Raw genomic sequence first — 72089 nt, 5'->3', positions numbered from 1 at the left:
AGGTTTCGAAAGCAAAGCGGTTTACATAGTCATGAGAGTTCGAAACTCGTGAACCGCTGGCGCTTGTCATACATCTCCCCGTTGTTTAGCGCAAAGAAAACTGCAGGCACATTTGAGGCAAAATATACGTAATTAATCGGCAGCGCCCGCGTTCATTTAGTTAGGAACGCTGGTTGGGTTAGTTTTTACGATAGTAAATGAAAAAAAAAAAGTGGCAGTGCAACGAAGGTACGTGAGGGAGGAAAAGCAAGCACAAAAAGAACCGAACTCCCGCTGGCGCAGTTTGAGGCAGGGGGTGCGCGAGCACTGCGAAGGCGGGAAATTTAAAATGCGTTGGACAAACCTCCGTTGAGTTCATCGAGGGAGGAAAGAGACAGGGCGGCGCAGAGCGTGATGGGTGGCAAGAGTGAGTGGATGACGGCGCCACAGCCCATTATAGCGAATCACTGCTCTGCACTTCCCACAGCTTTCCCATTGAGTGGAACGGCGTTAATTTTTTTGTCTGCCGCGTATGCTAATGTTATATGACCTTCCGTGCTACGAAACGTTTGTTAATTAGCACCAACATAGTCCCAAGTGAGGCCTTCTTTCTATACAGCACAGGCGGTGGCCGCAAAGCGCCATCATCGGCGGCTCTGAAGAGACAGAGCTCGTCAAAATTGGCGCGCTCGTAACTTTCTCGTATTTTGCCGTCGACGGTGGTGCCGGCCTCCCTAATTATCTTATGCAGATGGGGTGTTAATGAAGAGAGGGGCGGCAGTTTAAAATTGTGTCGATGATCATCGCTGGCGCCAGCGCAGGGCGGAGCGGGAAGACAAGTGCCCAAACACGTTTAGGCTCGAGTAATAAAAATTGCGCGGTGATTGCGCGCGATGTGTGAGGCTGAGTGAAATATTCGCAGAAAAATACGTAAAAAAAGAAGACGAATGGGGATGAGTGATTAAAGTAGCTTCCGCAAGGAAATTTTAAAAGGATGCTGTTGGAGGGGATTTAAAAATAGAAATTGCGTGGGTGGTGATGGTTAATGGTTTGAAGTAATGGCTGTAAATGCCTGCGTCCCTGAAAAAAAAAGACAATTGGTTTGCCTCGCATAGCTTAGAAAGTACGCCTCTGTGCTTCTTTTTTCTAACCCGGAAAACAACGCCGTGAAGATCGTCATAAATGGGAACGTAGTCGCACGTTGCTGTCCTTATTTCAGTATTTGAGAGAAAAGTCGCCCCTTCCTCTCCACACACAAAAAATAACATCCAAGAAGGGCTAGTTACGAAAGCCCTGTAGCCTTGTAGCCGGCGCCGAGTGCAGGCGCCGCGAATGAGCAGTGATTTGCCTTAGGCCTAGTAAAGCCAATGCAGTTTATCTAGCACTTCAACAGACACATCAGCACGATAATGCTTGCTTGTAAATTAAAGAAAAAGTACTGATGTAGCGGAAACCAACCCTGTACTTATTTTCGGTTGTCTTCAATTTGTATCATTGTGAATTAATCAAGCCTAATCTAACTCTTCAGCACGCTATAAAATGACTAATCATGCGCGAATTCTCGGGTCCTAGTTTTGTAGGGAATCATTATTGGCTCATTTATAGTGAATTTTACCATCTCTGTTTTTCATTGACGCCCATCTGCCGCAGTTAAACTCCTACTTACGTAAAAAAAAAAAGACACTTTCAACTGTGAATGCCGTATAAGTACATAAGATTTGAACGTAAAAAAATTTTGGGCTCACAGAAACTCTTTAATTTAGGCCTTTCTGTAGCTGAAAATGCCGTGCCGTTCACTCCGGCTTGCAAAAGAGACCCAACTTGAAACATTTGCCACGTCGTTGTCAACAATTATCTTGTCCTTAACGCACCCTTTTCACCTAGGCCTACACTTCATACCTTTGCTATCAATTTGTGTTTTACCGTGCGCCGCAGGGTCTCTAGATGGGATTCCCACACAATTCTGCCTGTGTTACGCTGGTCGAAAATACGAACTATTATTCTCAATGGCAGCGCAGCATGCATTTCGTCACTCCTTCTCAGAGGTCACCCGATATATCTTTCAGACTTGCAGAGCAATGAGACCCCGGTTTGCAATGGATTCATTTCCCAAGAAATCACTGCTATTTCTGCTTTTATAGCTTTTGTTTTCCCGTCTACGCTCCTTTTATTCTATAGAGGACCCGCTGGTCTTGAATTTGTTCCCTTGGCTCCGCCATCTCAACCAATGAATTAGGGGCCGAAAGTTCGGTAAATTTCGTAAAAATGTTTGAGGCACTTAGGAGCTGAAATGGTATCCTCAATGCTGGTGACACTAGTTTGCCGTGACAGGCTTTACCCAATTAATAGCCTCCAAAACATCGTCAAACGGCTAAAATCAGTAACAGGGGAGGAACAGTTTTACAAAGTATAATGCTGTAATAACAAAAATCACCTTAGATTTTGGACGAAGAGATCAGCCCCGTTAACGCATGTGGTGATCAGAGGGCGTCCAGCTCATCTCGCTAGGAAAAGTGCTGTGTAATCACCAACCCAGAGCAGGCGATTGAACAGCACAAAATCACAAATGAAACACTAACGTCACGGCAGTACAATGTTTCAGACTGAGGAGCAGTGTACGGAGGAGGCGACACAACAGGACAGTGGGGCCTGTCTGCCCCGACACCTTGTACGTATGATATCTGCGTATAAAGTGCGCCCAAAATTCAAAAAGTTTACTTTTAAAGCGAAGCTTTAGTGTCCCCACTGATGCCTTTGTACGCCAAATACGCCCTGCAGGAAAGCCAACTTTCTCTTGCCGCCTGTCGCACCAGGGGGCTGGGGCTAGTCAAGCTGTTTTACGGCTTTGTTCCCGGCTGCCTTTGCACGAACGTGTTTGTTGTTTTTTCGCGCAAGGAAAAAATCATATCAAATCAATGATGATGAATGATCGTGGCTGAAGTGAAAGAAAAAGCACGTGCGATGGCGGGAATCAAACCTGGGTCCTTCGCTTTACGTAGCTGACGTCTATGCGATTGCGATATTTTAACATGGTCGAAGTGGTTTGGAAAACTCAAACGACAACAAAAGAAATCGTCACTATAATCCTTCGTGTTCAAACTTCGTCGTCGTTAGACGGAGGGGTGCACTACGTTGTAACAGTGAATCAGCTTAGCAATTTGTTGATTCCGGCGTTTCAAAAAGCTCAGTATAACAGCATAAAGAAACCACCGGCACTGGCAGGATTCGAACCTGCGTCTGGTAGACCAACAGAGTTAGAGTCAATCGTCTTACCACTCGGCTACGACCGTGGACTACTAGCTCAGAGTCAAACGGGGTGCTCACTCGGCTGTGACTGTGGGAGAGGAATCACCCCACCGGCTCGACACAGAACACGTGATAGGTACGCCTTGCACCGGCGGGAGCCTAGTTTAAGTGTGCACGTTCTGTTTGTTCGTTCTGCTTCTTCGATTTTCTTCTTCGCCATTATAGCAACAAAAATGGAGTAATGGTCGCTGCGGCAGCGAACAAGCTAATCGGCTGCAATCGTGTACTTTACCTGTCATGAAGGTTGCCTAACAGCTTCGCAACCATCAAGTCTTCCGGGTTAGTGTGAGCTTCCTTCATTTTTTCCTGCCGGTTTGCTGCAAAAAAGAGAGGCTTTGATTTCTGCCTCATTTCTATGGCGCCACGATAAGTCAGGAGGACAAAACCGGCTTTTTAAAGTGGTGTAAATAGAAGAGCGTCACTTTTTGTCATCCCGCATAGCAAACCAAGTGGCTTGAAAGAAGTCCACGAGGGTGGAGTAGCCCACGCGCCTTTCCATCTTCGTGGCCTCGATTCGTGCTTTAGCACTGGCAGCCTATTTATGGAACCCCCCCCCCCCCCCCCCCACACACACACACACACACACACCCTTTTTGCACCTCGTTTCCTTTCTGTTTGGTTGTTTCACCGGGTTCGGAAGCAGGGCATCCGCTGAGTGGGAGAACAGCGGATGAACACTACCTGAAAGTGCTCTCGTAACCTCGTTATGACCATTTTTGCGGCCGAGTTTCCCCTACCTGGGCGATTCATTCGATTACGGGCCGTGTCTCTGCTGGCCTCGTTCCTTTTTACTCTTAGCTTTCTTCACCCCACCACGCGCTTAACCGAGAGGCTGTGACGTGTAGACACAGTTTTCTGGGGTGGCAGGTATGTACGTATAAATGTAGAATTTCAAGTTGCGACGGAATGCTTCAGTATGCCCTATTCAAGCACAGCATACGGCATTGTCTTGATCTTTGCTTTGTCAATGTATACGGGCGAGACGGGACGTAAATGTGAATTAACCGTCTTCATACCTGTACGGCTCATAACTGATCATAGTAAATTTTAGTAAGAACTTTATTTATGGATGCTGCCGGTGTTCTAGATGTCATGATTGATTGACCAATCAGTCATGACGCCTATCAATCAATCATAACGATTTTTATAATTGTGTAGTTTCGTTTACAACGCTATCATTAACGTCACTACGGCGGAAGCCAGCATTTTTGAAACAGGTTGTGAGTAATTTTCATACCAGAGGACTGCGTCCGAATGTGGATGAGGTTGTAGTTCCGCTCCGTGGACCTACTGCGCGGGTTTAACACATTGCGCCTCAGCCACTCCAGTGTTTGAAGAGGAAGAGATTGTGATCGAGAGCTTATTACTCCTCTATGCACACTCACTTTACGTTTATCTTCCCCTTTCCCTAACGAGACCAGACCTGCCACAAGACATTTCACAATAGGGGTTGTTAAAAATTCTGCGAATAAACTCGTTTTTTTTTCTGAAAATGTTTGCATTCCGGCCCGTCGGCGCACATCTAATGCCTCAAAAGTGTAAAAAAGATTAAAAGAAAAGCAGGAATATCCAAGCCACCCTGCGGGACGCTCTAAATGTGCTTAAGTAAACTAACCCTACATTTCATAAAATAAATTTCGTGCAGTCAAAGGGTAATTTTCCCGCACAAAACGCAATCGCAACGTTGCTCCACAGGGGAAAAGGACCCCAGGCCATCGCTGATTCATTTCGACACGACTAGGCATTTGCTCAGCGAAATCCCCGGAAAAATGCCTCGAAGGGCACACGGTGGTCGAGCAACAAAAGAGCAGGGACGGCGCACGTTCAAAGAGATTTGCATAAATTTGCGCGTCATTTCGCTTTTCTGCGATTCCAAGGAATTCTGATCGCGATCAAACGAAAGCGCACCCATTGCCTCTTCCCTACCTCGTGTTCTTTTCTTTCTTGTATCGTTCCCTTTATTTACAAACGCCTCTCTCTGTCTTGCGTGCGCACGCTGTTGGTAGAATTCAAACAGCGACATTTCAATGAAGCTTACGTTCTTTCACGCAGCTTTCCTTGATGACGAGCCGTGAAACAAGAAGCTAGAAAATGAATGCACACTGCGCCATTCATTTTATTTTGTGATGAAGTTGCTTTAGCTTTGAACGATTCTGTTGTCAATGCTTCCTACTTCATTACGTTTATCTATTATTACTATGGTTGCGTTCCTTTTCCTCTTTTTTATATCTGTAGCATCACATCTTGAACCAAAAGTTTACCGTTCGGGAATACTTTCAGCCTTTCAACGGTCCGTATTCACGAATGTGCTGCCGAAAGATGGAGGTGCTGTTACAGTAATAGTTTTGTTGCTTGGCATATTGACTGTTTAGTGTTCGCGAGGATTTCTTTGGCAGGGAGACATCGCCTTTGACTGTAAGCCAGATCCTCATTCCTTTTTCTCGAAAATAAAGATGACAATGCACATAAAAAACGATTGGGATTTATATCTGTGAAAATTTCCCACTTTTGATTGAGCTCTATTGTGAGTGACATAAACAGGGGATAGGAGGCGGAAAAATACGCGCAAACAGATAGAAAGTATTTTCGAACATCTGCTAGCAAGGGAGCCTTCTTGTTGAAGGTTGAGATGCAAGGCAAAAACAACCTTCGCGGCCTACGCAAAACCATCGCGGCCTACGCCTTATCTCTGAAGCTCCCCAGAGGATCGCCCCGTCCCGCACTCAGCACAATCCACGTGACGCGCCATCTCCCTGCGAGCCTCATTCTTCTCCCGTCTCCCCCCCCCCCCCCCCCCCCCCAATTCCTCCGACTTGTCTCTCCGTGACCAGAATACGGAAGTGAATCCTTGCCGAGCAGCTTCTTTGCACGGTGCGGACTAGAACAGACAGATCGACAGCGCTTCCGCACCGCGGACTTCCGTAGGAAAAGCGGAAGAAAAAAAAACCCATCAAGTTGGTAGCTCTTCGAGACCCTTGCATTGGATGGTCAGCGGCAGTGCAGAGCGAAAGATTTTTACCCGGCGGCGAGGATCAGAGAAAACTGGTGGCAGACAGGTCGAACGCAGCGGAGAGTGGGTCTGCCATGCTACGCCTTCTAGATAGACAGTTTTAAAGCCAAGCTTTCTTTGTCTGTTCCTGCGGGTTTGTTGTTCGTCGTCCTTCACCCGCCTAGTAGATCACGTGATTATACGGCATGGCCAAGAGCAAAGGAAAAGCGAAGCCGCTCCGCCTACGGGTAGGAACAGTCGGGCCTACGCGCATAAATAGAGAGTTTTAGCCGACCGTTTTTGACGCTCCGCTATGCTCCCGACGTCCCGTTCAGCACAACCGAAGCGTCAGCAGCCGAAAGGCTTTTAGCTAAGCGATAACGGTATCTCCCTCGATGGGGAATGACTCGCGTGACTGGTCGTTTCGCGTGCGCGTGTAAGCCAAAATTTTATCCTAAAGGAAACATAAGAATTTGTATTTGGTCACCCAAACAAAGCAAAATTAGAATTTCTGAAATCTAATAATCGACACTAAATGGACTTATGATCGACTAAAATTTCCCCATTACAACCAAACACCTGACTAAAATAAATAAAAAAAGATAATTAACAAATTCTAGTGCAAAATCCCCATAATCGTCCGCAAATGACTTGGTCTTGAACAGTTGTTGGCGATTCACGAGACCGATGTTATCACGCTTACTGAAACCTGGCTTTACAGTGGTGTTTATGATAACACGTTACCCCCCCCCCCCCTCAAAAAAAAGAAAAAAGAAAGAACATCTATTCCTGTGATCTCAACATTCGCGATGGTGAAGTTGCCCATTTAAAAAAATTGAACATGGCTAGAATTTTCAATGCCACCGGGGTTTCGCACTTCTTAAACATAGAAGCTGTTTAGCAAATCCTAATTTTTGGTGTCCGCAGTTAAAAAAACAAGGAAAATGCCGAGAACTCACCTGTGCATGCCTCGCGGCGACCTCCCACCGTCCCCAGCGCACATTTTTCAAGCCAAGCATACCACTTAGGGAGGTCGGCCAAGATTGGCACATACAAAAAAAAAAAAAAAAAACTCGAGCATTCGCCGTAATCGTGGAAATACTTTCTCGGAACGAGAAAGATTCGACAGTTCACCGTAATTGTGGCAACACTTGCTCGGCACGAGAAAGACACATCATAGCATCCGCCCCTCCAAGGAGATGGCCAGTGATTATCACTGCCAAAAAAATGAAGAAAGGTCACACTTATGGCAACAATGATGAAGTAAAGGTCATTGCGGCAGCGAAGAAGCAAATCTTCTGGAATCGTGGACTTAAACCGTCGTGAAGACCGTGAAGGTTGCTACAGCTCCGCTGCCTTCAAATCTTACTGGTTAGTGTAGGCTTCTTTTATTTTTATAATCTGTTTTGCGAGGGCTAATATGTCAGCGTTGATGTTATGTACAGACTGCCCGGGAGTTATTTGGAAATACTAGAGCACCTTAGAAATTACATCGATTGCAATACAACTGATAACAACTAATTTATTCTGTGTGGTAATTTTTATCTCCCTGGCATTAACTGGAACACTCTTTAGGCTGACAAAAGCGACGCAAGTAATAATGTAATATTAATTGATATTGCATTTTAATTTCGGCTAACTGAGTTAGTTAAATACTACACACGGGTTTACAGAACCAGTAAATCTGTGCATGACCTTGTCTTTGTTTGTTCAAATATTCCTGGTGAACTTAAATCTGAAATAGTTGAGGGAATTTCGGATCACAAAGGCGTTTCAATGGAATTTTCTTCATTACTGAAGAAACCCGGGATTAACTTATCTCATTTCCCTGATTTCTTTTGCTGTTGATGATATATCTATATTAGACAGATTGCAAATAGGCTACGACGAACTTTGCAGTAGTATGGCCCCGGAAGTGCATAACGTTAATTCACTGTGGCTGAAATTTCAAAATACAGTTCAGGCCTGCATTCAGCTATTTGTTACACATCACGTCAAGTATCAACAAACCAACTCTTCGAATCCTTGAAAAACACGTGTTAGCGTTTACATTAAAAAATTTAAACCACCTTAGAAAGCAAATGAAAAAAGAAACCGTACTCAAAAACGTATTGCTGATGTGGCAATGCTCTCTTGTCAACTTAAAAAAAGATTAAGCAAGAACGTTTCAACTTCATAACGTCTGCTTAGGCAGAATGGTAAAGGATGCACCAGGAGGACCGTCACACCGAAGACCTCAAGTACTAATATGTTTAACGTACGCAATAATAATAATTCGTGGGTTTCTGCAGTCACTAGCTTTGTCGACTTCCGCAAGGAAATGACGAAATGCACCGAGGACCCGGAAGTCGACTTCCTCGCAGAAGTGGTGCGGAGTGGCGACAAACCAGCGGTACGAGGAGATGTACCTCTCTGCAACCGCCGCGGTGGCTCTGTGGCTAAGGCGTTGTGCTGCTGAGCACGGAAACGCGGGTTCGATTCCCGGCCGAGGTGGCCGCTTTTCTGATGGAGGCGAAAAGCAAAAAACGCCCGTGTGTTCGAGATGTCGGCGCTGGTTAAAGATCCCCAGGTAGCCAAAATTAATCCGGAGCCCCCCCCCCCTACGGCGCGCCTCATCACCTGTGAAGCGTCGGCACGTTAAACCCCACAATCAATTAATTTTTCATTGATGCGGCTAAGATTTGTGATGCCTTCAACGCGCACTTTGAATCTGCTTTTTTTTTTCAGAACATAATGATAGCATACCCTTATTTGGTATGTTCACGACATTGTTTCAAAATGAAGATTTAACCTCTTGATCAATTCAGATAAGAAAAAGTCAAATGGACCAGTAAAATATCTGGTGCATTACTTAAACGATACGTTGATTGGTGACCAAAATGTTTGTTAATTATTTACGGTATATCCTTTTCTATGGAAACCTTACCTGATGACTTGAAAAGTTCTAAGATATCACCGCTTTTTAGAAATGGGGATAAGCAGCTTATTTCGCACAGTCGTCCTATAGCTTTAACTTGTGCGTGTCGTAAAATTCTTGAGCATCTTATTCATAAGCATATTCGACTTTTCCTAGAACATTACTCCATTTTATTACCAAGGGAACGTGGTGATAGAATGAAATAGAATGGAACAAAACTCAGTGCCTGACTAATTATTATCGTATAGTTTCCCTAGCGAATGCAGGCATGAATTTAAATGCACAAATTCCCGCACGTACAGACTCTAAATTGCGCAAAAGTAGTTTGCAAAGGTAAGCGATCCAGGTACAAGAGTAAGCATCTAAATCTGTAAGTTGGACTCGCTCCTTTTGCTTTCTCCCAAAAACTTCAGGCTTGAAGCGGAGCAACGTGGTACTAGAAATATTGAACTCTAATCAAGCGCGAAGAGAAAAATATGAAATAAAGAAACGTAGATACATTTGAAAAAAGGTAGCCTACTCTTTCATCTTTGCTGTTATAGCCAGCCACGAAGTAGCGATTTTCGCCAGAAATTAACCATCTCAGAGGCCTGTCATCCACTCTTTCCGTTTATTGCTTTGTTACGTGCAGTAAAATATTAAATAAAAAACTTCGCATCAGGGTGGAGAAGCCTAGGTCAAGGTAGCATTGACTTTTTGCGCCGAAAGGCTGGCAAATTGTGAGCAAAAATTATTCGAAGTGTGAAAGAATGTATACATGTAGAAAAAAAAAAACGGCAGCAGTTTTTAAACGAACGCCTATCTCCTGTCGTTTACTATGGCAAAAACTCCGTACTACCTGATTCACATGCCTGTATGTCTAACATGACGCTTTCTTCTTTTGCAGGTAAGCCTGCCTCCTCTTTTATCCGACTTTCACAAGCGGGCATTACCTGGTGAGTGACGTCACGCTAAACCCTGACAGCGGTTGAGGTACTGTGCGGCTTATGTATTGACGTCCGCATTACCGTCGGCACAAAGGGAAGTTCTATCCTCGCTTTGTGTCCGCAGGACCGAATGGCCAGTGAGCGACAAAGAACGCGGTCAAGATCACGCGCTGCAAAGACAAAGTGGGGAAGGACTAGGAAACAAAATAAAACAAGAGTTAAGAATTGGGCTCGGTTTTTAATCAGGATTGTGGTGTCGATTTTTAAACTTTTCAGCGCAGTCCTAATTGACCACTTTTAAATATTTGCATCAATCAATTCTAGCATGCCCCATAAATTGCATCAGTGGCAACTCCACCGTAAGACGTTAACAACAATAGTAAAAAATGCAATGGACTTTGAAGAGTAAAGAAAAGAGAAAAGGACATATAGGGAGGCGCTGGAAATTGTAATCACGCATTAGATAGAACCTCTGCTGATTGCTGGGGTCGCCCGATCAAAAGTTGGAGGGAAGTAAGCGCGCACACATACGTAGTCACACACTTGTCGCAAAAACGGTTTCTGTGCTGCCAACTCGTACAGAAAACTTGTGCCCATTGCATAGAGGAGCTATAATATCTACGAATGAGTGCTGACAATGCTGTGCTACCGTGCCTACTGTATCCTCCACGTCAAGCTGTCGTTTTAGAACTGCACTATCGATCCATTGTTTTTTGCGAGATTACGTTAAAGGGACGCTGCAACACTTTTTTTCAATTTTTTTCGAAATCCTAAATGCTTGAAGAACGTAGTCAACCAACCCACCCAGTGCTTAGATTAGGATGTCGCAAAGTTCCTCAGTGAAAAATTACTGCTCTATGCTCATAAATAAATTAGAAACTTGCTCTGAAGAGTTTTCTCTCTTTCCCGGTCTTGACATTCTTTGATCGCTGGAATTACGTCATTACACAGGTGTAGCTGCTATAGACCGGCTTTCTTTCAGTTGCAGCAATGAACGCATTCGATAGCCACTTTAAAATGAAAGCCACAAAAGCATGGCCGGAACGGTAGGCGTACCTGCTGCGACGAGCAATTCATGCACTGCCGCTCCGCCCAAGCGATAACTTTGCTTCCAGAAGCGAAGCAAAGAGTGAAAGCGTTTATCGGAAGAGCTGCAGAATCCCTTTAATATTTTGTAGTTTATAGCCATGACTCGAAAGGCGTTATAGCGGTAATATGTACTTCACCCTAATATAATGATATTACGTTAGCATAGTGATGTCAGTATGCGATGATAATAAGTTGCAGGGACTATTTCGGCATTAAATTAGCAGCATTGGAAAACCCGCACAACAATACATGGCAATGCTATAACCCCAGATTGCATGGGAGGTGTCGCTGAACGATAGCCACATAGGGAACTTTGTAAAGCAACTTCACTTTCCCTTGCTGTCGAAGATATAGTGCCAGACACATTACTTCTTCTATCGTGACAACGATGGAAAACCACGTGTTCCATTTTATGTATCTTTGTGATTAAGTTTGAACCCCTTGGGCTGTTCGCATGACTGGTTACATTCATTGTTTGATATAGATATATGAGTGAAATGACCTTGAGCCAAGATCAAACAAGGACACATTCCCCTTGAACGTGGGAAACCCAGTACCTCGGGAGAAAATACAGCACCCCCCGGAAGGGAATCATCCACTGCAATCCATTTCGCCTCCCCTCAGAGACATTATTTCCCTCTGGCGATTTATTTCGCCAAGGAAATCAATATTCCGAACTCAGGAAGAATTTGCTGACGGGAGCACAACACGGAAATGCAGAGAAGCTGAGTAGCCGACTGGGCTCTTGGACCGAGTAACCGTCCTTGAGGACGGCAGTCGGTGAGGCTGGACAAGAGAGCCCCAGCAATTGCCGAAAGAGCTGTGGTATTGGCGAAATCAGTTGAGCTGCGTCCAAGAGAGGTATGAGGCGGTGTTCCTATACGTGAACGGCAAATTTGCTGGATGAAACGGTGCTTCCGAAGTAAACTAATGGAGATGAGTATCAGTGCGCAGGGAAGGACGGCCAACGAGAGATGAGATTTCCGCTGCAGTGATGAAGGAGTTTGGAATGCAAGAGGAATGCATGGAAAGGAAGAAAAGCGAATGTACGAAAATGGAGCGGAAAGAGTAGCAAATGATGCACTAGCCTTGCCGGGCCACAGATGGGCGACATCAAGCTGCCTTACACCAGCGCTGTGGGCTGAAATGAGGACTCAGTAAAAAAAGAAAGAAAGAAAGAAAAAGCACGAAGAAGGGAAGATAAAATTGGCCCAATGGTTAAACGGTACGCTGTCTCGTGAGGAACCTGATATTGATGGGCGCTAAAAAGAAAATAGGACGAATGTTTCCGGAAGGAAGAGATTCCCCATGAGTTCATTATATACTCTTAAAAAAAACAAAACATTTTACAGCCACTATTCACAGGTATCCAAGAATCTAGGAATGTTCGGTTTTGACTTAAAATGACTGATGAAAATTGTTTTACAAGGAAGGCTGTTTTAGAAACTTAAGGGACGATGTACAGCCTAAGTTTGCCCTTAAACGATGCTACACAGCAGGCCCTGCTATGCTGCGGAGAGAGCAAATGCAACTGCACAGATTAACGAGGAAAGGTTGAACCGATCCCGTGACATAACTCACCGTCCACAACATAACCCTTCAAAGAGAAAATAATCAAAACAAGGTTCTACAACAATCAAACAACACAAAATACGCCCCTTCTGCCGCGCTCGCCTAGACTTAACTGGGGCTGGAGGTAGTCTGAAACGGCCGAATATTTTTCACAATCACTTCGCTGCTTTCGCTACAACTTCTTCGTAGAAGTTCTCCAAATAGTATTTATTATATTGGTCTCATTGATTGCGAGAGAAGCTAAACGCAGTAGAGGGAACAGGGTTTTCTTTACGTCACTGCTAAGATTCGCGAGTTTGACGCGTGCTCCTTTAGTGCTGTCCTAAATTTTCTCGTGCAACCTTTGTTAATTTTTGTTGCAATATGAATACACGGTGTGCTTATACGCTCGTTTGAATGAGAAAAAGAACGCATTAGACCGTCATCAAGTATAAGGAAGATATAATTTCGGATCTTTTTATTACTGCAAGCTTTAAAAGCAAGCTTCCTGTCTGAAAAAAGGGCTACTCTTTGTCGCTGACTTGCCAACTCGCTCCAACTTTCACCTTTCCCTCCGGAATTTTGTGCACTCGAAGAAAAACGATTTCAGGCTTATGAAAATTTACCCTTCGTGAAGCAAAAGACAACTTAATTTGCATTTCATATCATATTGGGGTCTCTCTTTTGCTCCGAACTCACCATTGGCCGCGCAGCAGCATAAAGCTTCGGCCTTATAAAGACAACCTTGTAATATTTAACGTACGTGAAACACCGTGCAGCGTTATTTTTACTCACCCTTAAAATAAAAACAACCACCATGGCTGAATTATCCATCGTACCGGCTGTGACATTACAAAATATTCGTGGAGCAACGTTATTTATGAGAAAGGAAGATTAACCGACGTTGTTTATCAAAGCGAAAATAATGGTGCGAGCTCAACTTTTTTTCGGTTTTAGCTTAAAGTACATCTTTCTGAAGGGCACAGGACTTTGATTTTAAGCGAATTTTTTTTCAGCTGCTCGAACATAAATTGAGTTACGCGCCTTATTCTTGTTAATTTGACGAACAAAAGCACCACCAGCGTCGCTGTTCATAAAAGTTCGGTTTTTCGAACTTCGCTGCTTGAGGGGTTCGTTCATTGCTCTAGCATGACATCTTGTTCGAATATGAAGCATGCACGGTGGAAGGTTCTGAGATTGCTGTTGTAGGAGTAGCAACATCTACTGGAGCCGATAAAACATAAAAAATCAAGCAAATGAAATAAAGTAAAAGTTAGAGGCCTTCTCTTGGTTCAGAAATCCCGGGGGGAACGCCGGTGCTCTAGCCCGCACACCAGGCGTTAGTAAGCCTCGACTTGGGAGCTGAGCAGCCCGCACTAAAATGAATAAAATTAACAGTTGCATCTGCTTTGCATAAGTGTTCTCAACCCTTCAGGGGTGCCGGGAATAAGCGAATCTTCTTCCGCACCTCAAGAGTGCGGGGCCAACCCAAGACATCCCCAGAGAGTTGGATGCAGGGGAGAACCGATCGATGGGGCCTCTTCCACACTCGCCCTTACCAACCTACGCTCCTGCATCTTCTGCGGTCAAGAACAGCCTTCCTTTTTCCCTCCAGCTTCCCTTACCACCCCTCTTTTCGGTCTCTCTGGTGCGCTCCTTTTCTCATGTCGTCCGGTCAAACTGCTTACTCTAATTTCCTCACTCCGAAAACTACGCTTCCACTCAGGCTCGGACGTAGAGCTCCGCATCCCAATCCTTTTCCCTAAATGCCAAATTCTCGCGTTCTTAATGACAAAGTTCATGCTGGACACAATAGGAGATGACACAATAGGAGATGGTGATTGGACGCAACCTGATCAACCTTTGGATTTAATAGTGCTTCACGAGAGGGCGGCATTTCCCTTGGTGATGCCAACAATTTTCAAATATGTTGTTCTTGTACTTTGAGCCCTTCGTCCGTATATCAGCAGTATTTTGTTGTTCATCATTTTCACGATTGTAGAAGTGTTTTGGGTAACCTTTCGAAAACTTTTGATCACTTGTAGGAGCTATACAAAACGAGAATCTGTAAAAAGTAAAAGAACGTCAATGTATGACCCTGTAATTGAAAAGCTCATTCCTTCAGCATAACATTTAACGCAGGTGTGGATGCTGTTGTTTATTACAAAAAGGAAACGAAATTTAAAGAATGATTTGGTTAAAACACGCAACGCACGACAAAAAGGTTGTTATCTAACGAATCACATAAATGCATTTATAACTGACGACTACATTGGTTTTAGCAACTAGTTGTTCATCTAATAAGAAGCAGGAGAGAAACAAAAAATATTCATTGGATGTGGCCTTTTTAGCATGAAAAGCCACGTTCGAGCTATTGATGAACCTTGATTACTGTTTATCCGGTTCAACTCGGACGCTGAAAAAAAAATATTAAAAGGAGTTAGAGAGACAGAAACAGGCTTATGGACGCGTTTTGTGAGAGTTTTGCCCTAGGTGGCTTCCGTTTTCTTGAAAAATTCATAAAACAAATACCAAACTGAGCCAAGTAAACGAGGAATTTGGAAGCGCAAACACGCATCGACACAATAATTTTGGTTTTACGCATTCAACAGGCGCAGTCCACGGACACTGAATTTATTAGACGCACGCAAGTAGTATCATTCCACTGTCGTCTGGACGGTGCGGACGAGCCGACATTAGCCTATGAGAATATTTGAAGCAACTAGCCTGCCTAATCCGAAGGACATGGCTTTAGAATGGAACTATCGACTACCGCCTAGCTTATGGAAACTATACATGATATTGCCAGAGCCGTAAAGGAACAATCACAAACTGATGATATTTTCCCTCGGCATGAATAGGAGGCCGCACAGATTCTGTCCAGTGCAGGCGTGTGCTCGTGAAGCGTGCTGGACGGGCGTTGACTGATGGGCTTCGCCGTTACCCGTCTTCGTTTGAGCGCCCCGCTCATCCCTTAGTGGCAGCAGGCTCTCCGCGTTCTTTAACCGAACATGGAAAACGAAGCAATAGAGACAACGCTGCTTTCTCCGGCCGAGTCGAATAACTATTAACGGGATGAGCAAAGTTAGTATCTGGGTATGTATTGTTTGCACGAAAATTTTATTAAAAGGCTTTATCACCGAGCTAACCTTGGCATTGCGAACGCAGCAAGAGGTCAGTAATCTTTGTTACTAATGGCCTGGTCGCGATGCTGCTTTCAAAGGTCTTTCAGTATGAGAAAAAACGAGAGGACAACCGCTGTGTTAGTAAATGGTCAAAACTAGATTAGTATGTATGTTTGTTTGATTGCTTCTTTTTTACTGGCACTTATGAAGGAACGTTTTTCCTGACAGTTTCAGGTAGCTGTTTTGATACTTTCGTCCACACTAAATTTTTGGGAACATCAACCGAATACCCATCGAATACTTCGGTTGCCACTTACAGCTACCACAATCCCTTCAATTGCTTCCCGCGCTAAGTTTTACCATTTATTTTTGACATGAACTATTTTGCTGCCACTGAAGATGTCATTGCCCATTGGCTTAGTGCTGATAGAATTTTCACACTTGACTAGGGTGTCACTCGTCTCTCTGGCTCGAGTCAAACTGTGCAAGTTGGAATCAAAATTTTGTCCTTCGAGGAATCATTCTGAGCATCTATAACTTCATTAGAACTTGCCGGAAGACATTTTTCTGAGATTATTTACATTCATTTGCCAAGTGAAAAGAAAGAATGTCGCAGTCGTGTGGGCTACTTTAAAGAGGAATAACACGCCCGTCACGACGAAATACAGCATCTCCGCTTACTCCGACAACCATTTTCATGAGAGATGAAAGCACCACGGACGAGTGGACAGGAGTTTGGATGGGCAGAAAATAACATGTTGGGCAGGGTAGTTCTGAGCCCCATTTGTTTCAAATGTTTAAAAAGTAAAATTGGGATAGTTGGTGCAGGCTAAACTTCAGCGTATTCACCGCTATTTCTACAGGAGAGCGTATGGAAAGACAAAACACAAAGATAAACTTGAGTGCGTGGTTGCTGGCATTCCTTGTTTCTTTTCAGCCCTGAAAAATTCATGAGTAGCTGATACTTGAAGCCATGTTTTCCGCCCTTCTGCTGAACGCCAGAAACTTAATCTCAGCTAAGTAAACGCAGAAAACCTCGTCGTGCACTGCCACTTGTGCCATAACGAAGTTGATTAATTTTATTCCGTATTAATTTGACAGCAACAAATGCCCCTTTAGGAGAAAATCCGGCGTCTGGTGTCAGTAGGACCTAAGTATGGTCTGAAAAAGGCTGACAGAGCGAGCAGAACGGAAGCAAAGATTCAATCTCGGGTCCTACGAATTGGGAGTCCAACACACATCCTTTCACCGCCAAACCATGGCATCAGCAAACAAACAAGTGAATCCGTTGTAGGGTAACAAATGAGAAGGTGGTGGAGAAACGAGGACCGCTAAGCCTGAGTTATAATTCGTTCCGCGTATCCAGGGGCTGTCTTTCGATCAACCCGGCTACACAAACACTGAGATTCGCTGCTTCCGCGAAAGCAATTGCAAGCCAAGCGTTAAAGTTAATATTTTTCCCGAGCTCATTCCGCATTACCGGCCTATGTAGGCTCTCGAGACAGGGTTTGTTTTCTCAGTGCCACTGTTTTTCGACGCGCTGAGGGTCCGGAGGCAAACCTCGAGATTGCGGGTACGAATCCCGTGGTATTGCCCGAGAATCCCCGCGTTCATCTGCGAACGTTCTCAAAGTGAGTAGCTACTGAAAAAATAATATTAGTTATGCGGCATACCCTGTTTTCTTTACACTCAGGGCACGTCTACAGGCCGCAGGCACGCATGTTTTGTATATCCAGAAGTAATGAGGGTAAAACTTGTGGGTTGCCATGACAACGAATGCTGGGAACATTCTTCTGGTTTCCGCGCACAAATTACACGGCAATTTTTACCCTGGCTATTCGGACTTCCTCTCTACTGGATAGTGATTTGTTTCGCTGCGTCTTGTAGCGCCAAACGGTTGCCCTAACTTTGGTCACAAGCGAAGTTCATAGTTCACAGTTCAAGCGAAGCACATAGGGTGCGTTTGCTTTGTCCCGTACGATTTCTGCTGGCTTTAGTTTAAGGTACACAAGCCCTTTCAGACGAGTCGGCAGCGAACAATGCAAGGTTTCGTTGCAATATACGTCACGCCACGGCAACCCTTCGCAATATAACCCGTGGCCCAGCGCCATTTCATCCCTGCGCACTTATTTTTGCGGTTGTCATTTTGCGGTTGTCATTTGTCATTTTATTATACCGATGTGAGTGCCTGAGATAGGTCGGCAAAAACACTCATGCAGCCTGCACTCGTGCAGCATGCACCTGTTGGTATGAACGTACATGCAATACGTAAATACGTTAATACAATAACTTTTAACTACGGGTATATAAGCGTATAACATACAAGACAATTATTATTTAGAACGTGAAAAAACGTTATACCGTGAAGGTATTGATAACGGTTGAAATCTTTCAAATATTTGGTTGGTGTTAATCTCATATATATTTCCGGTAAATGTGTCTTCATTTTCCGCAACTTGAGTTCCGATAATCCCTTTCGATATTAGCTTACTAGGCTCTTAGCCACGTCAGTTTTTTAGTGTTATTTTACAAATTTCGTCACCATGAGGAGTCAACCAATATTAAACTCCCTGTTGGGGACGCCCTAGCCAGTTGTGAGAGATTCCTTTTCGTTCAGAAAGGCAAGTTCCACCTGTGATCGTTATAATCGGGTAAATGAAAATAATTGGTCTAACGAAATTCTGAAAATTAAAAAAAAAAGATAAATATAGAAAAATAACGGAGAATGGTGGACCTTACAACGCCTTGCATATCCACAATAATGTTGATTTCGCGGAATTTCCACCTTTAATCGTTGTAATAGCGGAAATGGAGATAATTGGTCAGACAGGATTTAGAAAAAGAAAAAAAAAATGGCTGTAAAAAACTCACACTCAATACGAACGGCATAAGAATGCTGCTCATTAGTACGCAATTCTCTAAATTTCTTCATATATTTTTTTTCCGGCATTTGCACGTGACTCATACAACTGGAGTGGGTGCGAACAGCGTCAGCCAACAGAACATAAAACCTATGAGGACCTAAGCATTGGTGGCACCTTTAAAATCATTCCGTCCTCTAGAGGGAGGTTTTAAATGCAGAGCGTAGACAGCGGAATGCGCTCGACATGCTGGTTACTCCTGTGTTCCCGCGTTCAAAAAACGGTTGTTTTTTCATTTGCAAAATATGATTTCCGGCCGCTACTCTTCAGTGCGGGTTAAGTAAGCGAAAAGCCCAATTTGACAAGGTTGGATTAGCGGTAGTCGACAGTGGTGTGGTTCCGGGATAACTTGCGCGCCTTATTCATGAGGGCCATCGCTGAGGGAAAATATAATGACTGTAGAGTTTTCTATAATAATAAAAAAAACTGCAAAAATAAAATTAGAAGCCACTGACAAGTTTTCTGACGTATTCATCGCCGTATCGATAAAACATTAGGTGTTAACTAACCAATATCTTGGTGATATGAGTGTCATAAAAGTTGTGCCCTATGCAGACAATGTGGCTCAGTAAGGTAATATTCTCCAGAAAAAATAAACTATTCTTACTTGTATTTTGCACGTACCTTCGCCATACCACAGCGGAATGGCTTACTGCTAAATACATTGCTCATACAAAGCTCACAATTCATGTCATGAAAGTATGTGTCCGTAATTATGGCTAATTAGGGGACGGTTATCGTGCCTCTTTCGTCTGTCTATACTGGGAAGATTTGGTAAAAGTAAAAAAAGAAATCCGTAGTTTTTTCTTTTGTTCAGAAATACGTCAAGTCCACATGTATGTTTACTTTCATTTCTTTAATTAAAAATGCAGACTTGGTTTTCACTCTTGTCCTTCTCATCACAGGCCACCCTAAATTAGTTCGTCTTCAATCTTAAAAAATTCTATAGACGCCCGTAACTTGAAAAATATACAGCATATAACCTTGTCCATTGGTGGAAAGCTTTACATTTTAACGCAGCAACGGCGCTTTAAAATCTGTTTTCGGCGCTCCTTACCTTTGGACTTTACTCTCGAAACCCACATACGGGCGGCCCTCTTTGAAATGCGTCAGTCTGATTTTCATTACGCGAAACTATATGGAGTTAGTGGAGAACCAGGTATTAGTAATATTGACAGTTCCGAGCGTACCTATGAGCGTACCTTTTTGATCGACACGGCACCAAAGAAAAAAGATTTCTGCGGGCGTTGTCGACAAGGCGTGAAGATATCGGATGAAAAAAAAAAAACACTTCAAGACGATATCTCTTTCCCTCTGCGCTGATAAGAAGAGTGAAATCTATACAAACTCAGCCCGCGGAAACTGCTCCCCGGTTCGCTTCTTGCTACTGAAAAGTTACACAGGTTCTTCCTTGCTGTTTTTTGCGTTGCCACCTAATAACGGTTTACAGAATTTGCATAATATGATCAATAACAAAAGCCCCTAATTGGAGCGATGCTCCGCCCATAGAGTTTCATACTAATATATGCTAGAGGGAAACCTGTCGCTGCAGTCGCGGGCCGCCGTGGGCGCTGCCATTGCCGCTAGCGACGTTCCTTGCCTACTCGGCTGGGTTAGCCACAGGGCTTCTGTTTTGTCTTGAAGCCAAAATCAACAAAAAAGGGTGACATTTTTTCCTTGTTCGTGGTGCATGAAGCTTCTACATAATCGCTGACAAGTTAATCTTTTGGGGGGTTCAAGTTTGTAATAACAAAACAAATTTGATGAACCTTCTATTGTAATATTGTTGCTTTTTTTGCAGCCAGAGCCAACTTTTCAGCCTGTTCATGAGTCATGCCTAGGACAAGTGGAACGTTCCTGACCTGTACATGCCGGAACGCTCGCCGAAACGCAGCTTCCCTAGACAGTGGCGCCAGATTTCCCTCTAGTATATATTAGTATGAAACTCTATAGCTCCGCCTGTGACTAAATCCAACTAGAAATCACACATTCAACGCCAGGATAATTGGCAAGTGTGCGTAGGAAAGGGACAATAATTTGATCAGGCAGAGCAAGCTTCTTGTAAAGGCTACCCTATGCAACAGTTTGCATGTGAAACGAAATGGATATATATATATGTATATATATATATATATATATATATATACGAAAATACTGAGCGTGTTTCGAAGGCTGCGGGATACGCAGAATCACAGGGAGATCTTGGGATATTGCTTTTCAAGTGAAGGACCGGCACAACACTCCGGAAATAAACGTAAGATGTCGTGTTTCTCCAGCAACTTAGCGAGTCCGCTTTACTTCAACCTTAATATCTTAACCTAGTCAAGCACGTGTGCACACTGCACTTTCTGAAAGTACATCTGCATGCATCAACACTTCGATGTGGGGACTGCTGTGAGTCAACTGCCTAAGATTTCTGATGAATTCCAAGCGCTTGTGCACATGAAAACGAAAACAAAAAAAAAAATGTTGGGGCTAGGCGCCGGGTAATTAAGAAAAACAAAGCAAACTTGCCCTTGCCTTCCTTTATTCTTAGTAACAGGTATTGCGTGAAGTGAAAATCAAACGTTTATTTTTTGGGTGAAGCACATCTTGAAAAACGCCGATGGCACGTTTGGCGTAGCTTTTTTGGGGGGATGGGGAGGGGGGTGTACTGTTTAAACTTTTGACGTTCCTTTCTAGGTGTCCTTTTTCCGAAGCCGACTTGAACTCATAAATACCGTTCAGCTGCAAAAAGATGTCCTGCTAGAACAGTTTTTAGAATAATGAGGTATATATACTATAGGCAATGGAATTTTCGAGTGGCGACTGCTGGTGGCACGGTTAATACATGTCAACAATATTTACAGCAGAGAAAATCTTGGGTGCATGTGAGGCAAAGCCCGAGCACGAAAGCGAGCGTAGCATTCATTGCGCTCTTAATTAAAGTGAACATCTAGGGAATTTTTATGGAACCAATGAAAAGCAAAGAGGAGGCGAGGTAACTCCGCAAGCGATGATGATGATGAATAAACTTTATTGGAGTCGAGGTGCTGACGTTAGGGCACCCGCCCGGGAGGAGGCTTCCTTAGTCCGGAATGCCTAGACTATGTTGGCAATCCGTGCCCTCTCCACCAATCGTCGCTGGTGTGAGAGGTCGGGGCTGGTGAGCAGCTCCATCCTCTGCTCATAGGTAGGGTTGGGGTTAGGGGTGAGGGTTGGGGACTGCTGGCACTCCCATACCATGTGGTACGGGGTGCCTGGTTGGGGGCAGGATTTGCATGTGGCAGGGTACAGGGTGGGATACATGGCATGTCGAATGGTGTTTGTTATGTGGGTGGGTGTTAGTCTGTAGTCGCCGGAACGTAGTAGCTTCATCACGAGCGATGTTCGGGTGGGGGAATGAGTATTTGCGACGCTCGTTCGTATAGTGGGCGAGTATGTCGGCGTATGTTTCCAGTGGGGTGGGCGTAACTGTTGCTTCAGAGTGGGATTCGTGGCCCTCGTGGGAAGCGGCCCGGTGTGAATGAGCGCCGGCAGCGGCGTGTATCAACTCCTTACCCCCGAGAGATTCCTGACCTGGAGTACAAATTATCTGCAGTTCTGGGAGTGGTTTCGCTTGCGCAAACGAAAAACAAAACAAAAACACACAAAAAAAACGCGACAATATAAGGTTTAGCTTCCCGAGTTGAAAATATCATGCGAATGCAGCATACTCTCGAATGCACAACTCCCGGTATGTTGCTTACAATCGTCTTTTTAAATATTTTGTCAATACTGTTGACGTAGCCATCGTGCTCGCAAGCAGTGTACGTTTGTTTTCTGGACAACCACCTATGTCTACGTGCCCGGATAAACATTTTCACTCCAGTATTTACGTGGACACTCCGAAGCTCCAGCGGACGTTCGGGGCTCTTCACTGTACCCTCTACTGCTCCCCTTTTACGCCGCTGGTGTTGGTTATGCTGCCGCTGCCGTCGCCTTGATACGATGCTAGCTGTAGCCCCGTAGTGTTCGCGTGCAGCATGTGGGACGTGGCGTACGAGCAGGCAATTCTGTGGATGAGCGCGGAGTAAGTAGCAACCTTTTCGTAGGGCTCCTGAATATAGAGTCTGGGTTAGACGAGGGAACTTGGTTGCATTTGCCTAAGTATAGAGGTTACACGCTCCAGAGACCACCGGCCAAAATATTCTGTCTCGATACAGAATATTGGTGCCTTCTCCATAGCGATATCGCAAAGCGGCTGGGCTTGATTAGATAGGCACGCCCGAGAATGTGATACCATTACGAAGATGCCCACGTCAAAGGGTTGTTCAATAAATACGAAGCCACGAAATAGACCATGCAGATCTTCCGCGCAGAAACGCTAGCAGTTCAGTTTTCCCCGGTAAATTCTTCGACGTTGTGGCACAAATTGCTTGGTGAGGTTCTTGTTTTATCCTGTGTAATTGTTTCTTCTTCTGTTCTTTTTTTTCTATTGCCTTTGGCATAAATGTACAAGAAGAAACTCTCCCCGGCAATTAGAGAAGCTGCATGAGGTCTGGAGAGGTCTGGATAATTGCTGGAGAGGTCTGTTCCTTGCTCGCAAAGAATCTCTGGTATTGGATTCTCGGATTCCATATATTCCTAAGAACGCGTTTCGTTCACTGCCAAAAATAGAGCTCACCGACTATAAGTATACACTAAAGAAGGGCGGTAAAGAAGTGAGACGCGTTGGTTACGTCCCTGAGTTTGATCTTTTCGTGTCGGCCACGCAAATCGCGAAAGATTCACCCAAACAAACGGGCGCCTTCTACTTCGACTTTCGACAAACAGAGTGTATCCGGAACTGGTCTGTTTATTCTGAGGCTTTGGGTTCCAAGGAACTATTTCTCTTCAATTGCGTACGCTGGGCTCATATTATATTCCGGGCCCAGTGACTGCAATTGTGTGGTTCACCCGAAGTGGGGCTCCAGCTAGATGATTATTTCTTTCTCACAAGTGCCTACCTTGAGGCGAGAAGACCCGGCGCGGTGGCCCAGTGGCTGAGGCGTTTCACTCCTGAGCACGAGGTCGCGGGTTCGATTCCCGGCCGCAGCGGCCGCTTTTCTGATGGTGAAAAGCAAAAACGCCCGTGTGTGCGAGATTTCAGCGCACGTTAAAGATACCCAGGTGGTCCAAATTAATCCGGAGCCCTCCACTACGGCGCGCCTCATCGCCTGCGTTGCGTTGGCGCGTTAAACCCTACAATCAATCAATCAATCAACCAACCAACCAACCAACCAACCAACCAACCAACCAACCAACCAACCAACCAACCAACCAACCAACCAACCAACCAACCAACCAACCAACCAACCGACCGACCGACCGACCGACCGACCGACCGACCGACCGACCGACCGACCGACCGACCGACCGACCGACCGACCGACCGACCGACCGACCGACCGACCGACCGACCGACCGACCGACCGACCGACCGACCGACCGACCGACCGACCGACCGACCGACCGACCGACCGACCGACCGACCGACCGACCGACCGACCGACCGACCGACCGACCGACCGACCGACCGACCGACCGACCGACCGACCGACCGACCGACCGACCGACCGACCGACCGACCGACCGACCGACCGACCGACCGACCGACCGACCGACCGACCGACCGACCGACCGACCGACCGACCGACCGACCGACCGACCGACCGACCGACCGACCGACCGACCGACCGACCGACCGACCGACCGACCGACCGACCGACCGACCGACCGACCGACCGACCGACCGACCGACCGACCGACCGACCGACCGACCGACCGACCGACCGACCGACCGACCGACCGACCGACCGACCGACCGACCGACCGACCGACCGACCGACCGACCGACCGACCGACCGACCGACCGACCGACCGACCGACCGACCGACCGACCGACTTTGAGGCAAGAACACTCGAAAAAATTTGTAGTCGTTTCGCGCAGGTGAATAAGAGTGGTCACGCTCGCGCTGTGACAGTTTCGCTTGGTTATTATTAGTTATCTAAGTTTTAAAGCAAAGGCATTAGTTGACCCCGAGGGTCAACAACCGTGCGCGATCTCGGCGTCGTAACCGGAAGCCGGCAGACAATTTGGCGACAGCACGAAGAGAATGAACATAAAGTATTTCAATCGAAAAAAAATGAAATCATAGCTGCGTTCGCTCGAAGTAGAAATATGCTCTCTCTGTCTCTCTAGTCATGTGGGTCCAATGCTGTCACGAAGAAAGCAGAAAATTAACCGTCTGATGAATGATTAATTCCAAGCGCACATGGCAACCGATATTCCCTGTTTACACGCCTTACAGCGTTCACACATCTGCGAGCATCCGCTTGTAACCTAACGGAAAATAGACCTTTTGGGGAGGTATGAAAGATCCAAGCAAGGGATAAGATCTCGCGGGACTTCTCTACCGCGTAATGGATTCCCAAGAGCAGCATTTACAACTTTTTTCCCAACGCAGTTTTGGACGTTTGGGGGCCTTGAACCAAACAAGAAAATAGCCCAGTTTGGTCACGAGCTGTCTATACCCTAGCCAATAAGCAGCGCTGGAGCTCGCTGCAAGATTAGCCGCACACATCGGCAGAGCCAGAGGCTGCACATACCCCGAGACTCATGGTCAATCGTTTCAGAATTTGTATGATCCCTCCACGACAAAAAAAAAAACGATAAGAAATTGGAGTTAAAAAATAAGGATGCCAAAAGGCTCCTGAAGGCAGCAATTTCGTGAACGGGTGCTCCCAAAAGACTGGCCGGTGTTGCACTTGAGCCCCCATCGCTAGGGAAAAGTCGACACCGAAAGGACGGTATGGAACACGTTTCGGCTCGCTTTCCTGCATAGTTCTCGCCTGATATTGAGCGCCTGCAAAATTGGCTCATTAGTGGCATAGAGGCGCCTTTTTTCGGCTTGTTTTTTGTGTTTCTAGTAATGCCTATTGCTTACAAAATTATCAAATTATTTGCCTCATCTTCATGCAGTGTTTTTCTTCTGACAGCTGTCCTATCACCGTCTTTTATTTTTTCTAACAGCATTTCATCGGTATGATGTCGATCTGACCTTTACTCCGAGGAGGGTAGATGTATTACGGAAAGAGGGGGGTGAGAATAAGGATGGGGGAGTGTTGGAGGAGGGCAGCTCGACAGCGCATTATTACCCACAATCGAACGAATGCTCATAAAATCACATCAGCAGTAATCGGAGATTGCTTCATTGCTTCTGCTAGAACTTTATATGGGATCGGCTGAACATTATGCGCCTAAAATATTCCCCGACTGAAATTTATATGAACTTCGTGCTGATTTCTTGGATTTGCCGTTTTGGCATCGCCCTTTCTGCGTCGCCATTTCTGTGTCTGCATCGCGAAGGTGGCAGATTTGTTCAGTTTGAAAGAATGAGCCTTTTGTGACTCACCCTGCTCCATTCCAGCCACGAAAGATGCTTTTTAACAGAGAAAACACAAGTAATATTGAAGAACTTCTAAATTTCGCGCCCCAGTCACGTAATTTGCGAAGGAGGGGAAATAATGGTACGTTCGATCGCGACTTTTCACTGCACGTTCGCATTCAAGTGACACTATCAAATGCAACAAAAGGCCCACTACAATCACCCAGTCATATTTCGGGGCGGTGGCTTGGGTGGGCGTCCGCCAATCGCATAAACAAGGCTCTGTGACGTCATAAAAATCGCCGGAAAGTGGCGGGGGGGGGAGTCACAACTGCTTCATAGGTTTCCTTTATTGTCTTAATTATTTGTTCGAGAGAGAGAAAAAGTAAAGGAAAGGCAGGAATGTTAACCAGGCTACGGCCTAGTATGCTATCCTGCACGGGAGAAAGGGGAACAATGAGTGAAAAGAGGAAAACAGAAAAAGAAGGGGAAAGGTACGGACAGAGCGTGGAGTGGTGTGCCCAGCAGTAGGACACTAAAGACATTGTCTAAAGTTCAGACAGTTCGTAGAGAGTAGTCTTGCGCTACAGTCTCTTGTGCAATTCCGTCGTTTTGAGGAAACACAGGAGCGCTTTTGTCGCCTTGTCCGCAGACGACGGAGAAGGCCAGTGGCCCAGGATTGTCTCCTCAGAGAACGGGAGCCGAGAGTCTAACTTTCGTAGAGTCGCAGAGAGCTGGCGGCGTTCGGTTGAAAACCGTGGACAATCGCAGAGGACATGCCGTATGGTCTCTGGTGTTCCACAGACTTCGCACGCCTAGTTTCCGATAAAATTGGTAGCATTGTTACCGGGACCAAGCGATCTTTTAACAAACTAAACTGTTATTTTGTATTCATTTCCCCTTTAAAGCCGCTGTCAGCGCCTGTTGCAAAAGTTTTTCTGGCATAACAAAGTGAACACATGCATGCAAGACCATTTTAAGGTACTAAAACTGACGGGATGGCTCATAAAGACTGACTTTGCTGAGAAAAGAAAACTTCTGGCATGTAGCAAAGCTCGAGTGCCTAGCAAGGAGTACCTTGTAATTTTATTAGGCGTACAAGGTTGCATTTTTAACGAAGCAGATGGTGAAGAAACTATTTAAAATGAACTACGAGCAGGGAAAGATGAACGCGAGGGCTGGATTTGTGCTTAAAGTTAAATTGATGGGCAGTTTGAATTCATGAATAACAGTAGCCGACCGTTTTTTCCGAACTCCAAAAATTCGGACTTGCTGGATATTCCGGACTTTCCCGAGGAACCGCCATTTGTCTCATAGGGGTAATGGCTCGCAGATTTTTCGGGCTACTTTTCGTTCCTTTCCAGGTCCGAAAAATCGGTCGGCTACTGTATTGCACCAATTTGGTGGATTTTGGGTAAGACAATGACGTAAGGGAACGCGGGGCCTCATCACATGATGGGGATTATGTGACCATCACTTTATAAAACGCCACTTCCGCTCATTATCAGCATATCCACTTTGCACACAGGCTGGTGCAAAGTGAATTAGACAAGCTGGTCGCATATTTCGGTCTGCGAACTACATACGTAGTTCGCAGACCGAAATATGTCTCCTCTAATTAGCGCATGGCCGCAATGAGTGTTCGGCCATTCATGGCGAAATCTCACATGGCGGTCTTTCTCATTATTGTTACTTTTACTGCGCTCGCACTAATGGACAAATTGTGCAATAAACCCGGCATCATTACTGATAGTCGTTTAAAGATGCGGCTGAAATGACCCATGAGGATAGAGCGGCGAAAAGGTGAAGGGGTGGAGCTGTGGTTTGAAAAAGGAAGGAGAGAGAAGTGATGGGGAAGAGGAAAGGAACGAACCGAATTGAAATAAGTTCAACAATAACCAGTCCCGTACCTATGATTAAATGAGCGTTCTTTGCGCGTGGACCGTCATAACAAAGTTGGATATACATTTTGTCGGACGAATGCATTTTATCATTCATTCATACCCAATACTTCTACAGAATGGAATCACCTTCCATCAGAGATCGTATCCATTTCGAATCATTCTTTTTTTCGCTAGACGTCGTCTGCATTTATGCAATGTGATAATCTAGTGTGATTACGTGAAACGCGGATAGAATGTTCTTTTTTTAACATGTGTAATTCGTTGTTTGTTGGTGAGTTCCTTTATGGTTACTGTGTATTTTGTCAGAGTTCTGTGTATAAATGCGTAGAGTACGTTGTTATTTTGATGGTTTGCTTTGTTTTGTATTTCACAGCCAAAAAATGCTGTTTTACTTTGCTGTGAATTTTAACTAACTATATACTGTTTTGCCCACTCCCCTCTACAATGCCTTGGCACTTGAGGGTATCTGAAATAAATAAATAAAAAACATTGCTAGCGATGACGCAACCGCATCAACAGAAGTGGCCTCCCGTAGATTTGACCAACCTGTTAGAGCCGCTTCCATTTTTAATGCCATGGCTAGAAAAAGAGCCGAGGAAAAACCTAATCGCCTTTTCCCCTCCATTACTGTGCATTTAACGCAAACGTTAACATATATGATCCTTACGAAATCCTTCAACATCTCACCGCGCTTTTATGACTCCTGCTCTTCTGTTCTAGTTTTACACGTATTTTAGGGGTTACATACGAAGGGCACCAGCCCGTATTTTTATAGAATGTCCTTCGCCGGGGTGAGCCTCCGATCCTAGGTGTAGCTCAGGACAATAAACCCCAGTTTCATTTATGTAGCTACCAACCCCATTAGGGTTACTCTTGACCAAAATTGTTAATTCAACCAAACCCGTCCTGCGTCTTACACCTCTTTTGCTATTCTTTCCCTAGAATCTACAAAAAATAATTGTAGTAGCTCTATACAACCCCCTCTCCTCCGTGTCTTGTGATTTGGATAAAATTACTGTCATACCTTGCCACGTTTTGAAAGCGTGTGAGATTCGAAAATCATTGCAGGGTATTCACGTCTAGCAACTTGCCAAGGGGAAAGCAACTGTGTGGTGAACGCGATGCATAATGAATAGAGTAAATTAAACAAGGCCTTGCGTCATCTTTGAGTACATTTACGTTAACAGCATTTTGGATGACTACCAGACATGGTCAACCGGCGCAATGATATCCTGGATATCCCGCCAGGATATCCTGTCTCGCAATTTCAAGTACGTACTCGCCCGCGTCAATGCCGACCTTGGAATACCCGGGTGCTAATAATCACAACATAAACGTTCTACAGGGTGGTACAAAATCGTAGGCCAGGCTGTGTGCGCGAATAGCCGTTTTTGTTTTCACGGAGTGTGGCCCTTTGGTACGCCCGCCCGCTATGCAGCCTGCTACGGAGGTCGACGCATTAAGCGCGCTGCAATGAGCGTGGTGCAAATTGCTCCCGTGTTATCCTCTGGTTGTCCCACATCTTTGCTCCAATGGGCATCTCTAAGACGCTTCGAGACGCTTCCAGCATTTCGGAGCTCCGAGACGCTCCCAGCATGTTGATCTTAGCCTCGTCGGTGACTGTCCCAGGTGGAAGATTCCATTAGCAGGCGCGCCCGCGTAAGAGGGCCCGGCGGAGCCCAGGCTCAAATTAGGCACCCGCTACCCCAAGGCGCCACAAAAAGAGGAAGGCATCCGCATCCGCCTTTCCACCATTTCGTCTCGCCTGGTGATTGGGCACTTTGAACGTACATCCGCGACGTTACTTCTGTCCCTAGCAATGGAAAGAGTGGAATGCTGTCTCGCGTAACGATTACATTGGCACCTTTTCCGTGCTAAACCACTACGTAGGAGGGGCAAACCAATCAGCGTTGCGCTTTTACGTTTATGTGTTTTCTCTGGATCTTCGTGGCAGCTAAAGAGAAAACGGGAATTTACTCGATTAGTGACTGGGTCTTCTCCAGACGGAAGTCGTGTGCTCCGACTGTGCGCCTAGAGCACACGTACAGTTCTGTGCTATGGGATCGCGTTCAGGTTATCTACTGTGGAGGAGGTAACTTTGTGTACGGAAGTTTTTTTTTTTCCCCCAAAAAGAGCTAAAAATTGAAATAAGACTGGTCACTAACCGCACGTTAAAAACCAGTGGTATTCGTGTCATCCTTTTTTTATTGTTACTTGTGCCATTACCACTACCACTAATAATAATAGTAATAATATCAATATCAATAATAACCATGACAACTTAAGTGGCTAACATAAACAGAACCCATGAATAGGCGCACCAAACACCCCGGTTGGCTCGTATTCGGAAACGCGGCAGCAGCAGCACTGCCCTTTCAGGCCCCAAACTAAAAAAATGATTTATTAAGGAAAGGTGGCAGTGACAAGAGCCGATACTTCTTAATGCAAAGTAAGCACTTCGGAAACGGCTTTGCGCGTATTGGTGCCAATTTATTATTAAAAACTCAACAAGAAGGATTAAAATTCAGGATTCTATTAAAGCTTCGCCGAAATGAGGGCGTACATTTTGGTGGTCATAATGCCGGACAGTTCCGCAGAGATTTTCTTGTTAACTTAATTAAGTCGATAGAAACTGCTCCCTGCCGTTTTTTAAATAACAGTTTGCTTGAAAAGAATGTAAAAAGAAAGTGGACTGGTGGCCGTAAAAAAATATCGATCTTCCTTCCCAGATAGAGCACATAAATGCGTCATTTCTTGAGCGCTTGCACATTTCCTGATTAACAGCTGCATCAATTTTTAACATCATGTTTAGCATAATCAATATTCACGCATCATCTTCATCATCAGCATCCGTGATGGCCTGATGATGCGCAAATGTAGCGCAATTTCACATTATCGCAACGGCGTGACCAGTCTCCCAGACAGCCCAAAATGTTTCATTGGTGTGGTGGCCAAAAATTGTAGTTTGAAAATGGCGGCACGGAGCAGCTACGAAGGCGCCACCAGACGCCGCGCGCAACCGAACATGTCCTTTTGTACTACGCGAAAGATGCGAATCGTCAGCGATGGCTGAAAGCCTCAGCGAGGTATCGGTAAAGATGGCTAACGAAGCATAACGTGAGCGCTTGTACAGGGCTTGAATGACCAAATATACCCCACCCTCTAAACACTGGCCATACACTGTGCCATCTACTGAAAAGTCACAAACTAATATCATGGTGAACTGCCTCCGGGGCATTCCCCTTTAATGGAGAAAGCCACTTACAGGATCAAAACATGGCCCTAGAAGCCGTTCTTTTTTTTTTTCGTTTTAGAGAATGTTGGCGCATGCTCGGCGATACGGGTCGGGAAACCATTATTAATACTTAGTCACTGCGCACACTTTTTCTATCCGCATTTTTACCAGAGCAGCAGAAAGCGTGATTGCAAATTGCCTTGGGTTATGAGGCCCGCTTAAGAGATGCCACTACATAATGCAGCGCCTTCATCCAACAAATATGTACGTGAAAACGGTTGCCCTGTCACCAAAGGACCTACTACGTACCCAGACTCAAGCAACACGGATGCGTCATGCTGTTGAAACACCTATTCAACATCCCGCTAGCTGACGAGGTATTTGAGCAACGATGCGTGAGAGTTTTCAAAACAGCACAGAAGCACACATACGGAGCTCTGCTTGCCGTTGGTTATGCATGTAGTTCGGCGTTGTAATTTCGCTATTTGGCTTTGCGTTCATAGGGCTGGCTTTCGCGGCGAGTTTCCTGCAAACACCTCCATACCGTACACACGCACACAAAAAAGTACCTGCCTGTTCGTTTATTATTTTTGAGCTTAATGACATTCCGCAGACCTCGGTTATGATTGAGAGGTCCCACAGGCTTTCACTAATGCATCTCTCAGGGGGTGACTTCAAGGAAGAGTATGAGTTCGAGGAGGAGGAAAAGGAAAAAAAAAAACTTTATTTATCCTATCCGTTGTGAGTGCCGTCACTCCGTACCGGGGAGCGGTGACCTCAGTCCAGGACTCCCTGGCTGTAGGCGGCTTTCCGTGTCGTGTTCACCAGCTGAAGCTGGGGGCAGGGGTCGGAGCTGGTCAGCGTCGCTGCCCACTGTGTAGGGGCATGGTTGGGATTAGGAGGGCGGTCGTGGTTGTTAGGAAATGCTCACACTATGTGGTATAGGGTTCCTCATGTTGGGCAGAAGATGTACTGAGGTGAGTATTGGATCCGGAATATTTTGTGCCAGAGCGTGTAGGGGGGAAGGTGTTTGTTTGGAGCTGGCGAAGTATTACTCCTCCTTCTTTGGTGAGTCGCTTATGTGGGGGAGAAAACTCAGTAGTGAGAGAGTATGTCAGTGTGGGTTAGTAGAGGGGCGTGTAGTGCGTGGGGATGGTTGGTATAGCGTTGTGGCTGTCCGAAAAGGCCCGGTGTACTGCTTCTCGAGCCGCGGTAGGTGCCGCTTCGTTGCCGATTATGCCTGACTTGGTGCCCAGATAATGCAGAGGTCAGGCAGGTGAGCCGTGTTTTTTTAGAATATTGAGGGCTACTGGGGAGAGAGTGCCTCGCGGGAATTTGCGAGAAGCTTCTTGAGAATCTGTCAGTACAGTCAGGTAGTCTCTTTTCGTTGGAAGAGCAAATACTTTTAGCTCATACAGATGAAGGCAGATATTTCTCCTTAGTTTGGCACTCCAAACAGACATTACTTTATTAAAAGTGCTTTGGGATTCAAATCTATGAGAAGTGAATGTTACTAATTACCAAATAGACGAAATGATTACTTGAAGACATGCTATGATTAAAGGGTGTAAGAAAACAAAAACCTACGTGCCTTATCTATGTTATTATCTTCCAGCGCCCTTACGTAGCGATATCTCTTTTCCCTCCCATCACCGACTAGTTGAAGCGTGGGCTCTTTTTGGAAATCAAAACGCAGGAGCTACAGAGATCCTAATAGTCCTAACTAACACTGCGCGCAAACTGGGCCAACCTCCGGAATAGGGTAACATTGTTTTCTTCTAATGTACGCAACCAACGTGGCATGTTAGCTTCTCCACACAACTAAGCGTACGTAGGGATATAATAAACAATTATTTGAGACTCTCTGCCGGCAGCTTAGTTCATGGTTGCACTGAAAACTTCCCTCAAGTTAACAAAGAAAAATTTAGGTATACTGCCATATCGAAATTTCTGCTTTTCAAGGCGAAGCCTGTAGTGGCTGACTTGCGCGGTCGGTACTGGCTCACGCCGAAATGCCCTGCGGCAAAGCAAACTATCTACGTGCTCTAATGACTATGATGACGATGGTGATGATGATGATGATTCCCTTGATGTGTTTGCCTCGTACCTACTCGGGAGATTGACCAGGGGCGGTACTCTCGAGTTTTGTCCCTTTTGTGTTCCTTTTGGCGAGCCCTGATTGGCTAAAAGCAAACAACCGGAAGTGACGTAACGCAAGCGCGGCAAACCTACTGCTAACCTTCCTCCATGCTGCCAACGTCCACTTCTTAACCGGAAGTACGTCGACGAAAGAGACGCAAAAGGGACGTTTTCGAAAGGGACAGTTACGAGAATACCGCCCCAGGAATGTTGTCATGCTAACAGGACGAAGAAGCTACAGAGGAACACACGGCCCTCCAAAGACCGCGACAGATGGCAATTGGCCGTTTTCATTAAAGGAGCCATGAAGAGAAAACACAAGTTTGGTTCATTCGAAAGATTGCCTCGTTAGAACCATAACGACACCACCTATAACGCAAACTTCGCTCAAATGAGCTACATAATTAGGAAAAAAGGAAATGATCATGCGACCCACCAGCTCATTTTCCGCAACAGAACCTGTGATGTCACTTGGGAATGCTCTGCGATTGGCGGAGGCCGGCAAAAGCAAACGCATGTTAGGCAGGGCTTACAGCTTGCATAGCGAGCTAAATGCCCGTGAAACATACTGCACATTTTTTTTATGACAAAGAACGGTGGAGTAAACGGTTGAAGGTCCGAACGAACTCGCAAGCATGTGCGCCAATGCGTACCGCCGGCCAAGCTCGACATCTCGCCGTCGCGCAGACGAATTTTCGGGTTCGAGGCTCTTCGGGGCCAACGAACCGTTCCAGCACGCACAGCCGCGACCTTGCTTCGTATCGTAATCCCTTCACAGGAGGTTGGCCGTCATATCGCCAACCAGCAAAGGTAAAAATAGAAACGAGGGGAGTAAGGAACAGCAAGAAGCGACGAGATAGTGCCAGTCGTCGCGTAAGTTTCGAATGGTGTTGGCTTGCTGCTGTCGTTACGAGCTCGTTTCCAGTTTACAACCACTGAAAACTTCAGTTTGTTCAGTTACGGCAGGGACCCTTACGTTAGCTCACTCCTGGGACATGCTGGCGCTCGTCGCCGACTTCGTCAAATCGCTCTGACCTTGGGGAAAAAATGCCGTAAACACCGCGCATTGACGCTCGTATCTTTCTGGTCGAAGCAGAGAGCTCGCGCGAACGGCTTTCCATACACGACACCGGCCAACTGGCATAAGTGATACTGCTACTGAAATTGAACTATTATTAAGCGTAATCAAAATACGGCACATACGTACCAGTCTATATTCGTCCGTCGCGACGGGGCTGACGAGGCAGCGGTGCCGACGGCTGGGCGTTCGTCTGTTGTGGCTATCGCGGAATGGTCGCTTTCCCGTCCACCGCGTATCCCACAACTCTTGCCGCTCGTGCACTTAGAAGCATTGAGCGTTTTTGTGGTGTGAGGTTGTTAAATGCAAGCCCGAGCTCCTCGGCGAGAGTTTTGTTCTCCGGATCAGGCGATTCCATGACTAGGGCTGCGGGTGCACTAGGTTTTACTAGTATTTTTAAAATGGCCGCCGTCTCGGTCGACTCCCGCATGTGGGTGCTATATGGAGTCGGCATACTAAGTATCTGTTTCATGGACCGGCTCTATGACGCCATTGTACACGTCATGGAATGTTCATTTTTAGCGGGAGATTTAAAATTTTAGCTTAAATTGCCTTATTTCTCAGTGAATAAAGCATCATTTGCTTCCGGGAAAGCGCTTGGGGTACTATGAAACACCTAATCTTTCGAATAAAACAAACTTTTGTTTTCTCTTCATGACTCCTTTAAACGTTTATTTCTCTCTCTCTCTCTCCATCTGCCCATCCGCCACGTACTACATGTCCAGGCATATTAACCGTTCACATTCCCCCAATTACGGACGAAGCCCGGAGGGTGAGTCGCTGTTCTTAGCGCGAAATGAATGGCTTCAAGCGGGCGATGTGAGCTAGTTGCGTCTTGTTGCCCCGGCGCCCAGTCGTAGTGAGCAGTGAGAGAACGTACGTGACGCCGCTCAAGCGATCAACGATAAAAATATGCTGACTGTACCCCTATTGGCCCTTAAAAACTGAACTCCCGGAGATTCCCCTTATCGAGCGCAGCTGTTGCTTGCTGTTCGCAGCTGGCGCAGGCTCCTGCACGCCACAAGTGTTGCGCTGTATCACGCCGCCATGGCAGCCAATCAGCGTCGTCGCTCGTATCGCTCCAAGCTGGTGTGGAAGCTCGCTCTCGGCTGGCAGGTCACCCTGCACCGCGCATAGGTACACCGCGCGTGGTTGGTAATGAAATGTTTTGGTATTGGTCTATCGACGATGGTTTTGCGTTTTGATTTTGACCGGTCTTTTCGTTTTCATTTTCATCGAGGTTGAGGTTAACAAAACTCTCCAGAGGCCTACCCCAGAGGCTTCGAAAGCCAAGCGGTTTATATAGTCATGAGCGCTGGAAACTCGTGAAACGCTGGCGCTTGTCATACATCTTCCCGTTGTGTAGCGCAAAGAAAACTATAGGTGAATTTGAGGGAAAATGTACGTAATTAACCGGCAGCGCCCGCGTTCCTTTAGGTAAGGACACCCGTTGGGTTGGTTTTCATGATAGTAACCATAAAATGTGGCAGTGCAAGGCCGGTACGGTCGGGGAGAAAAGCACAAAGAGAACAGAACTCCCGCTGGCGCAGTTTCAGGCAGGGGTCGCGCGAGCACTGCGAAGGCGGGACATTTGAATGGCATGGGGTGGTAGCAGTAAGCGGATAACGGCGGTACAGCCCATTATGAGGAATCACTGTTCTGCACTTCTCACAGCTGTCACATCGAGTGGAACGGCATTAATTTTTTTCGAAACTAGTTGTCATGTCGTAACGAACCATTGACTACTAAGGTACCACATGCTATAACGTTTTCATAAACGCGCGTTTCTCGGTCGTTCTTGCACCTGTGTCATGCTCTAGATAAATGCAAACCGCTTTATACCGCACCGTTTCTGGAAAAAATATATTAAGAGTTTATAAACTACGTAGCTAGAAGTGATTTTCCCACATATATCGTTCTCTGAAAACAGGACACCTCTAAGGTAGTACAGATGGTGTCGGTCCTGTGGGCCTCGGCCGAATGATAGCTGACAGCATATATTTGTAAGTAGGTTCCTCAACGGGCGGTTTTAAAGTACACAGATTTGATGGGCGCCGGACTTCGCGAGCTGACGAGGGTGAAGCAATGATTGCCAGAAGAGCCTCCAACGATCACGGAAGTCTGCGGGGCAGTGATTCCTGCGCTTTCTCGCGAAGAGCTCGGACTGTCCACTACGCTTTGCTGCTGTGTGGTATTCATTATGCAGGCTCGAACAAATAAATTTACGTCTGTTATCCGCGCATGCTAAAAAAACTGGGATAACGCTTTTGACGGGTGCACTGCGCCTTGAAAAAGACATCCTTATAAGAAATAAAGAACCTGAGGAACCAGCAGAAAATATTGAACGGTTGTGCGGAATAAGGCCTACAAAGTTTACATTCGCTCCACAGTGAAAAGCATCATACATATCAAAGAGGAAAAAAAACTCAACTAAACTTGCAAAACCATTTCATTTTTATAAATATTGAGCATAATTCTCTTAGCACACAAAAGCTGTTTCGTTTCGTAAGAATGAACTCATTCTACTTTATTCATGACGTTCTTCGGGATGATGGCCTTAGACACAAAGAGTCGAAAGGAAACTGGGCTGACCCTAGCCGTTCCGGTGCCCACTTAAATCAGACAAAAGCGGGACTGCAGCTAGCAGCTTCCGAATTGCCCAGTCTGATGGTTCTTTGGGGGTGAATCCTGCTACTCTTTAATACAAACGAGAGAGAAAAATACGGGAAGGACAGAATAACTGAAATAACATACCCCTCTGCCTCCTTTACAACCTAGAGATCAGCTATCAAAGTCGATAATTTGAGCTTATGCAACTTTTGAACGTCATTTAGCCAACTACGAAAAATATCGTCAACGTAAATCACATTACTTTCAATTCAAAAGCCACGGCGAAAGTAGTGGCTTTCTACTTTTTTGTCGAATATCTATTTCACACAATTAGACGTGTGTTTCATAATTATCTTTAAGCTAGTTCGGTAAAACCACTGGAAATTTTTCAATTTTTCCTTGTGGGGAAATGATTACGTCACAGGCGGCGTGCAGGTGAGCGTGTCTATCCCTCGCACTTTCTCTCCGCCGCCACCACCCTTCCACACCTGGCACCAGTAATCAATCCCCCTCTCATATTTGCGCCGGGTCAACGTAGGTCGCATTACTTACTCTTGAATTTTTATTTTAATGTTCAAACTCTTCCTTGGGCTACTTAAAAGTGGAAATTCTGGTGCGTCTGTCTGTCTGTCTGTCTGTCTGTCTGTCTGTCTGTCCATCCGTCCGTCCGTCCGTCCGTCCGTCTGTCCGTCGATACAGCCGCCCGGTCAAAAGCTAAAACAATTCTTGAACGAGACGTTGATATAAGAAAAAAAACATTTCCAAACACATTTCACACCTTTAACATAGTTCAGCAAAAATAAAACATTAGGAATATTTGAGGCAAACCACCGACACATTACTAGTACGGGCAGTGTTCTTTAATTAATTTTTGATCGTAATTTGTGCGGCGCAAATGAAAAAAAAAATACACGTGTTCAAAACAGTATTTTAACAGCAAAATACAAAAAAGGGCTCGCACTCGAGCGTAGGGCACTTGGCCGGAGCGACACGCGCAGCAGTGACAAAAGGCATCACCAGATAGCGCGCGAGCAGTACGAATGCGTGATGATTGAAATAAATTGAGCAAATTTCTATTGCCTTTATCGGGGGAAGCCCCAGACAAGACGGGAACAGTGGCAAATGTTGGTGGGGAGCGAGGAAAGGCAGTTACTTGGCCGGAGCTGCGGAATGCTATCGTCATTCGACGACATTTGCGGGAAAGCGAGCTAATACACTGCCATTTTTTTTAGGATTATCATTTCAGTTTTCCTTTTGAAACTTTGTATTCCGTCTTTGGGTATAATTTAATTCTCTAACCTTAAACTCGCACAGTCATTACCCCCCCCCCCCTCCCGTCTTTCAATTTGGTTTCTGTTTCGTACTTACACAGAAGTTGAACTACAGAAATCGATCTTCCTGTCCCGTTGCCGCGTACTCATGAAATCGCAATCGTTTAACGGTCAGGGCCAGTTTCGCGCGCAGACCTCCGTTATAATCCCGTTGCCATCACGGTATGCAAGCTCGGGGAACGCTCTCCAAACCACGTGGGAAGCTGTCACGACAGGTCGCCAGACACAACGAAGCACCGGTCAATGACCGCCTGGGCTCCGACGATCGCGTGCATCCTCCAAACAGTGGGCGCATCGATTCCATCGATTGCGGCAGCGGAAAAGTAGCGGCGATGGCGCGGCCACCTCCAACTGCAAAAGCGTCCTTGCGTGCAAATGGATTGCCGTTCGTTTGCCCGGTGCTTTAGAGGTCCAATGCCACGCCACCGATGAATGCTCGCACTCATTCTTTCGTGTCTGGAAGCACTTCGAATCACGTGGTTATTGCCAGCACGGAGGCACACTGCGTCATTTACCCGTCACAGCAGATACCTCTTATAATTTCTGCTTACATTTCGTTGATATTTGCTTTAAAATGGGTATCGAATGCGTGTATTGGTGCAACTGAGGGGAAACCATACAATAGCCACAGTATCTAACGAAGGACGTCACTCTAGTTCACACTCAATGCCCCCGCCGAGAAAGAGAGTATTTCGATAGAATGTTTGTTTAGAAATCTGGTAGGCGCAGCGCAGTTATATTTCGCTTGGGTAAACCTACACTCTAATCCGGGTAACCCATAATGTAACTTCTAAGTGGAAGTAACCTATAAAATAAAGGTTACAATGGATTCATTTTGATGTTTTCTTTATCCCAGTCCGTTCTAAGGGTTACAAGCGTGAGGTTAAAAGCGATTTATAGGTTACAATAATGATTTATAGGTTACATCAACAAAATCTGACATGTAACCTCTACGTTGTAACCTATAAAACGCCCTGTAACCTCTAAGAGATGCTCGCCGCGCCTTCTCTCCCGGCGGCCGTTGATTTCTCCGTTGCATGACGGGATATAGAGAAATGGCGGCGCCGGCAGGCCCGGTGGCCGCGTTTTCGCGCCACTCGAGCCTTTTAACCGCTCTAAAACCCCTACGATGAAGCGAGGGTTGCTGTAACAAGACGTATTGGTCGGCGTGAGTCGCGGAGGCTGCGGCGAGCCCATTTGTGACTGGCAGCGCTTCACGGCCCGTTCTTCTACGACCAGCATCAAGTTCGCATGTTGGACCAATGCCCCGGCGCCAGTGAAAGCGAACTCGGTGAGTATATTCCCGTGACGGTTTCGGTGTTTTCATTGGATGTATCTTTTCGCTGGGGGCTTTTCAATTTGAAATTGCAGCATTCGAGAGGGATTTTCGTTACCTGACTGGTTGCTTCGCTGGACGTTTTCTGTTGTCCGCGACGGCAATTGAATGAAATCACGGGCTTGCGTTCGTTGCGTCAGACTAGAGCGGACGATCGGGAAAGCACAGATAACGGCGCCCGTGACCTGCTTTCTGCTCTGTTTGCGCGCTTTCGTCATGTGTTGAGCGTTTTGTTTACGCTGTTCGCTGCATCGGGCGCACTTGACGAGTTATTGGACCATGTAATTGCCAGGTAGCTCTGTTTGAATAATTGAATTTTTTCCCATTAAAGTCTTATATTATCGCGCTATTCTCTGGGTATTATCATTTTGTTTCAGTCGTCGGAAAATGTTCATTTTTCTCGCTGCATATATTCGGAATGGTGTTCATTTTATTGGTCTTGTAGTAATATATCCGGATAAACACAAGGTGTGTGCTGCAGAAAAGTAGTCCACTAAATGCTGCGCGAAATTTCTAAACTCACTTTTGTCCAGCACGAGCCTCTTTTATGTGAAAGTTTGCCTTACGGCACAATAAAAAGTTTTCGTATGTACAACACTCCTCATTTTTTTCATTCTTTTCCTTGAGTGGGTAAATTTGGTGTTAGTCATTTTGAGACAGCGGGCCATTTCCACCATATTAAGTGGTTTATTATTCTCATTCGCACAAATCAGTCGTTTATTTATTCGCGTGGTCTTGCAGGGCAAATGATCGTCGCGCGTGATCCTAGTGTAGTGCAGTAAAGCGACTTTACAGAATGGTGGTATGTATGAGCCAGCATGCAGGCTGCTTGATTGTTGTTTTTTGATGATACAGAAATTGTGACGAATTACACAGAGACAAGTGCAGGTGTAAAAATGGGTTCTACACCCTCATCGGATCCTGGCTGTTCAAAAAGTGTGGTTGCATCTGGCTACCTATGCTATGACTTATCAGCACTACTGTTTTTTCTTGCAGGCAGTGTTCCTTGAGCTGACAACCAGGACTCCCCTGCGTATGACACAAGTTGAAATGAAGTCTGATTTCACCGGAAACAACGGTATGAAAATGCAGTAACTAAAACACATTCATTCAAATATTCTTTGTAAAGATGGCACCCAGGCCTGCACAGACAAAAGTATGATTCACTTGTAAAAATGCCAGGCCTTTCTTCAAGTGTTATGATGTTATATTTCGTATCTTATTTTGCCTCATGTTTAGTGACTCTTTCTATCAGTTCGTTACTACATGAACGTTATGAATTCACATAACGATTTCCTCAGCATGGAGCTTTGTAGTTTTTCAGCAAATCTAGCTATTCTATAGGATGCGTGGTTTTCCAGAGCCAACAAGAACTCTTTTTCTAAAATAGCTCTGTAAGAAATCTCCAGTTGTTAATGAGTGCTTGTGCTGTGTTCTTTTCTTCGTCTTGTCAAGTTTGAGGTGTTCTTTCATTATGAATGTATACCAACTGCCCAGCTCTAAAGCCTATTACATTTTAACCCAGATAACCCTTCGAGTCATTACAGGTACAGACGTCCTGGGAATGCCACTTGAAGATCGGTGCACGTTCTAGATGTATCCTCTCCCACAACACATCTGGACGAAGAAAAAATGTAAGTTGGCGATTCCTTTTTACTGATAGCCGAGGAAGAAACCACCGATAAGAACACTTTACTTAAATGAAAAAACGTTTCGGCTTCCACGTGGGATCCTTGTTCAAAATGAAACTGCCAGTACAAGGGGGGGGGGGGGGGGGAGGAGGAGGATGTTTAAGTACAGCCCCAAAAATGTGACGCAGGTGGCGTCACCATCGTGAAAGCACGTTTCCTGGGTTTAGTGCGACGTTCGCTCTGTTGCGTGTACGAGTGATTCCACATGAAGGCGCGGAAACGTTTTTGTTTTCTCTTTTGCAAATGTATGTCAGTTTATCTCGTAGCCCAAAGTTTCTGCCTGTTCTGGGTGAGCATGCAGAAACATTTCGCGAGATAAACTGGAACATGGCACGATTAAAATTCGGGAAGGTTGGCCGGTATGACTATAGTGGCTTCGCGTTGTTCTGAACAATGCGGCCAAATTACTCTGTGTAACGATTACTGAAATGATGTGAAATTATTAGCAAAGGCCGTAAATCACTCCTCTGGTGTGGCCTTTCATTTCATTCTGTGGTCTCCATCTTCATTTCTGTGCAATATATTTTTCGTACTTCACATGCCTGTGGTTTGGTGTGAGGGGCTTATGGTTGCACTGGATTTTGTTCTTTTTCTGAAATTTTCTGTAGATGGCTCTTCAAGGTGGGGAAATCCAAGTGACGGCCCTTCACATATATACCTCCATCTGCGGCAGCAGTGAACAAGCAGGGAAATCTTCAACGTGCCCTGATTTTGTGCCTGCTTGTGTACTACGTAAATTGCGAAGCTTATCTCTGAATTTTTCCAAGCGCCTTTTTTCATGCAGGAAACTATAGATACCATTTAAAGTTTGTCCAAAATACAGATTGCAATCGGCCTAGAAACTTGTTAGTGCTGCGTAAAAAACGATAACTTGGCGTGGGAATCACAACTCAGGTGGAACTGTAGAGAGGAATCTAAGAGGGAAGTGTAAAGATGGATTCGTAAAGACGAGTGAATTCCAAGTGTAATATTAGACTGAGCGAAACGGAGAATGTAGGGAACATAGCCATAAACACTGCTTTGTATGAAAAAGTGAATTTGTAATAAATGTTCTTTCTACTTTCCCACATTCTGCGTTTTTTCTGTGGGGAACCACGACAACAACGCTGTACTGGGAAAGTGCACCCCTGAGAACCATCTTATAGATGTAGCTCAAACTCGAATTCGTCTGAAATTGTTCAATGGCAGTATCCAAACAATTCGGAATGCTTTGCATACATCCGTGCAAATATTGAGGTAAATAATTTGTATATTTGGCCATGTTTGTGAAGCTGTTCACGCAACATTTATTAAATAGGTTTAATAAGGATATATGAATAAACCGACTTTTACCTGGAAGTCTAAAGCAATATAGGAAACACCAATTCGCCCAGGAATCCGTACTCGTCTAATACTCATTAAGGAACGATAATAACGTTGGGGTGGTTCGCAGCTTTGCTTTGTAATAAATAGCCCACAGGTGTTTCATAATAATAAATGTGAATGTTCAAAACTACCGATGCCAAACTTCTGGAAATGCTCCTGTTAAATGCGCAAATATGTGTGCATGTACTGCAATTCTCTTTTGATAATCATGGCCTTGGTTGTCAGACAATAATTTTTGGCTTAAGGCTATGTTATCATAACTTTGGCGTCCTTTTGAAGTATGCTATCAAGTGCATGTTTCCACTCAAGCTTGGTTTCACTAAAGCCTAATGTTGTTTAACTAAAGCTCAATTTAGCAAAAGACCTATCATGCATGTTTGATACTGGTTTCTTAAACGGCACAAAGCTGATGCAAACATCAAATTTAGTTATGCCTGTTTATAAAACTTAAGCGTTGCCAATACTCACGAATATTTTTGGGTGACAACCTGGGTAACAATTATCGAACAGGTAATGCAATGCATATATATTAAGAGAACATTTTCAAGCTTTTTGGCACTGCAGTTTTAGGAATTATAAAAGTAACTTCTCTTTTAGCCCCAGCCGTGTGGCCGGCAGTTTATTCAAGGACGAAGAAAAGACACCCGACGCAAAAGTTTAGACGGCGCAATGGGCAGCATGGTCGCACATATCTTCCACTAATGGAATGTTTGTTCACCACGCGGGAAAGGCGCCTTCGGGGTGTCGCCATAGCGGCGCCGGCGAAAGCGCGCCTGGCGCGCAACATCACACCTTCCAATTTGTGTGGCCTTGGACGGCGGTAGATGTAACTTATATAAAGGTATACATGCTGAAAGCTGCAAAGTAACCCATAACTGCGTAACCCTTACGTGTATACGTATATAAAGGTTACGAAGATATAGGTTACATTTGTACCTTATAAATTATAGGTTACAAAAATTCGAAAATGTATACCTCTATTAAGGGTTACCCAGCTTAGAGTGTAGGCTCTGGACGCGCCTGTTGACAACATCCTAAGAGCATTTCATGGTTTGAAAACAGTTCAAGCAGATTGAAGGAAACCCTAGAGTGACGGTTCTAGGGTTAGAGCCGTCATGTTGCGGCTTTGACTACGAGCATCTAGTTTCGGGAGATTGGCGATAGACAGCAGTACAGTGTAAAACGTTTGTTTGTATATTAGTTACCGCTAAGCTTAATGCAAGTAAACGCAAGGGTGAGGTGTCAGTGCGAATTTTAAGGAGGTAAAATGAAATTTTCGAAATTAATCTTAGGTGAGAAGACCAGTGGGTTTCAGGTCAAATGAGCTAAATATGAACCCGCACGTACAAATTTTTAGCGCTCTGTGTCCTTACGCATTCTTTCCTCAGTGGGTCAGTTTTAATGGTCGGGCATCTGCTTCGAGCACGAACGAAGTCAATAAACTGTATGATGGGCTTACAACAGTAATTTTACAAGGTTATTTTGGAAAAGACTGTTCATAAGGCGCAAGTGATTCCCTTTTGTTTGTTATACGATGGCTCTACATTAGGCCACAATTTCTCCCCAAAGTTGCCAAGGCTGCAAGACGGGAAAAAGTTGTATTCTTTTGTTTAGTTCAGTTCGCAAACATAAATATGTCCCAAAAGAAATCGCACTGATAGCGCATTTCCCACTGCATCAATGGGAATTTTCGGCCGTAGATTTTTTAACAGGGTATCCATTTTGCTGGCATCTTATTGCTGGCACCATTTTGCTGGCATATTAATGAGCGACTACTTATTTATATTTTAATCAAAATATAGTCTCGAGAAAATATGCGGTACTTATCTAAGCGCATTTTAGCTTTTGTTGGCATTTATTTTTTTCAAAGTTTTGAAAAGAAATTGCAATTTCAGCTGCAAGGGCCATTCCAACGAAATATCCTTACAGCCCAACGTATAAACATTCTGTTATGCAACATTTGGGTATGGCTGCCCGCTTAGCAAGATCAGTTACTGGGGGTAATTTGGTGCCTTTCTCAAAGACGGGTCCTAATTATTTAGTTATAAACTGAAAGGTATGTATTTTCAGTTACAAGCGATGAACCTGCACGTGGTTTCTATTACGTTTCAATGACATTGATCGAAAGCAACTGAGATAAACTCCCCTGTCAGAAATTAGCCTACGATGTTTTTTTTAGAGAAAGGAATGGGAAAATATAGGTGTGAAAATCCTGAAAGTGCTTTAAAGGACTCGAGCGGGTTAGGTTACTGAAGCACTCACTACAACAACATGGCCTAATGGCAGGCTATCTCTTACATGGAATAAATATGTAACTTTATATTCCTTACACAAGTTAACACACGCTGCCACAAAAAGGTCAGAAGTAATGACTCGTCCACATATCAACTACCGATAAAAAATTACACTTCACTCTGTGGGCGAAGCTACCATGCTACTGTAGCTTGCAGTGATTCTGATTGAGTCGGGGGTCTCAGCGTCTTACGCACGTACCTGTTGGCTCCTCGGCGGAGCACATTGGTTTCTTGTGCACCTAACTCTGATCGCCTCCGCAACCCATGCGACCCCTTCCGTCGAGGCTGTCACGGTCTGCGGAGAGGGCATTCTTGCTAAACACGGACGACACAAAAGACCTCCATCCCTCTTCTCCCCTGTGTGCGCTTCTAATGCGCCGCTACTTAGCGCCGTTTATCAATCACACAGGAGCCCGTGGTGCGGCCGCACAACAAAGAGATGGAAAAGCAGCAATGGGTGGATGACAGCGGAGCACACTGAACTCTTCCGAAGATGGTTTTAAAAGCAGGTACAGCGAGACCGAAAAGCCAACAGATTAGTTATTCATCACGATCTTCACGGGCTACTGTTTTATCACAACCAACAAACAAACCGGTACCGTTCAAAACTATTGTTTTGGCTGGGGGTTAAGGCGTTGTGCTTCTTGCAACTGAGGTCGATGTCAGCGTTGTCACCGCAGGTCACGGTGAGTCTTTTTGTAGCGTGAGCTACACTGGCCGAGGTTGAGCAATTTCGCGCGGCTCCTGGAGAGGCGTGCAGCGCAAGCGCGGCACGTCGCGGCCCGGTCCACTTGATGACCATGCGAGAGGTGGCCGGGTGGGCAACCGATGGTTCGTGCGTCGCAGCAACACCAGCGTGCGCCTGTGGAACCAAGTTAGCCCTGGGGCGATTGGTGACGCTGCGCCGGTGCCGCTTGATAAATATGCATGTGTCACATAATGCGTATACCGTATGTGTGCCATTGAAGCAGCAGTAATCATGATAATCAAGCCAATCCCAGACAACCAGAATAGCTCAGAATAACCAGCTAAACCTTAGCTCACGCTACGTATATCCTGGCATAGCCGAGCTAAGCCACTGCTATTTTTTTGTGTGTGTGGAAGGAAACGAAAGCGCTGCGTGTACAAAACTCGAACACATGTCAAAGAACCCCGAGAGCTCTTAATATTTCTGCAGCTTTTCATTACCACATTCATCAGCTACCACATTTACGCGTATAGTTTCGTTTCGAACTTTTAATCGCCTCCGTAAGTTTGTCAGCGCCGGTTGGGGAAGCAAGTTATTTCTCGCACGACTGGCACATACAACCTTGGGCCATGAATTTCGTATCCTGTGCCATTTCTTCATCGTAATGTATACGTTTTACCGCAGAGATTGCTTGCCAGATGATTTCGCATATAGAAGTTACAGTGCCGCTACTCAGTCGGAAGTGTTAGTCGCCAGGTGGTGAAAAGGGGTTAATATTCTGACGAAACTTCGTTTGCTTTGACTGGTGATTAGCTTCCAGGAAGTATTATAACGGATCATTTTGCAACCCTCCCTATTTCTGTATATTCACTAGTTACCCCTTCTGGCCCTTCCGGGTGTATTTCGGATTCAAGGTAGTAATGCCATCCCTGTATACGTCTGAATCTCCGCTCGTCTCAAAGTGGACTAGCGGATAGCGGGGTTAAGGGGCTTATTGCCTAAGAGGACCTGTCTCATTTACGATGCTGCAAATTCAGTCGGCAGGCATAGCGCGCGTGAATGTTTAAGCGTTCGGACAGAGCCGGCCTGCGTTAATGGTTTCGCGGACTTCCCTCCGCGGCCGTGACTTCGCATACCATTAGGGTAGTCATCGTGAAACTGGTTTGCTAGGAAACTAGCTGCCGGGCAGAGCGGCGCCTTGTCGTCACCGCCGAACTTCGTTAGCGGCGCCAGTTGTGCGGCGTGGAACTGGGTGTCCCGTGCGTCCTAGTGAATTACTTACTTACTTACTTACTTACTTACTTACTTGCCTAATTATTTTTAGTATTATTTCACAGAGATAGTAAGCTAAAACGCTTAGGGGGTGTGAGTAATCTGGAAAGTCGCGGCAAATAAGTTGTGATAGGAGCATACAATGTTGAAGTGTTCTCATCAAAGTGGGTGTCTCCCGAGGTTGCATTGTCGCCGCACGTTTTCGCTCCGCTGTGATTGAGGGAGTGTCGGTCTAAGTTCTGGGAGGTAGTTTAAGTAGGAGCGTTAAGGTGCCGTGACGCAGAAATGCTGGCGTGGTGGGCGGCGTTGTCCGCAAGCGGAAAATCAGTGCGAGCGAGAAATCCCATAGCGTCGCCTCTCGGCGCCCACTGATGCCGGCGGGATCGTAGGGTACTGCTCCAACAGATTACGTGCGAGCAGGATCGGAAAGTTTTCACGGCTCGCGGGTGCTTCTGAGGGGTACAATATCGACAATGCTGGGGTTTATTGCCACGTGGCACGCGCTAGCTCTTGGTACACGTGTTATGGACGTCCTGCCGTATATCCGTTTCGGGCGCACTACAAAGCCTTCTTTATCGCTGAGTCCGATAACGCTAACCGTTCTCGCATTTCTGCCGTCTTCAACAACAAAGCTGGTCATTTTTGGTTTCCTTTTAGTATCCCTCCGCTCATACATTTGTGGGCCATTATCTGCGTGCAAACAGTATGCAAGTTCCTGTTTCGGTCTAGCTTGAAGCGGTTATACTGAAAACGGTAGCCTCCGCTCCCTTTCACCCTTCCTTTATAGCATTCATGTAACTGTTCCACAAAATAATAAATGAGTGCTTAAGATTTTCTCGTGCAAAGTGAAGATAAAGAAAGTGAGAAAGAACGACCAACGCGGCAGTCAGACAGTCAGTCATACAAAGGCGCACAAAAGTGTAGAAAAATTCGAACTCTATTCGTAGATTCCAGTGACGGGATTACAGACATAACACTTGGGGCAGCAGTTGTTCAGTAACGCAAACAACGCCAAAAATGGTGAAAACAAGACCCTCCCGTACTGTTATTTCAGCATCAGCGCCAGCAACGCCAGTTACCCCTTTTGGAGGTGACTGGGAGGCTGACCTCCAACTGCTCCTGCCTTGCGCCACTCGAGTGCACAGTTTCTCTTGGTATCCACTTTGATACACTAATTGTCCACCCGTTTTCGGTTCGTCTAACTATGTGGCCAGGAAAATCCATTGCTTTTCCTTTATTTGAAGTATGATATCGTCAAATCTAGTTTGTTCTCTGATCCAGGTAGCTCGTATCTTGATCCTTTGTATTATTCCTAACATTATTCATTGCATGGCACGTCGAACCGACTTAATTTCGCTTTCTAGTTGTTTAGTAAGGTGCGAATTTCCGCGCCGTATGTCATCACCGGCAGGACGCACTGGCTGTAGATTTTACTTTTCAGTGATAGATGTAACTTACTTTTCTTTATTTGGGAGTGCTTGCCTAGTGCTCCCCAAGCCCATGCCTATTCTGCGCCGGATTTCTTTCTCGTTGTAGGGGTCAGCACTAACCATCTCTCCGAGGTAGCTATATTCTTTTAGGTCGTCTACCGTTTTGTTTTCTAAGCAGGAGAAGACGTTCTTGGCATGCTCATTCCTCATTAATTTGGATTTATTCATAGTTATTTTTAGCCCCACGGCCGTGTTTTTTTGATCGTGGTTCCTCAAGCATTGTTTGCATGTATGCTGCAGTCTCACTCAACAAGACTATTTCGTCCACAAACCTTAAATGGCTCAAGTATTCCCCGTTTATCCTTAATTCTGTGTTTTCCAGTTAAGCTTTCTTAAAATACCCCATCTAGACATGCTGTGATTAGTTTTGGCCAGATGGTATCTCCCTGTCTTGCTCCCTTTCGAATCGGAAATTTATCGCTTTCCTTGCGGAGGGTTATCCTGCCTGTGCATTCCTTATATATGTCTTCTAGAAGTCTTATGTAGCTTCACTCTATTCCGTGCTCTTTTAGTGCTTTTAAACGGCTGCGGTGACTACAGAATCAAACGATTTCTTGTAATCTACAAATCTTATGTAAAGGGTTCAGTGTACTGTGCGGATTTTTCTATCACTTGGTTCTATCACCTGTCCATCACATTTTGTTCAAAGTGTATCCATGTACCTGTCTTGTTAAAAATTGTGGCATTTGTTACATCTCTGTACAACCCACCCCTTATGTAACACCCCCTTGTGGGGTCTTTAAGGTAATAAAGTGAAGTGAAGTGAAGTTGACGAAATGGATGTGATGAAATGGATGTTTGAGTACGCTTTCCTAAACCCAGCTTGCCATCTGGGCTGTTGAGAATCTAGGCTGTCACCTATGCGGCTATCTATAGCTTTGGCAAACAGATTGTAAACATTTGAGAGTAGGGTGATGGGTCTGTAATTCTTGAAGTCCTCGAGAATCTCAAAGACTGTCATTTCAGATGCCGAAATTCGAAGGTTGAAACGCGATTGATAAAGCTTCTCCAAATGTTTTTTTTTTTTTTTTCTGAAATAACCCGTGACGCAAGGACATGTATTAGTAAAATAGATGTGTGGGGAAACTTCTACCACGCTCATGTTCTTTTTTAAAGGCAAGGACTTCAGCCCTTGAACATTGCAAGCACATTTGTTTACAACTTCAGAATGGGATCCAATCAAAAAGGTAAACAGTCGGTAAAAAATTGTTTTCAGACCAGTAGTCCTTACCTGCCGCTATATATTTTAAATATTTGTTTTCTTATCTGACCGAAGGGCAAACCGCAACCAGACGCACAAAACCGTTTACTAGTTTAGCTTGGATCGATGCTTTCAATCCAATTGTGCCGTCCGTACCGGCTACAACAGCCCGAGGGAACATTCGCCGAGGACACAGAGGTCGTAGAGTTGGTGGGGAAGGGCAGCCCCCATTTTTCCCGGAGAAAATCCGCGCCTTCCATGCCACGCCGAGACCTCGGGGGCCTTACAAAACGCTGCCGCGGGTTTTTCCTGTGGCATAGCTTGTGTTACTGACTGTAAGAGCATGGTGCAATCTTTTGCCGCTTGCCCTTTATACTTTGCGGTCCGTTGGACTCTTTGGTTGGGCCACCACGCTTCGAAAAATGTTGCTGGGGCGAACTTCAGATTTCGTAATTGAATAAATACTGGTCAGCCTAAATTTAACTGAGGACACAGACGAAGACGAAAGACGAAGCACACACGCTGACACTACCAAATGAACTTTTATTACACCTCGGCTTGTACATTTATACACTCCTCTAGCCACGTTGTCCAGGTGGCTATTTCTGCTATTTCTGCTCACTGTTGCACCTGGACCACGTGGCTAGAGGAGTGTATAAATGTACAAGGCGAGGCGTAATAAAAATTTAGTTGGTAGTGTCAGTGCTTGTGCCTCGTTTTTCGTCTTTGTCTGTGTCTTGAGGTAAATTTAGACTGACCAGTATTTAATCAATTATGATACAACTAGCTCAGATTCTGCCTATTTAGATCTCGGACATTTGTTGACCGTTACTTGGGGCAAAAGGTATCAAAGTGGATCTGTTCTTCCACGCGGGCTGATACTTGCAGAAGAACAACCGATTGGACCGAGATATTCTATTCTTCCAGTGTCTCAATCGTGTCCGGTAGCCGCCGACAAAAGTGGTTTGCGGCGAAGCCAACATTCTTGTGAATGCTCTGTGACTCCTAGTTCGATGTAGGTATTTTTTTTTAAATAATTTCCTATAAGTGGCTGCTAGGCTAACTGTATAATTACTATGAGTTTGATTTACGTCTCGCGATTAGTTAGTTTACTGTAGAGCTGCAAACCGTTCGGAATTCGTTTTCTGTCTACGAGAGGAGTGGGGTTACTGAAAACGGCTGTAGCTGGTTTTTTGTAGGGACCATCCCGGAACAAATTATACGGCTACCGACTGGGCGAACTATTACCCAACTGAAAGAAGGTTTATATCGCCCTGTATAATGAATAACGGTCAGTCGAAGTTTTATTAGAAATAACATGAAGCCATCCCGTGCTAATTGTGACGAATGTTCAGATCCATCTTCGTCTGGGCGTGTTTTGAGCAGACTATTTCAGAATCCTGTGTCATTAACCAGACTGCTGCATTAAGAAAGAAGGACGTTAAGCCCTACTAAAGTAGAGAGAGAGAGCAAAGAGAACGAAAGACCGACAGAGAGAGAGAGAGAGAGAGAGAGAGAGAGAGAGAGAGAGAGAGAGAGAGAGAGAGAGAGAGAGAGAGAGAGAGAGAGAGAGAGAGAGGAGAAGGGGAAGTAGAAAGGGAGGGAGAGAGAGAGAGCTTTAATATAAAATAAAGAGGTCAGCCCAACTTACTACAGGGCTTGCTGCATTAAGTGGAGATGAACAAGGAGCGATGAAAGCGTGAAAAAAAGGGCGGGGGGGAGGGGGGGGGGGCACATAAGGCACTGTGTATACATCGCAATATAGAGAAATACAGAATGCAAGAAAGATACCTGCACAATAGCTTTAAGCGTAACAAGTCACTTAGTGTAGAGTCCAGTAGGAAGATAAAATGCACAAGAACTATTACCTATAACACTCCAATCCGATTCGAAAAAAAAAAACGGGTGGGGTTCTAACAAAAAAGATTGAGGTATTTGGTTGTTCTAGAATCCTATACTTATGGTCGAATAGTGATAATTTCGAGGGTGCGTTGTGATACGCAGATATGAGCAAGAAATGAACTTCCACGTTATCTCTCAACTACATTACCCGATCAGCGAACGCAATTTTTGCAAAAATGGGCAAACTTCAGAGTTTAATTACATTGTCTTGGCAGTGTATAGGCCCGAAATACTGGGCCTATAAAGCTCTCGAAAATCTCGCCATTACAAACGTAACTGGAACGTAAGTTACGATATCAAGTTTGCCCCGGCTGATCGCTCTTCTACCTGAATTGTAAGCAATCTCACTTTTTGCTCACGAAATGCAACCTTCGTAAAATATTTTTAAAATGTCACAGTTTTATATTCACTGATACCTTAATTTCACTAAAAGGAATGGGTTCAGAAAACCTTGCGGTAAACATTAGTTCGTGATTCAAACGTTTTCTTTAAGTACATCGACAGTCATTTAAATCGGTTATGGTTATGGAAGACGAAAGTTTTGTAGTGTAAGCTACACTGGCCGAGGTTGTGTAGTTTCTTGTGGACCCTGAAGGGCCGCCCTTCGCAAGCGCGAGGAGCATTGGATTGGATTGGATTGGATTGCATCTGGATTGAATTGGATTAAATTGTATTGTATTGGATAGGATTGGAAATACATTCCAATTGGAGTACGGGTGTGTAGAGAATTGGGTCTGCACATTCGCCGGTCTGCGCATTCCAGAGTAGTGACGTCATAGCTGCGGCAGACGCACTGGCGCCGGCGCGTGCCCAGCTGTGCGCCTGCATTGCGCAGTAGCCAAGTCTGACGCTGCGCCGGAGCCGCTTGATAGCCGTTTCGCATGGCTCCTGGAGAGCCGTGCTGCGCATGAGGAGGAGGGACTGGACTGAACTGGACTGGATTAGACTAGATTAGATTTAATTCGATTGGATTGGATCGGATTGCTGAACCTTAGCTCACGCTACGTATATCCTGGCATAGCCGAGCTAAGCCACCGCTAATTTTTTTTTTCTGTATGGGTTTTGCAAGGGGAGGATCTTGAGCTGAAAGCTTTTTCTGAGCTTGTTAGAACTGTGACAGTGGTGCAGGTCGAGGCTATTTCCCCTTAAATGGAATAACGCCAAAATACAAATGAGACGAAAAAGAAAAAGACAACAACAACCGGCCTAGAGCCGAACTTACGATTCAAATTTTTATGCCGAACGGTGGTATATACACAAATATCTAATGCGTTCCAGCTTCTGTGAGCGTAAAAACAGCAGCCCAGAAAAACATCGACCCGAAATATGAGCAAAAAGAAACAATAAATTAAGCAAGAAACCACCGCTTATGCCAAGAAAAACCTGGTATCGAAGCTGACACGTGTCTGTCACTTTTGCTGGGGACGGGTGAGCAACACAGAGGGACGACGGACAAACTTCAGCTCCAGGATAGAGATAACCGAGGCGTGTACACCTTTGATATAAAAAAAAAAAAGCTATAGGGGGAACGAGTGTAGCTTCCGTTGCTCTCTCGCAGGCAGAAATCAGATTTCTGGGTACATGCGGACTACATGAAAGCATTAGGCGCGCTCTGGGGATGTCCGCGCTTTTGCTCATTTTTTTATTGTAACGAAGCCGACATGCGTTTCGCTTTACTTCTGCTACTGTTTGTTAGAGTACAAGGTATTTTTTCTAGCTTATTCAGCGGATCTCTCCAGGGTACGCGAGTGGGCATTTCGTTATATTTTTTGGTCATGCGCGACCACGAAATTCATTTTGTGTCAGCAGCTATCCTACCATTTCCTCTTCTCTTTTTGTGTAGATGTCTGTTGTTTTTACTGTTGGGTAAAAATATGATGGCAGCAAAATAAAAACAGCCTTTGGGATATCAGCGTGGTTATACCCTTTAACCGAAAAAACGGTTCAAGTGGATGTGTACTACTGACCTTTGGTGTTATGATGTCAGCACTGCAAGCGCTCTTGTGCCGACTACGAAATCGCGGGTTCTGGTTCAACACGTGGGGGACCTATTTCTGTTACAACATAGTTGCGGATAGGCAGCATACGTTCTTATTGGTTCGGAAGACTTCTTTAGGGTGCACCTGGTTTTCAAGCCTTTCGGAACTTTATGTGCTGAAATTTAAAGCGTGCTGAGTGAAGCTCAAATTGTATATTTATGTTGGCGCGTGTGTGGAATAGACAAGTAGATATTAACATAATCAAAATTCAAAGGTAAATTTCGAATTTCAGAAAACAACTCAGTTAAAGGTCAAATCGGAAAAACAAAGGGCTTTTTTTAAATTCGACCTGCGGTGGTAGTTCAGTGCCTAAGGCGTTGCGCTGCTGAGCACGAGGTCGCGGGTTCGATACCCGGCCGCGGCGGCCGCTTTTCTGATCGAAGCTAGAGAAGCAGAAACGCCCGTGTGTACGAGATTTCGGCGCACGTTAAAGATCCCCAGGTGGTCGAAATGAATCCGGAGCCCTCCACTACGGCGCGCCTCATCGCCTGCGGTGCGTCGGCGTGTTAAACCTTACAATCAACCAGTTTTTAATCAGCCATAAGCACCTCTCCACTGCTTGGGTTAACGCGCAGGTAACGTCTGTATATCACAGCAAGTGTCGTAAAATTGGTGTCACACCAAAGTCTGAAGCCTCGCAGTTGACGAGCCTCGTTATCTGTATGCAACATTGTGGTCGGCGAAAATGTTTTCCGAGTGTACGTTGTGAGGAAAACGCTGGCTTTTGATCATCCCTGTGCCTCACGTCCGCGCCACTATCATGATCATAGGTCAGGTGGTTTGGCTTTATTGGGGGCTTCACAGCAAGATCATTGAAACTGCGTTGCATCAGTTGCGTCAGCTGATAATGAAACGATAATTTACGATAATTTTTCCAGGAGGAAACGGAAGCTGTAAGTCGAGCCAACGCTGAATATTCGCATTAGACTCCTGCAGTCGTCTACCTTTGCTAGTACGGATTCTTGGGCAAGTTGGTGTGGCGATCTTGACGAATTCATAGCGCAAAAAGAAGGGTAGGCTGGGGATACATATATGTACGTTTGTGTGAAATAAAATTAGTTGGAAGTTAGCGCTGTGTTGTGTGTTCTCTCTCAGTCCTCGTTCTTTTTGCGCTATGAATTCGTCAAGGTCTACCTTTGGTTTTTTCGTGTGTTCTTGGCGTCAATCAGCCTTGAAGCAGCCTTTCTGATAGAGCACGGCGTTCTATTTAGCAGGGGTGAGTTTGCGGAACTTATACTCTAGAAAGGGTGCTCAATGGAAACATTATTCAATCTAAGTAGAAGGAAACTGAATCGCCTTGACCTTTGACTTTTGGATGAGCCTCACTTACATGGACATGGGGGAAGTGTTGCGGGAGCTGGCAAGGTTTATTTCTGTGGGATTTGTTTAGTAAGGTGGAAATCTGAAAGAGGATGCTAATGAGAATTCTTGAAAGTGACGTGGGCAACAAAAAAAAAAAAAAAAACACTGGTCAGCACGTGAACAAAGAGAGGGGCACGTCAGAGTAACGGCGGAAGCGCGACGATTTGCTAAACTTTCAAAGATTTTGTGCTTTGTTTCACGTTATCTAAGCACCTACACACATACGAATGAAAAGATGGTTCTCCTCAGCATGGTATACATAACACCCTGCAATAAAAACTGACGTCTCCCCTTGATGTAAGATGTGCTTACAAAAATAATAAGCAGGTTTTTGCGTGGTGAGACCGATGGACACCAAACGGGAACGTGCACAACATGGTGGCCCCGACCGGTTGATAAATGCCCCTTAACACCACAATCCCCACCAAGCGTCAATATTTAATAACTTCGCCGCGGCGGAAGAGATAGTAGACTGAGCGTGTCAACTGCATATTTACGGGCAGCGTATTACATGGATCGCTTCATCAGTCAAGCCTTGTGTGCTATCATTGTGCCGCGATGTTTTCTCGGCAAGTTCACTCATGCTTGAAGTCACGGAAGTAGGCTCACGGCAGCCTGAATGAGCCGGAAGTCTCGGATTGGAGGGTAGCCAAGCTTTGCTGCGCGTAATAGGACGTAAAATATTCAATAGACTCATATGGTGTGCGTAGGAGAGACTGCGCTTGTGGGCGCACGCCCGTGGTGGCTTGGCCGTGGATTAAGCCAGCTGTGATTGATTGGCCGTGAACATGAAAGGTCAGGGCCACTGCAAATGCTCTCGTGGGGCCTATCTTTGAGATCTCTAGAAGAACCGCACCCTTGTTATTCTTTTTTCTGGAAAACCTTTCCCAAGGCCGACGTGGAGAAGGGTTGAACTACGCAATTATGGTACTGCGTTCACACCATAGGTGTGAAACTGTTTTGCAACGTTCTTCAAAATGGGACATAGTCGCAGGAAACCCTGAGTATTCTTTGCAATTCGTGGCATGGTGGGTAGCCAGCCTACCTTGAAAAATGTAGGTTAGAGATATAGACGTGGTTACTAAACGCAAACGACTCTTTAAAGAGACTCCTGTATATACTTTCGTATAGTTTTGATGTGCGCGAACGAAAACTCGGTAGGCTAGACGTGTCCATGAAATGCGAGGCGTTATGAAACTAACTTCGCGTAGCTGTGTACTATTACCTGGTGTTAGTCGCGGTCTTCACCAATGTTGCACGCCGTTCAAAGAATGATTTGGAACTCAAGCTTATACGTTTCATCGCTTGGATTGAGTACGTTTGTTAATAACAGGCAACATATTCAAGATCAAGACATTCCATAGTCAGATCACTTGAGTATGCGTTTTAAGATGATTGAGTATTAACAGACTTCATTTTCGGGATTAGTAGAGTCAAAGTGTGTGCGTGTGTATTTATATTTTTTAAGAATAACCTTAAGAATTTTTTAAGAATATTTCTTAAGAATAAGAATAAAATTTCCTCATACTTTACACCCACACATTGTAGAAAAATTGTCCGCGTATCTGCTCCTTTCGTTGCAAATGTCGCCGAAAGACGACAGTCGACTGGCGCCCCTGGCAAGTAAATGCCTTCCTTCTCTTTCCCGCTGACATCTCACCTGTTCCTCTCCTGTCTCGTTCCTCCCAAGATAACACGCTAGAGGTTTGCTCAAGTGAATTTAAATTTACCGCGTTCCACTGCTCCAAGTCCGGGGGCCTCGATGCCAGCGCTCCCGTACGGCGGAGACGGGCGTGAGTCGAGGCACCCTACTACAATGTTTATAGAACCGCGTTACCCCACTCCAATAGCGTTCGAAGCGGAAAGTGAAACCTATCTAGGGAAACCTTTCGATGCTGTTGCCGTTTGATTTTTAAATGCCTCCATGAACTATAGTAGGGCGGGCAACAGCAGGCGACGGTTTTCTGCAGTTGATGTAGTATTTCATTTTATATAGCAAAAACCAAGCATCCATCATTTGTTTAATAAATAGCACTGCAAATATTACTCATGTATTTATTTGGTGCCATATATTTGCGTAATGTCTTGTTCTTGCTCAAGAATCTTGACAAGCATGAACATTAACACCGGACATATACATTGGGATTTGGCTGTGGGTATATACGACTATTGCGCAGTTTCTGTTTCCCTTTGGCCGAGTGGCTGAATTGAGTCACAGACAGTCTATTAGTTTTGTAGCAACCGGCGCTGCACTTGTTTAATTGTTTCTGGTTGTTACGTTGTATCATTGACACCAGGATTTTTTTATAATAAATTTATCCTTTCAAGTTTATTGAGGTTTTGAACAAAAGGGTTATTATTCATGCCAGTTTTCCAAACCTGTGTCCTTAGGGATTGTCGTTGTAACAAGTGATTTTGGTGTTAGAATTGTGTGTTAGTGCAGTACAGTACCCGTTGTGACATAAAACCAAACCTGTTCTTTATATTGCTGCATTCTTGAAGGGAATGTTTTTGTATCATTATTTACCTCGCATGTTAATCTTTTGGTTGTAAGCAACTCTGAATTGTTTGTATGTTAATCTTTTCTCTACAATAAACTTGAAGCTGTTAATATGTTTCTGTAAGTGTCTGTTACTTGCAGCCTTCGCGCTCTATTAGTTTTGTAGCAACCGGCGCTGCACTTGTTTAATTGTTTCTGGTTGTTACCTTGTATCATTGATACCAGGATTTTTTGATAATAAATTTATAATTTCAAGACAGGCAGACATACATACAGACCAACATGTCTGCATTTGAGTAGCCAAAGAAAGACTATCGTCTTTAAAATACTTCGAGCGGTTTTATGCGTGTCTTAGGCCTAGTATTTAGGTGCTTCTAGCGAGAACGACTTTCCTAAAGAACGATTTCCCTGCTGCCATTAAGTGTATTTATAGCTGAAAAGTACAGTTTCGTTTTCTGTTCCACAGCGAATGATGCTGAAAACAAGAAGCCGGAAATGAACCGAATGCTACTTGGAGGGCTGGTGCCGTTGCAGGTAATGCAGTCAATATCGGCAGTTCCCTCCGTAATGTTTGTTCTTCCCTCGTTTGAGAAAATGCGACGCACACACAGTGATTGGATTCTATTCCGAAATGAAGTTTCTTTACGGTTCACTTTTGTTCGGCAGGAAGCGAATTCGCTTGAGGGACAAACAACAAAATACATCAGCAGACAGCTTCTTTTAGGCTTGTCATGAGACAAAGTACAAAAGGGATAGAGAAATACGGAGGTGTTGACCACATCTGAGAGACCAAAGGAAAAGTAAATGAGTGTGCTGTGAACATTTTATGAGTTGGAAGAAAGCACTTCAAGGTATATAAGAATACTCGAAATTTTTTGTGGCGTAACAGGCCGCGATGCTAAGGTCTGTTTGTTGTTTTTTTTATCATTTCCGCAAAATTGGTGTGCAAGGAGAGATTTTGTTGATTATTGTGCCATTCTAGACAGGATTTTGTGCATATGTTCCTCAGGAAAACGCTTGTTACCGTGCCGCACAGGCGCCCTTGATATCGAGGCATCGTTCAATACATAAGACCAGGGGCCGGCAACCTGCGTCTCGCGGAGCAATATTATGCGGCCCCGACATGACGCCAGAATTCCCCCCTCTCGTTGTCACTTGCTATCTGACGGCCGACATGGCAGTTTTGACGTCCGCCAGTTAGCTTCCAGTTAGCAGCTGTAACCTGTGTGAAAATTAAGATCTGTGCTGAAAACAAACATGCACTCTTTTCCAGTTTTTTACATAATTGTCCATTCTCACATTTTTATCTCTTTGCCTGCAAAACCCGCAAACCACCCCCATATGCCGTCTGGCTCCCACATTTTCGGATTCATGCAACATGGCCCTCCGGCCCAGACTGGTTGCCGATAGTTGCATTAACCTGTCTGTTTGTTAACGCTTCAGTTACGCTAAGTGCTTGCCTAGAACGCTGATGGTTCGGTCTAGAGCGTTTTCACGTGGGCTTAGAACGTCATTCCACATCGCCGTGCATGACGATGCACCAGGCCCACAGTTGCGGGCGGGGGAGGAAAAGTACGCCACGGGGGAAGAGCCCAGAGCTGCTCAAAATGCCGCTCTTGTTTACTGCCGTCAGGAAGAAGCGGATTTGGATGAAACTGCCGCAGCTAAGTTCAACAGAAAGTTCGACAGAAAGTTAAACAGTAAGTTCAACAATAAGTACCAAAAACAGATCAACAGAAAGTCCGCATACGCTTTCACTTTCGCATTTTTAAAAAGTTGTAAGCATCCCCTGTTTTTTAACTCTTTCGCTACCGCCGGAAAATTGACTAATTTTAGGGGTCCAAGAAAACATTTTTTTCCCTGCTAAAAAATTGGTTAGGCACTAATTGCAGGAACACAAAATGCAGATTATTTAACGGCCTTTCCAATAACACCAGTTTTCTAAAGGTTTTTATATATCATAGTTGTAAAAAAAAATATCAAGATCAAAATTTTTGTCAAGTTGCCGAAAAAAATGATAAAAAAGAAGTTGTGTTTATCAAACCACCGGTAGTAGAAAAAAATTAGAATATACATTTTGTAGGGAAACATTTCAAAAACACGCCCTAGAAAAACTGTCGACTTGCGCGGAACAGTTTGTCAGATTTAAAAAAAAATGTTAGCATACACGGTGCTCGTGTCATGCGGTGAAGCCCAACCTCCAATTCGAAATGTGCAATTTTGGGTGGTTTCCTGGAATAAACCTGTCGGTTTGTCATTATCAGAGGCACCAATTTGCCCCCACATAACGTGAAAACATCTTGTCAATGGCTGACTTTTCATTTACAGCGAGCACAATATTTGGGACTAGCACGCGATGTGGAAAAAAACATGCATGAAGTTGAAAATGGAACGCCGTGGCTGATGCTTGTTGTCGTTCACGGTCAGTTAGCTCTCAAAACATAAAGCTGAGCTTTATTATCATCTTCTTACTCACAATTGTAGCCTTGCTCGCAAAAATGAGGTACGGTGAGCTAGAATCGTGCCCTGCGATCTTTGGCCGAGTAGCAGATGCGCGACGAAAAAGATCAGTACAACGAGCCTTCTCTATTGCAGCGCCACCTAACATTTTCAAATGAAACAGTACAAAAACTTCTTGGAGACTCCGTCCGAATAGACAGTTCAACTAAGCAGCAACATTAGACACCCGGATATATCCTCGCATGGAAACGAAACTGGAAGTCGAACAGCTGGCAGTGTAAGGCCGGTTTGAAGCGCTGTCCTCGGCGGAACAGATATCTGGCGACTGGGTGTGACCTTTTGACTTGCATCTGAAGTTCTTATCGCAGAAATCGGGTTAGGGTGGGGGAAATCAGGAGCGCCGTGCTTTGTTCGAGGATCAGTCACGGACGCTCCAGGCGCCATGGCAGGTAGCCTTGAAGTTGGGTAACTGCGTAGTAACGCTAAATATGCATTTCGCGATGCAGAAACAAAACCGAAACTGTTGTAAACTGTTTGTGCATGGTCCTGGGGTAAGTAGAACTACCACAGTACTTAGAACAACGTGCGCAAAGGAAATAAAACTGCCTAAAACCATAAAGTAGCTTTGCAACCAGGCACTGCTTGACATTTTCAGACGACTTCTGGGATTATTACTGTCAGAGCGCAAACCAGACGATTGAAAATCGTTTGCTAGTTCCCCATTCACGCCCTGATAGCAAAAAACAAGCGCTGGTGCAGAGTAATTACGAGTTGCACGCATTCTTCGTTGGTAGCAGTGACGCGCAATGACCACGCCCCTTTTCCACACCCAGGTGATTCAAAAGCGTGTCAAAAATCGCGTTTCCGTAGCAAAAATGAAAACAAAACTGATTTTGAAAGGCCATTTTCTGATCTAACTCCGAACATCTTTACTTGTTCGAGAAACGCATGGAACGCTATGAAAAGGCGCTCCCAAAAGTATCGATCAAATTGATCAATTTTGATAGGTGCGGTAGCGAAAGAGTTAAAGACGATAGTCTTTCTTGGGCTACTTAAACCCAGAAATTTTAGTCTGTCTGTATGTCTGTCTGTCCGTCTGTCTGTCTGTGACTCGATTCAGCCACCCGGCCAAAGCAAAACAATGCCTGCGCAATAGTCTTATATAGTCACACCTAAATCTACCCGTCTAAGTCCGGTGTAATGTTCATACTTGTCAACATTGTTGAAGAAGAACAAGACATTACGCAAATATGAGACAACAAATCAATACAGAAGTGATATTTGCAGTGTTCCTTTATAAAAAATCAAACATGCTTGACTTTTGCGAAATTAAATACTTCATAAATTGCAGAAAAAGAATTCACTCCGCCGTCGCCTGCTGTCGCCCGCGCCACTATAGCTTCTGGCGCCATTTTAAGAAATCAGCCGGCAACAGTTACGCAAGGTTCCACTATAGGTTTCACGTTCTGCTTGCAACGCACGTGGAGTAGGGAAACGCGGTTCTATAAACGTTGAAGTAGGGCGCCTCGATTCACGCTCGTCTTCGCCGTACGGCAGTGTTCGCATCGAGACACCCGGTTTGGAGCAGTGGAACGCGGGAAATTTAAAATGATTTAAGCAAACCTCTGGCGTCTTTACCTTGGGAGGAGCGCGACGCAAGAGAAACATCATGAGATGTGAGCTGGAAAGTGAAGGGAGGCATTTACTTCGCAAAAGCCGATAAAGACTATCGTCTTTTGACGGCATTTGCTACGAAAGAAGCAGATGCGCGGCCAATTTTTTTTACGCTTTTCTGTATTCACAATGCCACCTTGAAGCATCGAGATCTGCCTTAAACCAAAACGGGTTTCATGCGCTGAAGCTACGCCTGCATGGGCAAAATAGCGTGCCCTAATTAACAGCGGCGTAATAATTTAAGCCACGTAAAAATCTTCAGTGAGAACTAAAATGTCGTACGCATGTGTATCATATCTCTCATCGCCATTGGAAGAACTAAATACTACAAACATAACTATTTTATAAATCTAATTACCCAATTTTTCAACCAGTGCATAAATGTATCGGATGCACCGAGCCGTCATGAACGCTTAGAGGTTTTATTATCACATTTTGGTTTGTTCTGCCGGAGTATGTGCAGATAGGATGGCTGTTCACAGACTGGGTGCTTTAGACGAGAATGAATACAATCTCGGAGGTTTGTTTGCCTTATAGACGCTGTTGTATTTTAAAATCACCATCATTTTCATTAGGAATGTATTTGTTTCTGTAACTTCGGTAGGGTTTACAGAAATCGTGCGAAATCTGAATTCGCAAAAGGAATTTTCTGTGGGTCATTGTCGTGTATAGCGCGCACTTTCGACCACGGAGCGACCCGCCGCGGTGGCTCAGTGGCTAAAGCGTTGTGCTGCTGAGCACGAGGATCCGGGTTATATTCCCGGCCGCGGCGGCCGTTTTTCTGATGGAGGCGAAAAGCGAAAATGCCCGTGTGTACGAGATTTCGGTGCACGTTAAAGATTCCCAGGTGGTCAAAATTAATCCGGAGCCCTCCACTACGGCGCGTCATCGCCTGCGTTGCGTCGGCGCGTTAAACCCTAGAATCAATCAATAGGCAACGGAGCGCTAAACTTCCAAACTAACAGAATTATCCAAACATAAAAATTCGCATAAAAAACAAGCCCTTTAGCATCCTGTCCTTGTAGCTTTTCGTTACTCTTTCCAAAGCACCCAATAACCTGTAATTGTTGAAATCCTGGAGTAGGTTGGTCATAAGAAGCCAAATTCGCGCATATTTCCGCTCACATTTAAGCATATAGCATCATCCGTTTCGGATTGAGCCCCAATTGTAACATAGCGGAAGAAGTGCTGTCGCGCGGGAATTGTTCACAGCAGAGAGCAAACGGGATGTTTTATTTGACCATAATGTCACTTGCTCCGGGCGTCAGGAAGGGAAAAAAACCTTTCCCGAACGCAACCACAGACGTACATATGTGTACCTCTAGGAAAGAAGGAAGAATGTAGAAGAAAGGCAGGAAAGTTAACCTGGCTAGAGCCTAGTTTGCTATCCTGCACGTGGGAAAGGGGAAATGGGCAAAAAAGAGAGAGGAAAAAAAGAGGAAAAGTTGGTCCAGACACGTATGCCCAGCACTGAGGCACTGACAGTGATTGACAGTGGAGGCTCTCAGTCTATAGCCTAGTGTTCAAGTTCGTCGCCCGTAGAAAACGTAATAGTTCTTTAGTCGCCTTCTGTGCGGATGACTGAGAAGGCCAGTGGCACAGAATCTTCTCCTCCGAAAATGGCCGCCGAGAGTCTAAGTTCCTCAGTGCTGATGACAGCTTCTTCCTTGCAGGCGAGTAGCGTGGGCACTCGCATAAAACGTGGCGTATCGTCTCCGATGTGCCGCACGTTTTGCACTCCGGCCTTACTGCCATTCCTATTAAGTACGAGTAAGCATTTGTGAATGCCACCCCCAGCCAGAGACGGCAAAGAAGAGTTGCGTCAGATCGTGGGAGGCCTAGTGGAAGGGGACGTTGCAGGTGCGGGCCAAAGACACCAATGCGTGCACATGTGAAATCTTCTGGAGACCATTGGGAGATAGCTGTTCCCCGGGCAAGAATGCGGAGGGCCCTAGCTGCGTCCGTCCTAGACAATGGGATGAGTACAGTTGTCGCTGTTTGATGCGCCAGCCGGGCGGCAGCGTCCGCACTTTCGTTGCCGACAATGCCGCAGTGGCTCGGAAGCCACTATAGGGTGACATGATGACCCGCCTGGGCAGCACGGTCGTACACCATTCTTATTTCAGTCTGTAGCTGTTCGTGAGGTCCGCGGCACAGCGCTGACTGGAGTGACTGAAGTGCAGGCTTCGAATCACAGAAGATAGCCCAACTTTGCTCGATGGTGTGAAGAGCGCTACGGATGGCCGTAAGTTCTGTAGCCGTGGATGTTGTAAGATTGGCTATCTTGAATTTTCTGCACAGTGACAGTCGTGGTATAACAACAGCTCCGGCAGAACCCGACGATGTTACCGAGCCATCAGTGTGTACATGGGTTCGGTCACTGTATGTCTCGTGCATGTACGTCAAAGCGAGCTGTTGCAGGGCCGGAATTGGAAGATCACGTTTTTTTGTCACTCCTGGGATATCTAGGCACACTCGGGGCTGCATCACACACCACAGCGGAACGAGCGGTCTCATCGCCGGCGTGTAGTTCGATGGAATGTTGGTGTTGTGGGCAGCTACTACCCTTCCGAATGACGCCCGGGGACGGGTCGCTCGTATTCCCACGAGGTGATGATCAGGTAGACGGGCGAGGTGCCTGATATGTGTCCTGAGTATTTCAACGTCCACAAAGGTTGCCAAAGTGTGATTTCGAGCCAGGGCGATGGTCGCTGCTGTGGACGTACATCGTGGTAGGCCAAGACAGGTTCGCTGGGCCTGAGCTTGTATACCCTGAAGTGACCGAGTAGTGCGGCACGCTCCAGAAAGGACAGGGGCACTGTGTCGCAGACAGCCCAAGAACAGCGTGTTGTAGAGCTGTAAGATCAACTTCAGTGGTGTTCCCCACGTCTTGCCGCCGATGAGTTTGAGCACATGCACCACTGCAGAGAGCCACTTCTTTAGAACGTTAGCATGAGCGCTCCAAGAAAGGCCTCTGTCGACAACTATGCCGAGAAACTTGTGATTTCTCACATAAGACACCCTTTCACCATTAATATACAAAGGGTATGCATACATACGCTTTCGTGTAAACGGAAGCACGGCGCATTTGCTGCTGGATATTTCCAACCATTGTCCGTGTAGATATGAGGTCGTCAAGTCTGCAGCATTTTGCAGTCGGGCGCGCACATGCCGACTAGTCACGCCATCTGCCCAAACACATATATCGTCGGCGTATATCGACACGTGAACCCTCCTTGGAAGGCGAGAAATCAAGCCAATTAGTGTAAGGTTGAACAGTGTAGGGCTCAGGACTCCTCCTTGGGGAACACCACGGTGAGTATAGTGAGCTGATGTCGGCCCATCTGCAGTCATAACAAAGAATGACCTCTCTGTTAGGTAGTTCCGTATCCACTGGTAGACCCGGCCACCGAGCCCCACAGCCTGCAGTACTTTAAGAATCGCATCGTGCTCCACGTTATCGTAGGCCCCTTTAACGTCGAGGAACAACGCAGCACATACCCGCTTCGCACTTTTCTGCTGCTGCACAAAAGTCACCAAATCAATACCGCAGTCAATGGATGAGCGTCCACGACGGAGTCCAGCCATGACATCAGGGTAGACATTGTAACGCTCCAGGAACCACTCCAGACGTGCGAGAATGATTCGCTCCGTCAGCTTTCCAATGCAACTTGCAAGTGCAATTGGTCGGTATGCCATTGGATCCAGCATAGATTTTCCTGGCTTCAGGAGCGGAACGAGGCGGCTGGTCTTCCATTTTTGAGGAACGGAACCATCACACCATAGGTCACCGAAATATTTCAGCAAGGCTTGTCGGGCATCCTTGCCAAGGTGACGGAGAGCAGCATATGTGACTGCATCAGGCCCAGGAGGAGAAGATCGCTTGCATGCAGCCAATGCCGCCTGCAGTTCTTCCATGCTGAATGTAGAACAAAAAAAAATGTGGGTAAGAGAGAACACGCCGAAATTTTTCGGCAGAAAAGAAACGCCCAATGGAGGGCAAATCCAATTATTTCACCTTCGTGTCTCATGCACTCCACTCCACGGCCAGAAAGGAACATTCTGACGCATAAACAAACATGCGGAGGTGGGTGGGCGGCTTCCTCGTAGCGTAGCACCGAGGAGCGTCTAAAGAATCCACGTGGATGCATACATGGACGGACCTAGGCGATATGCAATGAGAAAGATGTACAAAGAAGAAATCGTCGAGGCGGCGCAGTGAAAAACCAAAATTCAGTTGAGCTCGCTGGTGTAGAAGAAAAAGGGACGAGGTTTCCATGGCAACCAACGCTTCCCTGAAGTAGTACGGCTGCAGAGACGGAACGTCAGGACGCGGACCTTCCTAGAACCCCAAGTGTGCGAGCTGGAGTCGCGTGACGAGGATGCCGTCGGTCAGTGCGCTACGCGCGTTGACCGGATCGACCAACTGCGTCTCGTCTGACCAACGCGTTCGATCAACACTGCTCACAAGAAAGAGTTTATGAATGACGCTTTGCTGACACAAACAGACCAACCGCGTTTTTCTGCCGCACCTCCCGGGTATATCCGTAAGTGTCCTGCGCCCTTCATCCCACGCCGCTCTCATTCACGTTTTTCCTTCCGGTACCTCGGTATTACTACTTTTAGTTCTGTCTTTTCATCACTCATATAATTGTTGTTATCGCATTTTTGTGAAAAGGCAAAGCTGGCTGCTATTGAATGAGCTTGACGTAGAATTCTAACAAATGGGACCAATTTTTTAGCACCTTGAGTGCGTCGATAATACAGCAAAGCTCGGGAATTCACCCTCATGCCCCACACGCTTGGCAGCCGTGTGTGTATTTTTTCTTAACACTTGGGATAATATTTTTAGTCCATTTGGTAGGGAAGAGAATAAGAAACGACGCTGGTAATCTGCGAAGACAGGACACCACCGCTAAGGTGAGGACGGAGAACAGAGAACAGAGGACATAGAGGTGAATATAGCCTACCACGGCAATCAATCAATCAATCAATCAATCAATCAATCAATCAATCAATCAATCAATCAATCAATCAATCAATCAATCAATCAATCAATCAATCAATCAATCAGTGGCATACACTGGATTTTTTCCTCAATGGGGTCTTTGAAGTCGGTGGGAGAACGTGAAAGGAGAAGAAATGTAAGGAGACAAAAACAGAAAAAAGAAACAAATAAAAAACAAAGGCATCAATCTAAACCTAAAATAAAAACCACAGTGATGCTAAGATTTATTGGTTGGTTCGTTGATTGATTGATTGATTGATTGATTGATCGATTGATCGATTGATTGATTGATTGATTGATTGATTGATTGATTGATTGATTGATTGATTGATTGATTGATTGATTGATTGATTGATTGATTGATTGATTGATTGATTTAGATTTTTCGGAGTCTACCCTCCTGGGTTTTTCGTACTGAAAGTTGCACAGCTGCCATTGATCACCCAATTCTCACTACATCTTCATCTTGCCCTTGGTGTGCCCATCTACACTTGGCCACCGAAGAGGTCAGTACACTCGCTTACGAGAAATGACCCAACACAGAGGCTGTCTTTTGTTGACGGTGTTTTTCCCTTAAAGGGGACTTGCGGACAAAATACAAGTTTGTTTTATTCGAAAGATTTGGTGTTGTATAATGCCCGCAGCGCTTGTCGGGCAGCAAGAACTGCTTTAGTCACTGAGGCATTATTCAATTTAAGGTAAAATTTTGATTATCCCGCCAAATCGTATGTTTCGGGACGTCTGCGATAACGCAACAAAGGACAGATCTTCAAGCGATCGTTAGTACGCTGTTTACTGCGCAGCGGGCTCCGGAACGTCTTGTTTACCGTCAGTCCTCCGAGATGCCCTCACATTACTGTGCAAGACCGCTGTTGCCCCTTGCTTTGTTTGTGACTGTATTTGCAACTGGATTGTTTTTGTTGAGGTTGGAAGTGATCGTTTCGTGAAATATTGGGTACGCTCGACAAACAGAGTCACGCAAGACTATGTCGCTTTCGCCAATCGACCAGTGCCGTGTGAGACAACCCCAAAGCACCAAAGTGCTGCGCAGGTATAACAAGCATAGTGCGCGCAGTCCCAACAGCAGTACGCACTGGAGATTTTATATTTACGTGTGCTTTCGTAACTGCCATTGTTAACCCCGACATTTATACTGCTATAAAATTTATGGTAATTACATTTAAGCGAAAAAAGCTTATAAGTCCCGCCTAACTTGCATTAGCTTTTGCAGGCCCCAACCAATAGCAAGCACACTTATGCATATTACGTCATAGGTTATAGTGCGGGAAATGAGCTGGTCAGTCGCATGGCGATTCCCTTTTTTCCTAATTATACAGTTTATTTGAGCCCAGTTTACATTAAATGGTGCAATTATCAATCTGATGAAGCAGTCTTTGGAATTAGCCAAACGTGTTTTGTCTACATGGCCCCTTTAAGGCACCTGCCTTCGCTGCGGCAGGTGTCTGGGGCCTGCAACCAATACAGGAGGCTACCACAAGTGCCCGCAATCAATCAAACGTCGACTTTGCCTCGGTTCTGTACAAGGGAACATTTTTGACTGCGTGCACACTTTTGTTAATGCGCTGGTGTAGTGCTGCTAGTTCCTTAAGACCGGCCATCGACGTCTCGTCGCTGTGCTTCGTCGAGGATTTTCTGTGGGCTGAGAATCATCAGACGGGCAAGAAAGAAAAGACGAGCTTGGCACCCGTCACCGTCTAACCGGAATTGTCCCAGTTTTGATCGTTTTTGTTCTCCACGTTTCCCTTGGCATTGAGCGATTGCCGGACAATATTAATGGACGTTTACACCTAGGTAACATGGCGGCTGGTGAAAGGAACTGACGGCGGGAAGCTCCCCAAGTTCTTCCCGTGCGTGTGCGCGCGTGAGTGCATGTATGCCTGCGTGCGCGTCCATGTGTGTACATATTTTGTGTCTTTGGCCCACGAACATGCCTGCAGACAAACACACACGCACGCGCACAGGAAACCAGGCTGGGGAAAGGGGGGGGGGGGGACTTGCTATAAATAAAGATAACTTACGCTAGTTAACAATTTTCTTTTACGTTGGGACATTGCGCGTGTGCAAACAGCCACGGCTGTACGTTTTCAAGGCGGTTGCTTTGAATACTGCGAGCGCTAGTCGATATCGACACTGGCTTTACTTCCTTTCAGTGCGGAGGCTGAACCTTGGTCCTGTTTTACAAACCCCAAGGGCACCTAAGCAATGGCTGTGTGTTTGGAATGTCAAAGCATAAATGTCCGATACATTGCGGTGGGAATGACGTGTCGCCGAAGTAATATGCCGGTATTGTGGCAGCCAGCTATGACAGTGAGAACTTTGCGCATAAAACCTGGACAGCCACAAATGGTGAAGCCGGGAACTTTATTTAATGACGCATCTCTGCGAACCTATAGTCCTCCGTCGCGTGCACTGGCGGTTTTATATCCTTTTGAGACATCTGCGCGTATACTAAATTTCGTTTAATAACGGGACTTGCTGCACTACGGCATGCTTTTTTACTGCATAGCGAGGTATCTCAGACTATTCATCGATGCAAATGTTCAAGTAGGCGACAGTTCTAATGTTCGTCATTCCAGGTTGTTTGATTTCGGACATCATGAAACCTAAACACGTTCATCGTATGAACGCCTGGGGTGTATACCCATGGACTTATAAAGCGTCACGATGAAAAGTCGATAAGAAAGCACCAATTACACGAATGATTTTCGTATAAACTGAATTATCGCATAGCTTTTATACGGCAATAAATTACGTTCGGTGCGCTATAAAATGTTCTCAATGTAAGCCACGGTACAACCATTACAAAACGTTATATCTGATATTACGCACGCAAGTTTATACACGGTGTTACATCGATCAATGAACGTCTTTAAATTTTTTTCCAGGGCGAACCGCTGCTCTGCTCACGCTCAAACGTCACACTCAAACGTCACACGTCACCTGAGGTATTCGGAATGAAACGTGAGGTGACGGTTTACGGTAGGAAGGAGTCAAATGGGGCCGCAGACGATCATAAAACCTATTTATGTGTAGCATTCTTTGCCGAGTACCCCCCCCCCTCCGCGCCAGGACCGTGTAACGTCCTGCATTCCTACAAAAATGCATATTTTGCGGATGTTGCACCTGTAATCGTTGTAATGGCGTAAATGGAGAGAATTAGTAGTAGAATATACGTTTGAAAAAACAAAAAATAAGAATAGAAAAACATAGCGAGAAGCGCGACCCGTGTAACGCCCTGTATTTATACAAAAATGCAGACTTTGCGGAAGTTCCACCACTAATCATTATTGCAGCGTAAATGGTAATAATGGGTAAAACAAAATTCTGAAAAACCAAGAAACAAGAACAACCGAAAGAAATACCGAAAAGTTACAAACTGTGTAACGCACTGCATTTCCACAAAAATGCAGATTTTGCGGAACTTCGGCGTTTAACCGTTATAATAGCGTAAATGGAGATAATTTGGCGAACAGAATTTTGAAAAACCAAGGATTAAGAAAAATATAAAAAATAGTGAAAGTAGCCAACCGTGTAACGCTCTGCACATCCACATAAATGCAGGATTTCCGAAAGTTCCACCTGCAATTGTTATAATAGCCTAAATGTATATAATTGGTAAGGCAGAATCTTGAAAAAGCAAAAAAAAAAATTGAAAATAGAAAAAAATAGCGAAAAGTGACGAACCGTGTAACACCCTCTATTTCCACACAAACGCAGAGTTTGCGAAACTTCCACCTGCAATCGTTGTAATAGCGCAAATGGAGATAGTTGGTCGAACCGAATCTTGAAAAAACAAAACAAAAAATAAGACAAATAGAGTCCAGAGCCTCAACGTCGAGTGCAATAGTGGTTCCTGCATCACCAGAGGAAATACGTAGACTTGCTGTATGCCTCAAAAATCATGGCTGTGACTAGCCATCCTTTTAGTTCCACTCTCAAGGATACATCCACACGACAGCACTTTTAAATCGTCCATCCATTTCTTTGCCTTTCCCACTTGGGGTGAAACAGCAAGCTCCTGAGCTCAAAGTCCCCTTTTTAAAGGTGTACTGACACAAAATTTTGAAGGCGAGATAACTTCGGAGATAGATTGGTGTGAACACACACACATCTGCAAAATATCAGCGGGGAATACAGCCTAGAACATATTTAAAATCAAATTTAAAGTGTGCGAAACGCAGCCGAGCAGCCAGTAGAGGAACACGCGTAATCGACATCCCGTGGATATTTTGTAAATAAACAACATCCAAACACGTCAAGAGTTTGTGTTTGCCGCTTCCGCACTGCCAGCGTTTCTGGCGGGCTCTCCCGGCTCGCCGCTCCAATCTGTGGGCGGAGCTTCTGCTCTCGAGAACGAACGCCCAGATCGTTGGCGGCGGAGGCGCCGTTATTTCGTCCGCTCATCCGGAAGCTGGCCGTGACCAAAGTTTTACAGCGATTCCAGGCACTCTGTTTTTATTACTTTCTATTTACATTAGACACGAAAAGCCCACTGAGCGAGCCGCACGGTCACTGTGTAGGCGGCGGCCACGGCCGGGAAGTGGCGCAGGTTCGCGCAGGTCGGCGCCGGTACCTCGAGTGATAGCTTGTTACCGCTGCACGAAATTGTACCCAAGTCCCAACCATGGCAGCTTATATGAGAAAGGAGTTAATGAATTGTCATCTACACCGCTTACGAGAGCGGCAATCGAATATCCGCCGCAGCGCTAAGCCGAACACATCTGTAGGAGGACGTGTAGGCAGACCGGCCGGCTGCTCCCAGCGCGCGTCTTGCCACTGTTGGGAATCATTATCCCACCGCTGGTACCCCTGTTGGGAATGAGCATCCCAGGGAGGTCGCCAAGCTTGTGACTCGCCTTCAGCTCGTCACCGATGTTGGGAACCAGCCATCCCGACGCTGTCAGCGATGTTGCCTTGCTCCGTCCGCTATCGACGCGGCGCAGAGCAGAGCGACGAAGTCCTCGAGCCGACGAAGAGTTGAAGTAACATTTATATACAGTATATACAGGGTAAGCAAACGTTACATGACTCGCACAGAGGCGACAGCACCCTTTCACTCGGTGCTTCCGAAGAGACTGGTGCCGGAGAGAGAAGCCGCCGAGGAATGCCGACGATGAGAGCCTGCGGGCTTCTTTTATACCCCGGGAAGTTCGTTGTGGCCCCAAGAAGTTCGAAAAGCTCCAATCAGGGCTCTCGCTGCCTGAAGTTTGAATTCCGACGAATGGTAGCGAAGCGGTGAGTCAGATGCGCCGCCAATGGGGAAAGGGAGGGCGATGGCCCCGCCGTCTCCGTGACCTC

The 72089-nt window shown here is 45.5% G+C and overlaps 1 long non-coding RNA gene across 1 annotated transcript; it reads left to right on the top strand.

Annotated features, from left to right (window-relative positions):
* The first annotated feature begins 39307 nt into the window (after positions 1-39307).
* On the top strand, positions 39308-41458 carry LOC144180337 (uncharacterized). The gene is made up of 3 exons (XR_013324375.1): positions 39308-39779; positions 40821-40902; positions 41372-41458. It is a non-coding gene; the product is annotated as an uncharacterized LOC144180337 (long non-coding RNA).
* The last annotated feature ends 30631 nt before the right edge of the window (positions 41459-72089 follow it).

Source organism: Haemaphysalis longicornis, unplaced genomic scaffold, assembly GCF_048455015.1.
Source record: "Haemaphysalis longicornis isolate Haplotype H1 unplaced genomic scaffold, Haemaphysalis longicornis Haplotype H1 scaffold_4, whole genome shotgun sequence".
Taxonomy (NCBI): Eukaryota; Metazoa; Arthropoda; class Arachnida; order Ixodida; family Ixodidae; genus Haemaphysalis; species Haemaphysalis longicornis.
The sequence above is the reverse complement of the archived record's forward strand: the minus strand, read 5'-3'. Positions and strand labels throughout refer to the sequence as shown.